Source organism: Myotis daubentonii, chromosome 1, assembly GCF_963259705.1.
Source record: "Myotis daubentonii chromosome 1, mMyoDau2.1, whole genome shotgun sequence".
In the NCBI taxonomy this organism is placed as follows: Eukaryota; Metazoa; Chordata; class Mammalia; order Chiroptera; family Vespertilionidae; genus Myotis; species Myotis daubentonii.
The window spans coordinates 204,706,840-204,778,928 of record NC_081840.1 but is presented as its reverse complement, the minus strand read 5'-3'; positions in this window follow the sequence as shown (position 1 = coordinate 204,778,928).

The window sequence follows — 72,089 nt, the reverse complement described above, 5'->3', positions numbered from 1 at the left end:
TTCTTGAGAACTGTTGGTTCATATTGTTTTTGCCTGGTGTTTCCAGTGTTTCAGACAGGAAAGTATTTTTGGTCCCTACTTCTCCACCTAAGTTACTCATTAAACTTTTAAAATAAATTCGCAATCTTATTATCTAATTGTAAATCCAGTAAATATTTAACAACCACTTTAAAGGTGGCTTTTGATTAATATTTTCCCAACTTATGGTTCTATTTAGCTTCCCCAAATATGTAATTCAAATATATCATTAAAAGCATATTTGTATGCTGGGTAGGATTGCAAAGTTTATTATCTCCTCAGACCTGAGGATGGCTGACTGGGATCTTGGATACCTGAAACTCGTGTGCATAAAAATGGAAAGAGTAGCAAAAATTCTTCTAGCAAACACAAATCCCACAAATTCTTAAGTAATTCATTTACATCTCATAATACTTCTAAATATAGTAAATACTAAACTATTAAGATCATTACCATATTGTTTTCAAACTGTATGAAAATATTCATATTTTCAAATTAAAGTCTCAATCTAAAATGTATTTCTTCTTTAAATGTTTTAAATTATAGTTTATATAATGTAATGTAATAATAAATAAATAGGATCAGCACTTTAATTTATCAACCATAAAGATTTTTTCCTTAAAATAATATAAAAGTATTGGTGCTATTTGTTTGATTTCATCATGTTAACCTTTGATAAAAGATTTACCCAATAAAGAAACTCTAACACTTTCTCAAGCAAATTGGGATTTCCATGTCTGAAAATCAAGATTTTATATTGCTTAAGAAGTTACGACAGGGACCTGGAAAGTGGGTTTTCTTTGCTTTTCTCCCCTTTCCTTTCTGCCCCTTTCCTTCTTTCTTTCTCTTTCTCCTCCCCTCCCCCCACTTTAGACAAAACTAGAACATTCTGGAGCCTGTATGCTCACTAAACAGATACTATATTTACAAATGTGTTGGTCTTACAGGTCTCATCCCTATATTCAAGTTACACAAGAGTCTAATTAGTCCATATGCCTTAAATTTCTACCTATCCATCTAGCCTTCATTCTCATTTCATTTTACATTTCTTTGGCTGTTTGTCAGATATTTCATTGTCTTCTTATCTATTTCTAAGACACTAATGACATTGCCTTGAATAAGTCATGAAATACTTCTGAATGTTTAATTTTACCATCTCAACTGCATAGATGGACTTCTCTGTTTTTTCTTCTTTATTCTGATCAGGCAGCACCACTGATTTCATGTATATTTTAAGTCAGTTGTTAATGGATTTTGAGTGACATCCTGCTTTATCTGGCTCAAGGGAAGTACACTAAAATTATACCAGCAATAGTGCTTAAGAAACTACACAATAAATTCAACAACAAAAAATTTAAAAAGCAAACAACAGTACATATCTATACTAATACAAGTGTAATATGGTAATTAGACCAGACGTCCTTCCGGATAACCTTCCAGACAAGCCAGGGCTGCAAGGGAAACTCAGGTCCTGGGTGTTGGAGGGAAGCCGGTGCCGGCAGCCGGTGCCGGCAGCTGGGAGAAGGAAGGCCTACTCTTGCACGAATTACATGCATCGGGCCTCTAGTCTACAATAATAAAAGTGTAATATGCTGATCAGACCAGATGTGCTTCCGGAGGAAGCTGGGGCTGTGAGGGCCGAAACAGCCACCATAGTTGCCTTGGGCCGAGGCAAGCCGCCGCAGATGCGAGGGCTGAGCCCTTTGCACAAATTTCATGCATCAAAGCTCTAGTGGAAATATACATATGTAAATAACCAGACCCATGTTACCATTATGAGGTTTATCAAATTTTCTTATGGCGAATGAACGAACATTGTAAGAACATTTATGGTTTTGTCCTATTTAACACTTACTAATCAGTTTAATTGTATATAAGTGGGGGGGGAGGGGGACAAAAGCTATATTGTGAAGGATATTGACCACTAATTCTCTATCTGGTTTCCCTGATGCCTCACAATTGAACTTTAACCATGCATTAAACCCTAAAAATACTGTTGATTCCACATTGCAGTAATATGATTGGTTACTTTCATATATTTAATATAAATACTTTTTATTGAATTATCTTTGTGATCCATTGTATGAAGAGTTATCAACAATAATCAATATTGTACAAATCTATTAAATGGTTTTTACAAAATACATATAACCTCTCTTCCAGTTATGAAAGAATATGAATAACAACAAGAAGAATAAATATTTCATTCCAAGATAAACTAGCATACTTATCTGAATTACACTAAATGTAAACAACCAGGATAAATGGGGCCCTTTGGTAAAGGTTATGTAAAGAAAAACTCACCAATATATTTGCTAATGTGCACTAATATTTATTTACTTCACTTTTGCTTAAACAGAGACAGGAATTTTAATAGAATCTCTAAAACATGATTACATAGGGGTCCACAGTATTTAAAAAAAAGGCATTCTATGTGTTGAATATTTTAGAGCAAAACCCAATTACTAAAGGTGACTCTAACATTTTTAATCATGCTTTCACCCATTAGAATGATAAGATAATTAATAATGAATATATTCACTGAAAATAAATAGTTAAAAAGATTAGCTCCCAGTAGTAAGCTCCCAGCATCTGTTTACCTTCATCCTTAAATACGAATACAATCCTCTACAAAGTAAAGATGATGCACTTTTCATAAATGGCCTACAGATATTTTCAAGAATTAAAAAACGTAGCTTGACTCTTCAGATAATGTGTACATTAAGAGTCTCCACTTACATGAATTTAACAACAAAAGTGAAATTACTGGAGGGAATAGGTTTTTATTTGTTTGTTTGTTTGTTTTGAGGTGGAGAGTTTGGAATTGTTTTGTTTTAAATAATATTCTCTTTCATTATAACTGTCCCTTTTAAGGCAGAAAAAAAAGTATAGATGAACCTTTTCCTTCCATCATCTGTTTACCCAGAACAAAGCAACTCATTAACAGCTTGACACCCAAAGATTCTCTGTAGCAGTAATTTTTAACGAAATCACAGATTTTAGAAACTAATCATTTTAACATTTGATACTTATTATGTTACTAACTTTTGTAAATAATGTCTTGGGTGAATATTTAAATGTTTACTTATGGTATAGTTACTGTGGTAACTATCTAGTTAATATTAAAATAGGAAGAAAGCAAGGCAGAGGCCAGGCATTATAAGTATGGTCATCTGGGCAGCTTCACCTGGAAGCTGAAATGTCACACGCCCCCGGGAACCACCGGTTCGTCCCCTGCAAATCACGGGGGGAAAGGGTCCAACAAAGGGAAGAAGGATGGATGCACAGTGAAGTCCCTGGGATGTAGGGAAGGTACCTGCCTGTCAGTCTAGCCTGGGGAGCCATGGATTGGCTAGGGGGTAGAGCACCTGCAAGCACACAAAATCCTGAAGGATTCATCAGATAAGCCCCTGGTTAAAAAACCAAAACAAAGAGTTCTCTCTCCCTTATTCCTCTTGCTTTGTTCCTGCTTCCTTGCATTTGCTTGCCCCAAGATCCCTGCTAGCCCGCCTTGTGGCTCTAGCAGCTGCCTGGACCATGCCATGCAGACCCTCCACTCAATGGACTGCAGCTGGGAGCACAAGCCGAGCCAGCCTGATGCTGGTCTGGACTGTGCAAACATAGAGCAGAAACTCTGGGCAGTGGTTTTGATTCCAGCCCTGCTGAAGACAAAATGGCAGGACAGAGGGAAGACGGGACTTTGGAGGGAAATGCTCTTCATGTTATAGCATCATTAAAGCTTTCTAGGAAACCTCATCCTCGTGAGGGGGCTTCAAGAAATTCTTGTTCCCGTGGCACCCCAAGAAGCCCCCGTCCCCTGGGAACAGGTGAGGATGTAGAGGACAGCCCACTAAATAACAGTAGGAAACTAGAGTATACCAAAGGTATATGTATAGATTCATTCCTGGTGTGTGTGTGTGTGTGTGTGTGTGTGTGTGTGTGTGTGTGTTAACTTCATTCCTCTACCTGACACATTTTAATTGATTCTTTTTTTTCCTTTACTTTTTATTCTTTTTTTTTCTTTTCTTTTTTATTTTTATGTTATTTATTTTTATTGCTTAAAGTATTACAAAGGGTATTACATATGTGTCCATTTTTTCCCCCCGCCCTAGACAGTCCCCTAGCCTCCCCTATCCCCCGGTGTCTTATGTCCATTGGTTATGCTTATATGCATGCATACAAGTCCTTTGGTTGATCTCTTACCCCCCTACCTCCTGCACCCACCCTCCCGGGCCTTCCCGCTGCAGTTTGACAATCTGTTTGAGGCAGCTCTGCCTCTGTATCTATTATTGTTCAAAAGTTTATAATGGTCTCTATTATCCATGAATGAGTGAGATCATGTGGTATTTTTCCTTCATTGACTGGCTTATTTCACTTAGCATAATGCTCTCCAGTTCCATCCATGCCGTTGCAAATGGTAAGAGTTCCTTCCTTTTTAGAGCAGCATAGTATTCCATCGTGTAGATGTACCACAGTTTTCTAATCCATTCATCTACTGATGGGCACTTAGACTGTTTCCAGATCTTAGCTATGGTGAATTGTGCTGCTATGAACATAGGGGTGCATATATCCTTTCTGATTGGTGTTTCTGGTTTCTTGGGATATATTCCTAGAAGTGGGATCACAGGGTCAAATGGGAGTTCCATTTTCAGTTTTTTGAGGAAACTCCATACTGTCTTCCATAGTGGCTGCACCAGTCTGCATTCCCACCAGCAGTGCACAAGTGTTCCTTTTTCTCCACATCCTCTCCAGCACTTGTCGTTTGTTGATTTGTTGATGATAGCCAGTCTGACAGGTGTGAGATGGTACCTCATTGTTGTTTTGATTTGCATCTCTCGGATGATTAGTGACTTTGAGCATGTTTTCATATGTCTCTTGGCTTTCTTAATGTCCTCTTTTGAAAGGTGTCTATTTAGGTCCTTTGCCCATTTTTTGATTGGATTGTTTATCTTCCTTTTGTTAAGTTCTATGAGTTCCCTATAAATTTTGGATATTAGGCCCTTATCAGATATGTCATTGGCAAATATGTTTTCCCACACAGTGGGTTTTCTCGTTGTTTTGTTGATGGTTTCTTTTGCTGTGCAGAAGCTTTTTATTTTGATGTAGTCCCATTTGTTCATTTTCTCTTTCGTTTCAAGTGCCCTAGGAGCTGTATCAGTGAAGAAATTGCTTCAGCATATGTCTGAGATTTTGTTGCCTTTGGATTCTTCTAGAATTTTTATGGTTTCCTGTCATACATTTAAGTCCTTTATCCATTTTGAGTTTATTTTTGTGTATGGTGTAAGTTGGTGGTCTAGTTTCATTTTCTTGCATATATCTGTCCAATTTTCCCAACACCATTTATTGAAGAGACTATCTTGGCTCCATTGTATGTTCTTGCCTCCTTTGTCAAATATTAATTGAGCATATTGGTTCGGGCCGATTTCTGGGCTCTCTATTCTATTCCATTGATCTATATGCCTATTCTTGTGCCAGTACCAGGCAGTTTTGAGAACAGTGGCTTTGTAATACATCTTGATATCTGGTATTGAGACCCCCACCTACTTTGTTCTTTTTCAGGATTGCTGCAGCTATTCGGGGTCTTTTTTTATACCAGATGAATTTTTGGAGAGTTTGTTCTAGATCTCTGAAGTATGCTGTTGGTATACTCAACATCTAGATATGTCAGTGAGATCAAACATGGGTAGACAAAGAAACCCCCAAAGGAAAGAGAAGGAGGACTCTCCAGAAAAGCAACTAAGTAATACAGAGGCATGCAACATGACAGAAAAAGAATTCAGAATAAGGGTCCTAGAGTGCATAAACTGGTCCTTTGCCCATTTTTTGATTGGATTGTTTATCTTCCTTTTGTTAAGTTGTATGAGTTCCCTATAAATTTTGGATATTAGGCCCCTATCAGATATGTCATTGGCAAATATGTTTTCGTTCAGTGGCTGCTCCCTGGGTGGCAGTGACTCCTTGGTCTGTGGTTGCTCTTTGGGCGGTTGCAGTAGCAGCTGCTCTTCAGTTGGCAGCAGCTCCTCTGGTGGGTGCTGTTCACAGCTGTGGTGGCTCTTCTGGCTGGTGGGGGGCGGTTTCACGTACAGCTGCTGTTCCTTAGCAGAGGGTGTGGTGCTCAGTAGGCTGCTATTGCTCGGATCTGCTGCGTTGATTTACGGGCACAATATTCTTTTTTAAAAATATATATATTTTTATTGATTTTAGAGAGAAAGGGGAAGGGGGAGAGAGAGACAGAAACATCAACGATGAAAATCACTGATTGGCTACCTCCTGCATGCCTCACATTATGGGATTGAGCCTGCAACCCAGGCATGTGCCCTGACTGGGAATCGAACCATGATCTCCTGGTTCAAAGGTGGCACTCAACCACTGCGCCATGCCAGCCAGGGCGATTCTTTTCTATACAAAGTGCTCTGCAAGATTCTGAGGTGTGGATGGATTAAAAAGTCACTGTCAGGTGGAGGAGCTCAATGGGGGAAAAATGGGATATCTGTAATACTTTCAACAATAAAGATGTTTTAAAAAGTCACTTGCATCAGGACCATGTTATCTAGAAAAGACAAAAGGAACTAATCTGGAAAACTAAAGAATAGAAGTGGTTTGTGATTAAATTCCAAGTTATTGGGAGAGTCATAAGTCAGTGTTTTTTTGCCTTCTACATTTTTAACAAAATGAGTGACTATAAAATAATTAAAATTATTAACCAAACAAACATTACCCAAACAAAACATAACCTAACTGCAGATTATTCCTCAAAATAATATTTTAATAGGTTACACATTTCAGTGTCTTGTGGAATTCTTTCTTTTTTTTAAGTGGGAAGGTGATTCTCCAGAAATACCTTATGAAATTGCTTTCATTATTCTATATTTATATTTTAAAATCAAATTATTAATACTCAAGCTATTCAAAAGACTGTTCTGCCAGGGGTGGGCAAACTTTTTGACTCGAGGGCCACAATGGGTTCTTAAACTGGACCGGAGGGCCGGAACAAAAGCATGGATGGAGTGTTTGTGTGAACTAATATAAATTCAAAGTAAACATCATTACATAAAAGGGTACGGTCTTTTTTCTTTTTTAGTTTTATTCATTTCAAATGGGCCGGATCCGGCCCGCGGGCCGTAGTTTGCCCACGGCTGTACAAGACTCATGTGGCCTTGAGCAAATTATTTTAATTCTTCTAAGCCCATTTCCTCCACTAAAAATATTAAATATACTTAGTTTATTGGGTACTTATAAAGACTAAATATGATATGTTCATTAAGCACTTAGTACAGTGCTCACTACACATATTAGGTGCTCAATCAACATTAGTTGATATTGTTATTATTTTATATTTTTAAAAAATCAGCTGATTTTTAAAATGCATTTTCAGAAAGGTGATGTTCCTAGAGAAGCTCAGTAAAATTCCTAGGTAATTTCTAAACAGGAAATCTAAAAATGTGAATATCAGCAGCACTGTCATAACAAATCTGTTGAATTTCTGGGGCACCTGCTTCCAAGGAGAATCATTTCTGTTTGTATTCAATACTTTTTAAAACATCTGAGGTAACACTAAACAAAAGTGGTTATTTAAATAGTCTTGTCATTGAACTTGAGTGCATCAGCAAGTTAACTTGATGTTTCTGTTAAATGAGCTGAGGAGTCAGTAAAAGAGCTATCTAGACCCTATCCAAGTCATTATCTACATTGCAAATGATTCCCAATCTCTAGTTCTAACCTGGAATTCTCTCTACCTATCTCTCTCTCTCTCTCTCTCTATCTCTCTATCTCTATCTCTCTCTCTCTCTCTCTCTCTATGTATATATATATATATATATATATATATATATATATATATATATATGTTTATATACACACACACACATATATATATATATATACATATCCTATCTAATAAAAGACAAAAAGAGTAATTAACTATATCTACGCTATGCTTCTCATTGGCTAATCAGGGCGATATGCAAATTAACTGCCAACAAAGATGGCGGCTGGCAGCCACGCAACTGAAGACGAACAGGAGGTTTGCTTGCTCCAGTGATGGAGGAAGCCAAGGTTCCTCACCTGCCGCGGCCTGGATCTGAGCCCGAAAGCAACAATGTTTCAATTATAGAAGCTAAACAAACGCCAAATACCTGCTTTCAGCTGGCCACGGCCTCAGAGTTGGGAGCGACAGTGACGGCAACAATGTTTCAAATATAGAAGATAAATAAATCTCAGAATGAAAAAAAAGGAAAAATGGAGAGGCTGCGAGCTTCAGTCGCCAGCCAGCCTGAAAACAGCCCTCGGCCCCTCATCTAGGCTGGCCAGGAACCCCAGTGGGGACCCCCACCATGAAGGGGTTGTGACCAGCTGCAAACAGCCATCAGCCCCTCATCCAGGCTGGCCAGGCACCCAAGCGGGACCCCCACCCTGATCCGGGACACCCTTCAGGGCAAACAAGCTGGCCCCCACCTGTGCACCAGGCCTCTATCCTATATAATAAAAGGGTAATATGCAAACTGACCCTAACAGCAGAAAGACTGGGAATGACTGGTCACTATGACACAAACTGACCACCAGGGGGCAGATGCTCAATGCAGGAGCTGCCCTCTGGTGGTCAATGTGCTCCCACATGGGGGAGCTCTACTCAGCCACAAGACAGGCTGATGGCTGCCAGTACAGCGGTGGTGGTGGGAACCTCTCCTGCTTCCTCAGCAGCGCTAAGGATGTCCGAATGTAGCTTAGGCCTGCTCCCCACTGGCAAGTGGACATCTCCTGAGGGCTGCTGGGCTGCCAGAGAAATATCTGATTGCCATCTTAGGCCCAATCCGCTGGGGAGCAGGCCTAAGCCAGCAGGTGGTCATCCCCCAAGGGGCCCCTGACTCGAGAGGGCACAGGCCGGGCTGAGGGACCCCCCCACCCCTGAGTGCACAAATTTTTGTGCACAGGGCCTCTAGTGTATATATCCTATCTAATAAAAGAGAAACATGGTAATTAGCCATACATCTGCTACCCTTCCCATTGGCTAATCAGGGTGATATGCAAATTAACTGCCAGCCAAGATGGTGGCCGGCAGCCAGGCAGCTTGAAGCGAACATGAGGCTTGCTTGCTTCAGTGACGGAGGACTCCAACATTCCCCGACTACCTTGCCGGTCTCTGAGCTTTCAGTTTGAAACATTGTTACAAATATAGAATCTAAACAAACTCCAGAAACCTGCTTTCAGCCAGCCGGGATCTCAGAGCTGGAGTTGAAACAGTGTTTCGATTATAGAACCCCAAAAAACCACAAACCAGATACCTGCTTTCAGCAGCGGAGGCCTAAGAGCTGGAGCCAAGCCTCAGAGCTAAAGCTGGCCCAGAATAAAAAAGGAAAAAAAGAAAAAAAGGAGTGATTGGGAGCTTCAGTCACCCGCCAGCCTGAAAACAGCCCTCAGCCCCTCACCCAGACTGGCCAGGCACCTCAGTGGGGACCCCCACCCTGAAGGGTGTGTGACCAGCTGCAAACAGCCATCATCCCCTCATCCAGGCTGGCCAGGCACTCCAGTGGGGACACCCACCCTGATCTAGGACACCCTTCAGGGCAAACCAGCCGGACCCCACCCATGCACCAGGCCTCTATCCTATATAGTAAAAGGGTAATATGCCTCTCGGCACCGGGATCAGTGGCTCTTTGTGTGACAGGGGGCATGGCCACAACCTCCCTATCCGCCCTGCTCTGTTCATGACAGGGGAAGGCACCACAACCCCCTGATCAGCCCTGCTCTGTGCCTGATAGGGGGGAGCTCCCCAACCCCCTGATCGCCCTGTGGCTCTGTGTGTGACAGGCTGTGGTGCCCCAACCCCCTGATTGACCCTGCTCTGTGCATGACAGGGTACGGAGCCCCAACCCCCTGATGGGCCCTGCTCTGTGAGTGACAGGGGGCAGCGCCCTAACCCCCTGATTGGCCCTGCTCTGTGCGTGACAGGGGGTGGCGCCGCAACCTCCCTATCGACCCTGCCTTGAGTGTGACAGGGGGCGGTGCCCCAACCCCCCAATCGGCCCTACCCTGAGTGTGACTGAGGGTGGCATCGCAACCTCCTGATCCACCTTGCTCTGTGCATGACAGGGGGCAGCGCCGCAACCCCCTGATTGGCCCTGCTCTGTGCATGACAGGGGGTGGTGCCGCAAACTCCCCATTGACCCTGCCTTGAATGTGACAGGGGGCGATGCCCTAACCCCCTAATCGGCCCTACCCTTGCCGGGAGCCAGTCCATCCTTGCTGTTTCAAGGGACCTGGCATATATGGCATACGGTTCTTAATATGTTTGCTCACCTTCTTGGCGCTGTGTTTTAACCAAAGTCACCTCTCCGAGAAAGGTTGAATCCCCAGGTAGGGATTTTCCCCTGAAGTAAGGGAGGGAATAAAACCCCTCAACTAAGTGCCAGGCGGGTAATTAATCCCTTTAACTACGAACAATCATGCTTAAACTACATAATCTTTTCTCCCTGGAATGGAGATAAGAAACGCCCTAACCTTTGTAATAGAGATTGATAGGATTGAATCAACTGGTATAAATACAGTTGTAACAAGACAGAAACACTCAGAGCTTAGAACAGAACTCAGAAGACAGGACCAAGAGAGACAGAGCCTAGGCACTGAACCTACACAGAACGTTCTCTAGAGACAGAAGAACTTCGCTGGCGAGAGCATGCCGGAGGATCCTGGAGAGGGACTGGCCTCGGAGCCTAGAGACAGAGCCTAGCGGGAGAACATGGCAAGGGATCCTGGACTGAACCTGACTACAGAGATTGGCAGGAGAACCTGACTGGAACCTGGACACTAAACCTGACTGGAGAGCCTGGACAGAACTTGGCTGGAGAACCTAGCGAGGGAACATGGCTACAGAACCTCGCTGGAGATCCGAAGCAGAACCTCTCTGGAGATCCAGACCAGAACTTGGCTGGAGATCCGGGCTAGAGATCCTGGCTAGGCTGCTGATCAACTGAGTGCTGTCTCCATGTCATTCCTTCTTCGCCGACTCCGTCCACACCTTTGGGGACCCCTGGACCTGCTGGGGCTGGACCCCGGCATACCCTGACCGTGACTGAGGGTGGCATCTCAACCTCCCGATCCGCCCTGCTCTGTGCATGACAGGGGGCGGCGCCCCAACTCCCCAATCAGCTCTGAGTCTGATCAGGGGCTGCACCTAGGGATTGGGCCTGCCTTCTGCCAGCAGGTCATTATCTCCCAAGGGGTCCCAGACTGCGAGAGGGCACAGGCTGGGCTGAGGGACCCCCTCCCCACCGAGTGCACAAATTTTTGTGCATCGGGCCTCTAATATATACATATATATATATATATATATATATATATATATATATATATATATATATTAGTATATATCTATACCTCTATCTCTATCTCTCTCTATCTCTGTCACTATCTCTATCGCTATCTCTGGAACTTCAGATCCTTATGTATGTACACCTGACTTTCAGAAATTTTCCCTTCTAACTCTACCTACAACTCTAACTCTCCAGTACTGAACTATCTTCCCCACTCTTCTTGCAAATCTGCTTTTTCACATCTGAATGCTAGATATAGCCATTCACCTAGTGCCACATTTCAGAAACCTTAGAATCATCTTAGATGTCTTACTGCCACGTGTCTTATTTACCATGTGATATCCATATTCAAGAAATGTATTCAAGAAATGTTACTTGAACACAAGCACTGTTCTAGATTCTTCACTTATACAAGCAAAACTGTAATCAAAGTTCACCAAACCTTCTGCTATAGTATCTGCCTTCCTGTCCCTTCATTTTTCTCCCTAATCCAATATATACACCACACTGCTTCCTTCATAACACAAACGCCATGTGCCCCCATACACTTCTTCACAGATATCATCTCTAAACATTTAGTTCATGCCATTTCCTATGGACTTTGTGGATATGCAATCAACAAAACTATTTGTTTGTTTTTAATGGTTCTCTGTGTTGGATGGTTTCATTTAAATATCCATGTTCTCTTGTCTAGAGGCACTAGGATAAAACTAGTTAGAACCTTGGCTCTAACTTGAAGGAAAGTTCATGAATTTTTTAAAATGTAAATTTATGCATGGTGCTGTTTAGATGCTGTGGAAAGTAAATTGTATCACAGAGTGAACTAACATAGAGATCATTTAATTCTTTAGGAATAAATCTTTTAACCAATATTTTTGGCCAGACTAGAAAACAAGTATGGAAACAAGTATAACCCAAAGATTTCTCAATCTTAGCACCATTGACATATTGGGCCAGACAAGCCTTTGTTGTAGGTGGGAAGAGGGGAGGTGCAGGCTTTCCTGTGCAGTGTAGGATGTGTAGCAGCATCCCTGGTCTATACCCACTAAATGCCAGTCGCACACCCTCCCTGCACCCCAATTGGTGGTAACCAAAAATATCTGTCAACATTGCCAAATGTCCCCTGGAGGACAAAAAAGAAAAAACCACTTCCACCTGAGAACCACTGATCTAAATCTTCTCAGTTCCCCAATCTTCCAGGTTCACCTTTCCTTGAGCATCTGAATAAGTTTCTTCAGCTCCCATCCCCTTAAATAGTACAGTGTGCTTGATAACGGGGCTTTAAGTTGCTCCTCGTTCCATGCCTGAGGCAGCCTCAGCCTCCATTATGTCCTGGAACCTGCAATTGTCCTGCTCCTATGCTTGTTGACGCTGTCTTCCTTCAGTTTTCCAAAAAATTAGCCACCAACTCTAAGGCTTATGCATTTGACAGATTTTGTAGATTGTTGATATATTTCAAAGGGTGTATACATTTTTTAGTGTAAGAGAATAATTACATGAGAGAAACAATTATACTGACCATCATGCCTGCAAAATTATTATCTCCTCCATTCGAAATATATTCATGTATCATTCTCTGTAATTCTTTCAGAAATATTTTATTGATAGGTACCTCCCTTCTCATATCATTGTCTTCTCTACTTTTTTTTTATCATCTTCACTCTTCTATATAATAAAGAGGTAATATGCAAATCAACCTTCACACCCTCACAAGATGGCTGCCTACAGCCAGGCTGGCAGGGGGATTAGTAAGGAACGACCAAACGAGTGAACAAGCAGGCTGCGTGGGGTGACCAGGCCAGTAGGGGTTTGGTGAGGGATGACCAAATGACTGAGCAGCAGGCTGCGTGGGGCGACCAGGTTGGCAGGGGTGCCATGAGGGGCAACCAGGCCAGTAGGGGGGGGGGGCAGTTAAGGCCAACTAGGCCAGCAGGGGGAGTAGTTGGGGTGACCAGGTCAGCAGTTGGGGACAACCAGTCCCACAGAAGGGGCAGTAAGAGGCAACCAGGCCAGTGGGTGGACAGTTAGGGATGACCAGGCCAGCAGAGGGGTGTAGTTGAGGGCAACCAGGCCAGCAAGGGGAGAGTTGGGGGCAGCAGGCCAGCAGAAATGGCAGTAAGGAGTAACCAGGCTGGGGGGGGGGCAGTTAGGAGCAGCCAGCATGCAGAGGTAGTGAGGGGCTCAGGCTGGCAGTTAGGGGCAACCAAGCAGGCAGGCAGGTGAACGATAAGGAGCCAGCAGTCCAGGATTGTGAACTGGACTGCCTGCACCCTCTCCAATCTGGGTCCCGGATTGGAGAGGGTGCAGGCTGGGCTGAGGGGACACCCCCATGCCATACATGAATTTTGTGCACCGGGCCTCTAGTCTCTAGATAATTTCTAAAATCTCATTTTGCTTTGTAGAGCAAGTATGCTTTATTGCTTTTTCACATTCCCCCATTTCAGTCAATGCCCAGAAGAATTATGTCATTGAAGAAAGGTCCATTTGGACCTATCATAGTGTTTCTGTAAATATTAGAACTACTTCCCAGCAGTAAGTTCCCTTCATTGCTCTTAATCAGAATCTGTAACTCTAGGTACATATGAATCTAGTTCTTTGCTTTTTTTTTTTTTTTTTTTTTTCATCTCTGAGCTCCACAAGGGTAAAAACACATTTGGTCTTTTCAGCTATGCCCAGTGTTTAGTGCTTAATAAGTGTGCTATTTTTTTAATTTAATAAATGAATGCTATAGAAGTTTGTAGTAAGGAAAAAGGACACTGTAAATATATCAAAGATTAAATATAGGCTTTACTGATAGAACTAGTGGGTTCAGAATACGAATTAAATGAAGATATTTCTAAAGTGGCCTAGAATAGGGAGGAAGAAGCCCCCCAAACTGAATATAAGGTACTCATATTCTTTAACTTTAAAAGGATATGAGAAAAATGCATGCTCTTTCTCCTTATAATTAGGAGACACTTTTTAATTCCTTTGTACAAGATGTACAAGGGCAATTTCTATAATTACCTATTAAATAAACCATGATAATTCCTTCAGTAACATGAATGACTGAAAATATAAACAATAACTTAGCATTGCATAGAATCTCTCTGAAATAAGAATTGAAACTCTCTCAAAATATGAGTGAATACCAAAGGAAGGGAAGACACAGCCTCTGGACTTGTCCAGCATGGAATTTACACTGGGCAGCAGCCTAGGCTCCCTTAGTGCCAGAAGGATGACAGATAAATATGCAAAACCTACTTCTATTCAAACACCCCTCAACAGCCCCCCTTCTCCACCTAAGCACACTTCCCTACAGGTCTGTCAGCATAAAGACATAGATTGAAGCTAAATTCATTTCAAAAGAACTGTTTAACTTCCACATGAAAAATGATGTCTTCTCTAAAGATAAATTTTCCTTTAGGAGATATATATATATTACAACACACACACATGCACACACATAAAATATACATTAGCTAAATAGTGCCTGCTCAATTTAACAATTTAAGCTTAGAAACACTGACACTATGGGATCTTCAAAGGATTTGGAGGGATTTTAATTGCTTTATACACCATCCCTAATTTTTTTTTCTTTTTTCTTTTTTTTTTTAATTTTTATTGCTTAAAGTATTACAAAGGGTATTACATATGTGTCCATTTTTCCCCCCCCGCCCTAGACAGTCCCCTAGCCTCCCCTATCCCCCAGTGTCTTATGTCCATTGGTTATGCTTATATGCATGCATACAAGTCCTTTGGTTGATCTCTTACCCTACTACCTCCTGCACCCCCACCCTCCCCGGCCTTCCCGCTGCAGTTTGACAATCTGTTTGAGGCAGCTCTGCCTCTGTATCTATTATTGTTCAAAAGTTTATAATGGTGCCTCAAAATTTTGACTCACATGACTAAGGTCACTCACTTAGGCTAATGGTAATCAAAAGAAGCCCCAAGATGCCAAGTCCCTCCTCATTGTCTTCCTACAACCCCAACCCATTTCCACGAAGCTTACAGCAAAACATACTGTTGGCCTTGCATAATTGACTGTTTTTCTCTGTACACTTGTTACTACCCCATGATGACTAGTGCTGTACTAGAGATAAGAAGAATACTGCAACCAAAAGAAAGATCTATTACTTGCTAGGGCTATGGGGGACACACAACTGTTATGGAGGAAGAGCCATAGTGTGAACATAGTTTCTCTAAATAAAAACCCACATTGTTCCCAATATTACATTATCTATAATAATAAAAGCATAATACGCTAATTAGACCAGACAGCCAAACGACCTTCTAAATATCATTCCGGATGCCTTTCTGGATGAAGCCGCAGCAGCAGGGGCCAAAGCAGAGGCAGTTAGGGGTGATCAGGCAGGCAGGTGAGCGGTTAAGGGTGATCAGGCAGGCAGGTGAGTAGTTAGGAGCAATCAGGCACACAGGCAAGTGACAAGGGGCAATTAGGCAGTCAGGCGAGTGGTTAGGGGTGATCAGGCAGTCAGGCAAGTGGTTAGGGGTGATCAGGCAGACAGGCAGAGGTGGTTAGGGGAGATCAGGCAGGCAGGCAAGCAGTTAGAGATGATCAGGCATGTAGGCAGAGTGGTTATAGGCAATCAGGCAAAAAGGCAGGCGAGCGGTTAGGAGCCAGCAGTCCCGGATTGCAAGAAGGTGCAGGCCGAGCTGAGGGATTTCCCCCTCCCCCCCTCTCCCTGTGCTTGAATTTCGTGCACTGGGCCTCTAGTAAGGGATAAAATAAATAAAATGTCAAGAACTATGTCCAAAAAATCTTATTTTCTTGTTCAAGATATTATCCTGTTTCACTCTCAAACCCCCCCTGAAATAATAAGAGAAACACAAAACTAAATCCAAAGCAGTGCAGGCAGTCCAAGGGACTTGCTGGATGGACCCACTCCAAAGCAGAAGCCGAAGAACTGAGACATCCTTTGCCCATGGATTGGAAAGAGGTCCCAAGCAGAGCAACTAGAATTCTGGGATAATGCTAAGGTAAGAGCTACTGGGCTCTGAGAGAAGGAGAAAGCTTGAGACAGAGCACCAGGTAATTAAGTAAAAGATAACAAAATTCTGAACAAAAATGCTCATTAGTAAAAGTGTATCTAAATAAACTACCTTCAGTTGTATTGGCACTCACTAAAGAGGAATTTTTAGACATTGAAGAATTCAAAAAGTTAATTACCCACAAACTTATTTTTTTAAATTATTTATTGTTTAAAGTATTACATATGTCTCTTTTTCCCCCATTCACCTTTCCCCAGACACCCTCACCACCCAACACATGCCCTCACCCCCCTAGTGTCTGTGTCCATTGGTTATGCTCATATGCATGCATACAAGTTCTTTGGTTGATCTCTTACCCCCACCACCCACCCTTGCCCTCCTTCACTCTGAGGTTTGACAGCCTGTTCAATACTTCTCGGTCTCTGGATCTATTTTTGTTCATCAGTTTATGTCATCCATTATAGTCCATAAATGAGTGAGATCATGTGATATTTATCTTTCTCCAACTGGCTTATTTCACTTAGCATAATGCTCTCCATGTCCATACCTGCTGTTACAAATGGTAAGAATTCTTTCTTTTTTACAGCAGCATAGTATTCCATCATGTAGATGTACCACAGTTTTCTAATCCACTCATCTGCTGATGGGCACTTAGGCTGTCTTCAAATCTTACCTATTGCAAATTGTGCTGCTATGAACACAGGGGTGCATATATCCTTTCTGATTGGTGTTTCTGATTTCTTGGGATATATTCCTAGCAGAGGGATCACTGGGTCAAATGGCAGTGCCATTTTTAATTTTTTGAAGAAGCTCTATACTGTTCTCCACAGTGGCTGCACCAGTCTGCATTCCCAGCAGCAGTGCATGAGGGTTCCTTTTTCTCCGCATCCTCACCAGCACTTGTCATTTGTTGATTTGTTGATGATAGCCATTCTGACAGGTGTGAGATGGTATATTATTGTTGTTTCGATTTGCATCTTTCGGATGATTAATGACTTTGAGAATGTTTTCATATGTCTCTTGGCCTTCTGTATGTCCACTTTCAAAAAGTGTTTATTTAAGCCTTTTGCCAATTTTTTTGATTGGATTGTTTATCTTCTTTTTGTTAAGATGTATGAGTTCCCTATAAATTTTGGAGATTAGGCCCTTATTGGATATAACATTGGCAAATATGTTCTCCCATGCAGGGGGCTTTCTTGTTGTTTTGCTGATGGTTTCTTTTGCTGTGAAAAAGATTTTTATTTTGATGAAGTCCCATTTGTTTATTTTTTCCTTAGTTTCCATTGCCCTATGAACTGTATCAGTAAAGATATTGTTATGCCATATATCTGATATTTTGCTGCCTGTGGTTTCCTCTAAGATTTTTATGGTTTCCCATCTATTTAAATCCTGTATCCATTTTGAACTTATTTTGTTGTATGGTGTAACTCGGTGGTCTAGTTTCATTTTTTTTGCATGTATCTGTCCAATTTTCCCAATACCATTTATTGAAGAGACTGTCTTGACTCCACTGTATGCTCTTGCCTCCTTTGTTGCCCGGAGCCGGTCCATGCTTGCTGTTTCAAGGGACCTGGCATATATGGCATACGGTTCTTAATATGTTTGCTCACCTTCTTGGTGCTGTGTTTTAACCAAGGTCACCTCTCCGAGAAAGGTTGAATCCCCAGGTAGGGATTTTCCCCTGAAGTTAGGGAGGGAATAAAACCCCTCAACTAAGTGCCAGGCAGGTAATTAATCACTTTAACTATGAACAATCATGCTTAAGCTACATAATCTTTACTCCCTGGAATGGAGATAAGAAACGCCCTAACCTTTGTAATAGAGATTGATAGGATTGAATCAACTGGTATAAATACAGATGTAACAAGACAGAACTTAGGAGACAGAACTTAGAAGAGAGAACCTACAGACAGAACCTACACAGAACCTGGCTGAAGAACCTAGTGAGGGAACATGGCTACAGAACCTGGCTGGAGAACCTGGGAAACCTAGCAAGAGAACATGGACACAGAACCTGGCTGGAGATCCTAAGAAGAACCTCTCTGGAGATCCAGACCAGAACTTGGCTGGAGATCCTGGCTGGAGATCCTGGCTAGGCAGCTGATCAACTGAACACTGTCTCCGTGTCATTCCTTCTTCGCCGACTCCGTCCACACCTTTGGGGACCCCTGGACCTGCTGGGGTTGGACCCCGGCACTTTGTCAAATACTAATTGAGCATAGTGGCTTGGGTCGATTTCTGGGTTCTCTGTTCTATCCCATTGATCTATATGTCTGTTCTTGTGCCAGTACCAGGCAGTTTTGAGAACAGTGGCTTTGTAATACAGCTTGATATATTGTGATCCCTCCAACTTTGTTGTTCTTTCTCAAAATTGCTGTGGCTATTCAGGGTTTTTTTATTCCATATGAATTTTTGGAGGGTTTGTTCTAGGTTTATGAAATATGCCATTGGTATTTGAATGGCATTGTATTAAATCTATAGATTGCTTTGGGTAGTATGGATATTTTAATGAAGTTGATTCTTCCAATTCATGAACACTGTATGTTCTTCCATTTGTTTATGTCTTCCTCTATCTCGTTTTTCAATGTCATGTAGTTTTCTGAGTAAAGGTCTTTTATCTCCTTAGTTAAGTTTATTCGTAGGTATCTTAATTTTTTTGGTGCGATGGTAAATGGGATTGTTTGTTTGTTTGTTTCACTTTCTGTGAGATCATTATTAGTGTATAAAAATGCCATAGATTTATGGGTGTTAATTTTGTATCCTGCTACATAACCAAATTCATTTATTAAGTGTGGTAGTTTTTTAATGGAGTCTTTAGGGTTCTCTATGTACAATATGATGTCATCTGCAAATAATGAAAGTTTTACTTCTTTTCCAATTTGGCTACCTTTTATTTCTTCGTCTTGTTTTATTGCTATGGTTATCACTTCCAGTACTATGTCAAACAGGAATGGTGAGAGTGGGCATCCTTGTCTTGTTCCTGTTCTTAGGAGAAATGGTTTTAATTTTTGCCCATTGAGTATGATCTTGTCTGTAGGTTTGTCATATAAGGCTTTTATTATGTTGAGGTATTATCCCTCTATTCCCACTTTGCTGAGAGTTTTTATCAGGAAAGGATGCTATACTTTGTCAAATGCTTTTTCTGCATCAATTGATATGATTATGTTATTTTTGTCTCTCAATTTTTTTATGTGATGTACCATATTTATTGATTTGTGGATATTGTACCATCCTTGCATCCCCGGAATAAATCCCACTTGGTCATGGTTTATGATCTTTCTAATGTAATACTGGATCTGATTTGCTAGGATTTTGTTGAGGATTTTAGCATGTATGTTCATCAGAGATAGTGGCCTGTAATTCTACTTCGTTGTAGTGTCTTTATCTGGTTTTGGTATTAGGGTGATGCTGGCTTCATAGAAAGTGCTTGGAAGTGTTCCTTCCTCTTGAATTTTTTGGTATAGTCTGAGGAGGATAGGTTTTAGTTCTTCTTTGAATGTTTGGTAAAACTCCCCTTTAAAGCCGTCTGGTCCAGTGCTTTGTTTGCTGGAAGATTTTCATTGTTGCTTCAATTTCCTTCATAGCTAACGGCCTACTCAGATATTTTAGTTCTTTCAGATTAAGTTTGCAAGTTCTTTTAGGTTGACTAGTTTTTTGGAATAGAGTTGTTTGTTCATAGTATTTTTTTTTTTATAATCCTTTGTATTTCTGTGGGGCTTGTTGTTATTTAACCTCTTCCATTTCTGATTTTGTTTAGTTGGGTCCTTTTTGCTTCTTGGTGACCCTGGCTGGAGGTTCATCAGTCTTGTTTATCCTTTCAAAGAACCAGCTCTTGCTTTCATTGATCTTTTGTATTTTTTTGTTTGTTTGTTTGTTTTTGTCTCTATGTCATTTATTTCTGCTCTGATCTTTATTACTTCCTTCCTTCTGCTCACTCTGGGATTTTCTTGTTGCTCTCTTTCTAATTCTTTAAGTTGTAGAGTTAGATCATTTATTACCAGTTTTTTTTATTTGTTTGTTTGTTTGTTTGTTTTTTGAGGTAGGCCTGTAATGATATGAATTTCCCTCTCAGGATTGCTTTCACTATGTCTCATAGATTTTGGATTCTTGTGTTTTTATTGTCATTTGTTTCCAGGATGTTTTTTTTATTTCTTCTTTGATCTCTTTGGTAGTCCAATCATTGTTTAATAACATGCTATTTAGCCTCCAAGTGTTTGAACTTTCTTATTATTTTTATTGTAGTTGATTTCTAATATTATGTCATTGTGATCTGAGAAGATGCTTGATATGATTTCAATATTCTTGAATTTGAAGAGATTTTGCCTGTGTCCCAATATGTCGTCTATCTTTGAAAATGTCCCATGTGCACTTGAGAAGAATGTATATTCTGTGGATTTGGGGTGAAATGTTCTGAAGATGTTGATTAAGTCCATCTGATCTAATAAGTATTTAGGATTGCTATTTCTTTGCTGATTTTTTGTTTAGAGGATTTATACAGTTGCCGGGGTCCAACCCCAGCAGGTCCAGGGGTCCCCAAAGGCGTAGACGGAGTCGGCGAAGAAGGAATGACACGGAGATCAGCGTTCAGTTGATCATCAGCCTAGCCAGGATCTCAAGCCAAGTTCTGGTCTCGATCTCCAGAGAGGTTCTGCTTCGGATTTCCAGTGAGGTTCTGTAGCCATGTTCCCTCGCTAGGTTCTCCAGCCAAGTTCTGTCCAGGCTCTCCAGTCAGGTTCAGTGTCCAGGTTCCAGTCAGGTTCTCCTGCCAATCTCTGTAGTCAGGTTCAGTCCAGGATTCCTTGCCATGTTCTCCCGCTAGGCTCTGTCTCTAGGCTCCGAGGCCAGTCCCTCTCCAGGATCCTCCGGCATGCTCTCTCCAGCGAAGTTCTTCTGTCTCTAGGCTCCGTGTAGGTTCTGTCTTCTTGATTCTGTTCTGAGTTCTGAGTGTTTCTGTCTTGTTACAACTGTATTTATACCAGTTGATTCAATCCTATCAATCTCTATTACAAAGGTTAGGGCGTTTCTTATCTCCATTCCAGGGAGAAAAGATTATGTAGTTTAAGCATGATTGTTCGTAGTTAAAGGGATTAATTACCCGCCTGGCACTTAGTTGAGGGGTTTTATTCCCTCCCTAACTTCAGGGGAAAATCCCTACCTGGGGATTCAATCTTTCTCGGAGAGGTGACCTTGGTTAAAACACAGCGCCAAGAAGGTGAGCAAACATATTAAGAACCGTATGCCATATATGCCAGGTCCCTTGAAACAGCAAGGATGGACCGGCTCCCGGCAAATTCCCCCTTTTTTATTTTTTAAAAGCAGGCATTAAAAAGAAAAACCTGAAATGCTCTCTTGTATCCATTTTAAGAGTAGGATTGGCGCTTTCTGCTATTACCTGAGTCCTGATCTATCATCCCAGGGAGAGCTTGCCAATCCTGCACTTTCCCAGGGTAGAAAGGCTGCAGTGGGGTTAAGGCTCCTTGGGCCTACCTTCTCCCATGCCATTACATTTACCTTTCCTTCCTCAGAAAAGCATGGACATACTTCTTGTATAAAACGTTCTGTCTGACTGGGAGTAACCTTAATTCCTCTGCTAGCAAGCACATATGTTAAAAGATCAATACAGAGTCTTTTTTCTTTAGACTCAGTATGGCACATCTTCTTAATCTAAAGATCAATACAGAGTCTTCTTTCTTTGGACTCAGTATGGCACATCTTCTCAATCTAAGGATCAATACAGAGTCTTCTTTCTTTGGACTCAGTATGGCACATCTTCTCAATCTAAGTTCTGTACTATCCACCTTCTTACCCTACTTATCCTCTATAGGGGGGTCTGTAGCACCCTGGTGGAGTCCTATCCGTCCCGAGTGTGGGGGTTCTCAATGGGGGGGCTTACCTAAGGGAATCCTGTTCCAGGGGTTCCCAAAGGTGTGGACGGATTCGGCGAAGACTATCCACCCTCTTCCTACGGTGGAGTCTGATCCGTCCCGAGTGTGGGGGTTCTCAATGGGGGAGGGGGACTTACCTAGGGGAATCCTGTTCCAGGGGTTCCCAAAGGTGTGGACGGAGTCGGCGAAGACTATCCACCCTCTTCCTACGGTGGAGTCTGATCCGTCCCGAGTGTGGAGGTTCTCAATGGGGCGGCTTACCTAAGGGAATCCTGTTCCAGGGGTTCCCAAAGGTGTGGACGGAGTCGGCGAAGACTATCCACCCTCTTCCTACGGTGGAGTCCGATCCGTCCCGAGTGCGGGGCGCTTACCTAGGGGTCCCTGTTCGGGCGCCATATGCCGGGGTCCAACCCCAGCGGGTCCAGGGGTCCCCAAAGGCGTAGACGGAGTCGGCGAAGAAGGAATGACACGGAGATCAGCGTTCAGTTGATCATCAGCCTAGCCAGGATCTCAAGCCAAGTTCTGGTCTCGATCTCCAGAGAGGTTCTGCTTCGGATTTCCAGTGAGGTTCTGTAGCCATGTTCCCTCGCTAGGTTCTCCAGCCAGGTTCTGTCCAGGCTCTCCAGTCAGGTTCAGTGTCCAGGTTCCAGTCAGGTTCTCCTGCCAATCTCTGTAGTCAGGTTCAGTCCAGGATTCCTTGCCATGTTCTCCCGCTAGGCTCTGTCTCTAGGCTCCGAGGCCAGTCCCTCTCCAGGATCCTCCGGCATGCTCTCTCCAGCGAAGTTCTTCTGTCTCTAGGCTCCGTGTAGGTTCTGTCTTCTTGATTCTGTTCTGAGTTCTGAGTGTTTCTGTCTTGTTACAACTGTATTTATACCAGTTGATTCAATCCTATCAATCTCTATTACAAAGGTTAGGGCGTTTCTTATCTCCATTCCAGGGAGAAAAGATTATGTAGTTTAAGCATGATTGTTCGTAGTTAAAGGGATTAATTACCCGCCTGGCACTTAGTTGAGGGGTTTTATTCCCTCCCTAACTTCAGGGGAAAATCCCTACCTGGGGATTCAATCTTTCTCGGAGAGGTGACCTTGGTTAAAACACAGCGCCAAGAAGGTGAGCAAACATATTAAGAACCGTATGCCATATATGCCAGGTCCCTTGAAACAGCAAGGATGGACCGGCTCCCGGCATACAGTGATGTCAATGGGGTATTAAAATCCCCTACTATGATTGTATTGCTGTCAAGCTCTTCCTTGATGTCTTCCAAGCTTTTTTAATGTATTTGGGTGCTCTTGCATTGAGTACATATATGTTTACCAGAGTTATGGCCTCTTGTTGTATCGATCCCTTTAGTATTATGAAGTGACCTTCCTTATCTCTTGTTATTGCCTTCACTTTGAGGCCTATTTTGTCAGATATAAGTATTGCTACCCCACCTTTTTTTCATTTCCATTTGCCTGAAAGATATTTTCCCATCCCTTCACTTTAAGTCTGTGTGAGTCCCTTGTTCTGAGGTGGGTCTCTTATAGACAGTATATATCTAGGTCATGTTTTCTTATCCATTCAGAACTCCATGTCTTTTCATTGGAGCATTTAGTCCATTTACATTTAAGGATATTATTGATAGGTACTTGTTTGTAGCCATTTTTATTCCTTGTGCCTGTGTTCCTTCTTCCCTTTCTATTTCTTCCTTTTACAACAGTCTCTTTATCATTTCTTCCATTGCTGGCTTGGTAGTGATAAGCTCCCTTAACCCTTTTTATCTCCAAAGCTCCTGATTTCCCCTTCAATTTTGAATGATATCCTTGCTGGATAGAGTATTCTTTGGTCCAGTCCCTTGCTTTGCCTCACTTTGTATACTTTATTTCATTCCCTTCTGGCCTGATATGTTTCTGTTGAGAAATCATTTGATAATCTAATGGGAGATCCTTTGTAGGTAACTCTCTGTCTCTCTCTTGCAGCTTTTAAGAGTCTCGTTTTGTCGTTAATGTTTGCGATTGTAATTACAACGTATCTTGGTGTTGGTATTTTTGGGTTCATCTTGTTTGGGACTCTCTGTGCTTGTGTGACTTTTTTCTTCCCCAAATCAGGTAAGTTTCTTCATTATTTCTTCAAATAGGTTTTCTAATCCTTGGTCCTCTTCTTATCCTTCTGGCACCCCTATTATATATATATATATATATATATATATATATATATATATATATATATATATATATATATATATATATATATGTTACTTCATTTCATGTTGTCCCAAAGCTCCCTTAGGCTCTCCTCCTGCTTTCTAATGTTTTTCTTCAATTGCTTTTCAGACTGTGTATGTTTTGTTGCCCTATCTTCTAAATCACCAATTCAATCCTCTGCCTCTTCTAGTCTACTATTGAAAACTTCCATTCTGTTTTTTATTGTAGCTATATCGTTTTTTATTTCCTCTTGATTCTTACATAAGTTGATTTTCTCTTCCATCCAATTTATGAACTGTATGACCCTTACTCTAAATTCTTTTTCTGACATATTGCATGCCTCTTTTTATTTAGTTCCTTTTCTGGGGATTCCTTCTTTTCTTTCCTTGGGGTGTTGTTTCTTTGTTTCCCCATTTTTGCTGTCTCTTTCTGGCCCTGGGCACCCTGTTTGGGGTTTGAGAGGTTATAGACCCCATTAGGACAATGGTCCGATACTGGGTCTGCCTTGGGTCTCACATCTTTATTGTCTCTGCTCTGAGTTGTATCCCCTTCTTCTTGGGATCTGATCCCTCATTTATCTGCTTCAGATGCTCGGGGTGTGGCAGAGAGTGCATAGTTTCTCTGGTATGCAACCCCTTGTGAGGACCCAGAGCCATCTGGCATGCAATACACTGTGCTGCCCCAGCAACCATGGCAGGGTAGCACCCTAGATCCCTCTGGTAGCACATTTGCAGTGTGTTCCTGTGGCCTCTGGCTGGGCTCACTGGCTTGCTCTTGGTCACTGCCTCAGCACTCTCCTGTGGCCTGGAGTGAGGCATGTTCTGGGTTGCTGCAGGTAGCCCCTGCAGGACTGTCCTAAGGGCTGGGAAGAAGTGGGAAGTGGGTACAGGTTTCTCCGGGTCCTACAGTCCCCGTTTTCTTATAGCCTGGAGTGAGATGCATACTGGGTTTCTCCAGTTCACCCATCCTCAGTGTGGAGTGGGGGCAGGTTGCCCTGGTTCTCTCAGTCTGCACTCTCCTGTCGCCAAGAGTGAGGTGTGCATGGGGTTGCTCTAGATGGCCCCAGCAGGACTGTCCCAGGGGCCAGGGTGAAGTAGGTGCAGGTTGCTCTGGGTCAAACAGTCAAAGTTCCCCTGTGGCCCTGAGTGAAGAGTGTGCTGGATTTTTCTGGGTAGCCCCTCCTGGTTTGGGCTGAAGCAGGTATGGGTCCCAGAGGGCTGGTGAGGAGGCCTGGTGCAGGAGCTCACTCTGGTAGCAGGTACTTCCTGCAGACATCTGGGAGCCTGCCAGGAGGTACTGTGCCATTCACTGCCAGGGCACTATGGTGGTTCCATGTGGGTTATGGCTGGCAAGCGGTGTTCTCTAGCATCCTCTGCCCTTCCTTATTGAAAATTGTCTCCTCAGCTGGGTCTAATTTGTTAATTCAGGGTGAATGTCTCCAATTTAGTTGCTTTTCTGGCCTGACCCTAGGACAGTGATGGCGAACCTTTTGAGCTTGGTGTGTCAGGATTTTGAAAAACCCTAACTTAACTCTGGTGCTGTGTCACATATAGAAATTTTTTGATATTTGCAACCATAGTAAACCAAAAACTTATATTTTTGATATTTATTTTATATATTTAAATGCCATTTAACAAAGAAAAATCAACCAAATAAATGAGTTCTCGTGTCAGAGGTGTCATAGGTTCGCCATCACTGCCCTAGGAGGAGGTGCTTGCTCTGCTGCCTATTAGGCCACCATTTTCTAGTTCTGAAGTCTGGGAAGTCCAAGATAAGGCACCTACCAATGTGTTCCTGGAGAGAGCCCTCTCCCTAATTTTCAGAGGTATACCTTCTTGTTGCATCGGGGTCTATCCACAAACTTATTTTGAAAGAATTCCAAATCTACATATTACAGCAAAATTTTAAAAACAAATAATAGCTGAGAGGGATTAAACAACGTGTACTACCAAGATAAAAATGAATGACAACATTAATTATATACATATAATCCAAAGCAAAAAAAAAGTAAATAAAAAACAAACATATATATTGAGTTCTCACCATGTGCCAGGCACTATTTCAGGGTCTTGCATTCCTTAAAATAAGGAGTTCTCAGATAAACTGATTGGGGAGATATACTTACCTAGTTTACAGATGAGGAATGGGGGCAAATATAGGTAAGTAATATCCAAGATCACTAAGTTAATAGTTTTGGAATTGGAATTTAAATTTGAATGATGGGATTTCAGGTCTCACTCTTTGAACCATTAAACCAAAAATGTACATAGAACCATCATTCTTAATTAGTCAAGCATGGGGAGGAGGGAACCCATATATATCTTAACAATAAAAGTATATATCCATTGAAGAATATTAATTTAACTAAATCATATATATAATATATATAATGTGTATATTGCTTTTACATTCAACAATATCCATTATGTTGAGTGGAAGAAACTAGAAACAAAAGAATACATACAATATTATGTCCTTAACATAAATTTCCAAAACAGACACAGTTAATATAGTAATAGATGTCTTAATAATTTAAGAGTGGTTATTGTTGTTTGGATTAATGACTGGAAAGGGGGCATGAAGGTTGTTTCTGGGCTTTTTGATGTTAATGCTCTATATTTTGTCATCGATCTGTTGATCACATTGTGAAATTCACTGAATGCTATATGTAAAAGCTTCTAGGAAAAAAGTGATTGTACTTCATATGATATGTATAGTATAATATGTACATGTTGCTACTCTATATTAAGATATGTCTTATAACCTTTTAATGCATTTATCATTCATTGTGAATATCTGCCTGTCAATCATTGCACTCATATCAAAAATTTTCATCTTTTGTTTATTCATCTGATGCTGGGGTCAAACCCCAGGAGGTCCAGGGGTCCCCAAAGGTGTGGACGGAGTCGGCAAAGAAGGAATGACACGGAGACAGTGGTCAGTTGATCAGCAGCCTAGCCAGGATCTCCAGCCAGGTTCTGTGTCCATGTTCTCTTGCTAGGTTCTCCAGCCAGGTTCTCCAGGTTCTGTAGCCATGTTCCCTCTCTAGGTTCTCCCGCCAGGTTCTGTCCAGGTTCTCCAGCCAGGTTCAGTCACCAGGTTCTGGTCAGGTTCTCTTGCCATGTTCTATAGTCAGGTTCAGTCCAGGATCTTTTGCCATGTTCTCTCGCTAGGTTCTGTCTCTAGGTTCTGAGGCCAGTTTCTGTCCAGGATCTTTTGCCATGTCTCTAGGTTCTGTGTAGGTTCTGGTCTAGGTTCTGTGCCTCTTGGTTCTGTCTTCTAAGTTCTGTCTTCTAAGTTCTGTGTCTTGCTGTCTTGTTACATCTGTATTTATACCAGTTGATTCAATCCTATCAATCTCTATTACAAAGGTTAGGGCGTTTCTTATCTCCATTCCAGGGAGTAAAGATTATGTAGCTTAAGCATGATTGTTCGTAGTTAAAGTGATTAATTACCCGCCTTGCACTTAGTTAAGAGGTTTTATTCCCTCCCTAACTTCAGGGGAAAATCCCTACCTGGGGAAACAACCTTTCTCAGAGAGGAGACCTTGGTTAAAACACATAGTGCCAAGAAGGTGAGCAAACATTTTAAGAACAGTATGCCATATATGCCAGGTCCTTTGAAACAGCAAGGATGGACCAGCTCCCGGCAATCTGACTAAAATTTGAATCATTTTAACTACAAATTAAATGCTACTATTTTTAATATAAGAAATAAAATGGGGATATATAAAGCATAGCAGATTAACAAATTAGCTACATTTTTTATGAATTTCTCTTTGAGATATGTCGGTCTCAAGAGTCCTGAGAAATAAAGTAAATGCAATGAAATGATTGCAAAACAATTTAATTTGACATTTTTTTCTCTCTGGGTGAGTCATTTGTCTTTAAGATAGGAATAGTGCCATGACTCATATATTATTCGCTGATAGTGAAGAGTCAGCTTTTATGAACTGGAGACAATTAAGACTTCTATATAAAGACTGCAGAATACTCTCAGACCATCTTTCCAGTGGAAACACAAGTTGGGATAAAGTTGCATATATGTAAGACGTTGAGATATTTTCTTTTCTCCCAATAACTAGAAAAGTTCTACTCATCCTTCAAGGCACTGCTTACATGGTATCCTCTATGCATCAATCCTGCACGTCAACACATTGCTCTTTTTCATCCTACCTTGAACAATTGATCAACCATCACTACGGTCACATGCCTAATGACCCGTGTTCTTTATTTTAAAGCGTTGTTATTAATTGTATGCATCCATTTCTCTTTATTAAAAATGTATTCAGTGAATGGTATTGGCCTCCGTAGACAATTTTGGAGGGGAGGGTTCAAAAAGATCTACCTTATGCTGCAATAGTCTCTCTCATTTCTTCAAATTACCACTTGCTTGATATTCCACAATTACTAAAAATAATTAACATAAATATCTTCAAAATTCAATTTAAATTATGTAAAAATATCTTAAGTTATAATGCAATAAAAATTACAAAATGATGTCAAAATATTTCATAAGAACTATGTGGGCAAAGAGAAGATTGGTGGGGGGTGGGGGGAGAAGAGACCAGGAGTGAATGTAGCACCTGTGGTTGATGGGAAGAAACTGGAACTGAGAAGCTCCCTCAGAAGAGGAGACAGACCAGTAAAGCATTAAGGTGAGAAAGAAAGAAGGGCTGACGGAGCACCTGCTATGTGTGAGGGCTACATCTTCATAAACTGAATTGCACAGATGATGAAACTGAGGCAAGAAATGTCAGAAATATACTATAATTCATTCAGGTACTTAGATATTAATACATACCAGTATCTGTAAACTTATCTCTAAAGCCCCTTTTTGCCACATTCGCCTTGATTTATTCGCAAGGGATATCTGGATAAGAAAATAATTCACAGCTAGAACACATATATTTAAAATATATGATTTAGAAGACTGTTATTTGAATCATTTGTTGTTTTTTCAAAGTACCTCAAAAGATGCTATGGTGCTTTTTAAGAAGTAGCCTTTTTTTTTTTTTTTGAAAAGTACTATTAAATATACAGTAGTTACAAATTCAGGATGAAGCTGGGAATAGATTTTGCACATAAAAATTATGTTTATTATTTACAGAAATCAAGTGGGGAAAGTCATCAGCACACTAAAAAGCTTAATCGGGGAAAAAAATAAACTAGGTCAATGCTACAAACTTCCAGATATTTTTATGCCATCCACACATACCCCATCCCATAAGAACCAGCTGCTTTAAGAAACCATTATCGCTGGTAGCTCTGTAACTTAGTGTTTTATAGCACAGAGAAGTTTAAGAACCACTGCCATAAAATATATATTATAGAACTCCTACCTATGATTTAACTGTGTTTATTTCAAAGTAATCACATTTAACAGCCTGTTACACATTTGGTTGGATACTTTCAATGGTAATAAATCTTCCAATGAAAGCTAATTTATGCTTCAGAAAGAGAGAATGATCATTCAGGACCATAATTTCATTTGTCTCAAGGAGCATGTCCACACTGTTGATTTGTTCTTGAGGTTGGAAAACTAACAGAAGTTAATTCCCAGAAGTAAGTCCAGCCATGGGCTGAGTAATGGACAGCTCTTGGAACTTCAGCTTCCTTATTTTTCTAAATGGATTTGATTCTTTTTTAAATATATTTTTATTAATTTCAGAGAGGAAGAGAGAGGGAGAGAGAGATACAAATATCAATGATGAAAGGGACCCATTGGTCGTCTGCCTCCTGCACACCCCCTACTAGGAATCAAGCCTGCAACCCAGGCATGTGCCCTTGACCGGAATCAAACCTGGGACCTTTCAGTCCACAGGCTGATGCCCTATCCACTGAGCCAAATCAGCTAGGGCCAGCCTCCTTATTTTTGAAACAAGAATATAATGCCAAAGAACTTGTATGCATATATGCATAATCCACGGACATGGACAATAAGGTCGTGAAGGCCTAGGGAGAGGGCAGGGTGGACTAGAAGGGGTCAATGGGGGGAAAGGGGGCATATATAATATTTTCAACAATAAAGCTTTGAAAATAAAAAAGTAAGTACTAAATAATAATAATGCCTACCACAAATAGTAGGCTTGTACAGATTAAACAAATTAAACAAGATAGTTAATGTGAAATAACAGGCAGTACTTCAGGTACTAAGGAATTGCTCAATCATAGATGAGTTTAAAGTGAACGTTTGACACAATTTAAGGGTGTAGTCTACATAGAAAAAAAGAGAACAACAGGAGATCTGAGGAAAAACCAAACTATTTATTTTAAGGCAATCTTGATGAATTTAATCAGCTTAATACATAAATGGTGAATGAGTCATAACCCATTCCTGATGAAGAAACACACAAAATAATAATGGCTCAGAAACTTAAGATGTTATAACATGTAAAAATGTTATAGTCAATTTTCAAAGTATAATTTCTGTCATAAATGTTTATATTTTAAATTTTGCTTAGTTGTATTTCATGTAATACCTCTAGCATCCCCAACTATATTTGCTTTTATCCCATGCCATCAGACTTGGAACCTCAAGAATTTCTGATTTATATATTTCCCCATCACCTACCCCCACAACCAACTCATTTCACCTTGATGTGTCTGAATTACCTCCAGTCTGTCCCGTTTCCTCCGTCACCCGCCCAGTGTAGGCTCTCATTGCTATCACTCGGATTGCTGTAAGTTCTCCTGAGAGTTTGCCATTTACCATTTCACAATTGTCCATCTTGCATCACAGTGTCACATTAATCTTCAAACAGCGCAACAACAATCATGTCACTCCCTTGCTCAATGTCCTTCAATGTCTTCCAGTTTCCAAATAAATCAATTTCCAATTTTTTGCTATGGCATACAAGGCTCTCCAAAGTGCTGCTCCAGTATGTCTTTCTTGCTTTATCTCCCCAAATATTTTATATGCTGGTTCTGTGCTATGACTTTCAATCTACGTTTTCATTTAATTCTTACAGTAGCCCAGTGATCAGGTATTAGCATTTCCAAATTATAGAAGAGTAAAATAATATTTATTTATGTTAACTTAATATTATTTATAATTATATGTTAAGTTTATATTTTCATATATCTTTATCTTTTTTAAATATATTTTATTGATTTTTTTACAGAGAGGAAGGGAGAAGGATAGAGAGTTAGAAACATCGATGAGAGAGAAACATCGATCAGCTGCCTCCTGCACACTCCCCAGTGGGTATGTGACCGCAACCAAAGTACATGCCCTTGACCGGTATCAAACCTGGGACCCTTGCGTCCACAGGCTGACACTCTATCCACTGAGCCAAACCGGTTAGGGCTATCTTTATATTTTTAATTAACATTATTTACCAAATCCCACATAGAAAACCATTACTATGATTTAGATAGAATTTCTAACACCAAAGTCCTTGGAATTTTCAATGAGTACCTAATTTTATCAAGGCAAGGTATCTTCACTAGATTCTAAGACTTGGCTTCCAATTTTTATTGGCTGATAAACAAGGCATCCTCTTCTATAATTGCTATTTATATTTAGGGCCATATGGTTTTTGTTCTTTGGTTTACAGATAACAGACATTGGCAAGGGCTAACCTAGGCAAAACAGATTTATTGGAAATCACTCAGAATCAAAAACTCTGTCTTCAAGCATTATAATGACAAAAACTGGAGCAGTTCTAAGGAATCTTAGCAAGTTCTATCATATGATGACTCAGTTTCAATCACCTCTGTCTTTGTGCAAACTTTCAAAAACCTGAAAGGTAGACTCTAATTGTCCCAGGTTGGATCATAACACTGAATGTTGAACCACTCACTCATATCCAAAGAACAAAAGTTTGAACATAGCTATAGCCTGTTTTACCAGCTAGTTGCCCAAATTTGTGTCTAATACATATGTCGGTTCTGCAAAGAGGTAATGCAGTCAACCCCATTAATCTGTTTGCATCTATGAATTACAAACTTTTAAAGAAATTTTATATAGGAAAATCTGCAGGATCTTAACATATGTTTTCTTATTCTGAATGCTATAACTATATTTTTAAAAATTATAAGACCAAGTTCATTCCTACAAAGGCCAAATTAAAAAAAAATAACATTGAAAAAATTGAAGAAAATTTAGTTCATTCATTGATTCATTGAAAAATATTTAAATATTTATTAGGTAGCTAAGGTTTGTCTTGTGAATATATATAGCCATCTCCATAGGTGTGGGAAATATTAATATTATACAGACAGTGAGCTGGATTTAGCACCAGACTAAATTGTTAAAGGGAAACCAAGTCCAGCTGATACTGGAGTCCTTCTTGTAACAGCCATACAAATACTCTCCATTCTGAGTGTGTGTGTGTGTGTGTGTGTGTTTGAATTTGCAGTGGAATACATATGCCAGACTAGCATGAGAATGATCCAATAAGGACAAATCCAGAGTTAAAGAGAGTGTAGCTCAGCAGCATTAGAGAGGGAGGTGGTTGGGATCACTTGATTATGTGGTTCAAAAAGATGTAAAATTTTAAAAACCTTCTGGAGCTTCAAGTATCTATCAGCCCCGCCATCTGTAGCATGCCAGAATCCCTTGAGGAAAAGGAGCAAGCATGTTAGACTTTGGGGACTAAGAATTACAGTCAAGAACTATGTCTGAGTTCCCCAAAAGTTGGCACCAATCAACCCACAAGGAGGCTTGAATCCAGGACAAAGAAAAATCCCACAGAGAACCTCAGAAATATTTGGGGGAGAGGACCCACTAGGTAAAACTAGAACTTTGCTAATAAACAGGTAACAACTCAAAGCTGTTGGGGTTTGGCATGGCAATGTCCATGTGACCACATCTGCAACCGATGCTAGTAAAGCCTGAGGCGTACCCCTGGATAGTGTAGACCCCAGCAAACTCCACCGCTTCCACCTTCTCTGCTTATTGAAGAAAAGTCATTACTTTGGAAGGACCTCTGGAAATTTGGAAACAGCCTAAGTGCCCATCAGCAAGTGAGTGGCTTAAAGAACAGTGGATTAAAGTACACAATGGAATACCATGCTGCTGTAAAAAGGAAGGAACTCCTACCATTTGCAACAGCATGGATGGAACTGGAGAGCATTATGCTAAGCGAAATAAGTCAGTTGGAGAAAGATAAATATCACATGGTCTCACTCATCTGTGGAATATAATGAACAACACAAATTGATGAACAAAGACAGAGCCAGAGACAGAGAAGCATCAATCAGACCATCAAATCTTAGAGGGAAGGCAGGGTAGAGTAGGGGGAGAGATCAACCAAAGGACTTGTATGCATGCACATAAGCATAGCCAATGGACACAGACACTAGGGGGGTGAGGGTAAGAGCGGGGGGGGGGCCTTGGCTGGCAATGGGGGGATAAGGACACATATGTAATACCTTAATCAATAAAGATAAATAAATAAATAAATAAATAAATAAATAAATAAATAAATATCCTCCGGTGAGGATTAACCAAAAAAAAAAAGAAGAAATTGAAGAAAATCAAACAGCAATCAGTAAACAAGGTATATACTATGCCTGGTCTTATGATTTTACAGACCAGTTGAAAAAAAAACAATAAATTTCTTCCGTCTATATTACCTGGCTCTTATATAGTTACTTAATAAACCATCTGGCCTCTATATTGGAGTATATCTTTTCCAGGTCGAATGTGGTATTGTGTAAGGAGAAATTTAAGTTATAATGACAATTATTTTCATCGATTCTGAAGCAAACACGAGGTGAAGAACAGTGTGGTCCTTGGCAGCAATTTGAATCATGAATTTCAACAAGTTTTTCAGTCGTTCTAAGAAGGAAATACATACGCAATAAAAAGACAAGGCGCTGGTGAGAGCTGGTTTAAGTAAGCTAGATTTCTGTACTGAGATAGCATATTTTCTTTTAAATAGAAAAGAAACTACTTCAAGTTCAATCCAAGTTGCAGGCAAACCAGTCTATGTTATTTATTATTTATGTACTGAGAGCTAGTTAAAGCACAAAAGTAATTATAGATTTTGCTATAATAATAAATGTGAAAGGATCATGGTTGTAGGATGACAGACGTAACCCTCTAATAAGAAGCACTCCCAATGTTTGCCAGAGACTGATTTCAAATATTTTATTTTTTTTTAAAGGGGAGAATGATGATTTTTATTTCTATTTTTTAAAAATATATTTTATTGATTTTTTACAGAGAGAAGGGAGAGGGATAGAGAGTTAGAAACATTGATGAGAGAGAAACATCGATTAGCTGTCTCCTGTACACTCCTTACTGGGGATGTGCCCACAACCAACGTACATGCCCTTGACCGGAATCAAACCCGGGACTCTTGAGTGTGCAGGCTAACACTCTATCCACTGAGCCAAACAGGTTAGGGCTTCAAATATTTTAAATAATTCTAACTATCCAGATGGAAATTTTGCAATAAGAGAAGCAGTTTTAGCCTCTTCAGAAATTATAATATGCTGGAAGTAGTTTCACACATCTGAGTATTTTCAAAATCAATATTTTTACAATTAATTTTCAACATTACTTCTCATTTACTTATTTTTCAAGTTAAACATCTCCCATAAATCATTAGGAATATTTTAAATTTGTTTTTTTTAACAGAACTCTAAGTGGTAAATGTATTCATCATGCATTTAAATAATTATTGCCTTTTGCCTCTGTGACATATCTCTCCCATGTTCAGTTTCCCCCCTGCATGAATGTTCATTTTCATGTTTCCATTCTCTCATATCAAGCATTCAGCATTTTTGTGCCCAATTAGAGAGCAATAAAACTTCTACATTGCTTATTTGACATTAGTTAGTAATTCTAATAGGTAATAGAAATTAATAAAATAAAACTGCTTGTGGTTTTAAGAACATATTAGTTAACTGAATTAATAAACAGTCTATTATGGACTAAATTTTATGACAAAACTCAAGAAAGTGTATGATTCATCTATGACTTCCAACTTTCTCAGGTATGTACACAGTCCTATGCAAATAACAAATCTCTCTCTTGTTTAATCATTCCAAATATAAAAAACACTTTTTTTTTTACCTCACTTTACCATTATTTAATGAATGCTTAACATATATTTTCTGTTTTCCAGGTTCTGGGGATTGAATGGAAAATTTTCTAAATCAGATGCAAGCTCTTTCCCATGTGAGGTCTTTGAATTTATGGTCCCCATCTAACAGGAAAGCAATTGTTCTGGTGTCTGTCCGCCTCTTCACCATGCAGTTCTTGGGTAAAATATATCACCTGGGCCACCTGCAAGCACCCTACTGAATGGTTCACTACTCCATCCCCATCATTTTCTATCATAAATCTGTTTTTGATTTGCTTACTATGTGAAATTATTTTATTGACATTTTTGTTTACGTTTTCCTTGCTTTTGAACCAAGTGGAATGAAAGCCCCATAGAGAAGACTTTTGAAACAACTCCAGTAAATGAACAATATTTTATATATAGTAAATTATCAATCAATATTTCTGAATTACTTAATGAATCAATAAGAGAATATATAAGTAAAAGTTTCTGTCATTCTGAAGCTAACTTCTGTTGGAGGCTTTGATTCTAGTGGAACGATTATTGTAGAGCAATATTCACATGGATTGTCATGCAAAATCCATGAGCAGAGAGAACAAACTGAACCCCAATTATTGAAGAGTTTACCTTCCCAGGTTCTAGACAGTTGCTTTTCTGACCACTATTCCCACAAATAAAGCATCAGTTTTTCTCCTGAGGTCCTCATTCTTCTGAGGTTGTTTCTGCCATTAAATAAGGTTCCTCATTCATTCTCTCAAAGAAAGTGACTTTTTCTTTGTGTGTATGCTGGCTATTGTCTAATGGTAGGTGATGTTGGACGACTGACAGCCAGGCTTAAGTCAATGCCCCATTTTATCTCCTCTAAAGAGTGGCCCTTTTTTTTCTCCCACATCTCGTGTTGGAGTTGAAGTTAACTTTTCCCAAAGAACTTGCATGTGTGGTAAAGCAATGAATACTGAATTTAAAAATGGGAAATAGTTGTTTAATAGGCCTCTTACATTGTTTAGTATGTTTCTACAAGAATTAATGGTTTAAAATTAGTTCAAACTATTATTACCATAAAAAGCTCAAAAATATTTTGTAAAAATTAAAAGAACGATTCCTTCACCTTTTTCACCCATTCCCCTGATCCCCTCCCCCTCTGGCAACCATCAGTTTGTTCTCTGTATCTATACATCTGTTTCTATTTTATTTATTTACTCACTTTGTTTTTTATATTCCACATATAAGTGAAATCATACAGTATTTGTCTTTCTCTGACTTATTTCACTTAGCAAAATACCCTCTAGGTCCATCCACATTGTTGCAAATGGCAAGATCTCATTCCTTTTTATGACTAAGTAATATCCCACTGTATATATATTATCACATCTTCTTTACCCATTTTTCTATTGATGGACACCTAGGTTGTTTCCAATTCTTGGCTATTGTAAATAATGGGGGTGCATATATCTTTTCAAAGTAGTGTTTTTATTTTCTTTGAATAAATATCCAGAAGTGAAATTGCTGTGTCATATTGTAGTTATATTTTTAATTTTTTGAGGAACCTCTATACTATTTTCCATAATGGCTATACCAATTAATAATCATCCAAAATAGTGCTCAAGGTACCCCTTTTCTTCACATCCTTGCCAATACTGTTTATTAGTTGTTGTTGTTGTTTTTATAATAGCCATTCTGACAAGTGTGAATTAAAAACCTCCACAAACAAATTCACAGAAATCTAATGTACAGAATAGGGTAAATAGTCACTATGATTGTAGCTTTGTATGGTGACAGATAATTACTAGACTTGTGGTTATTACATTGTAAGGAATACAAATGTCAAATCACTATGCTGTGCCCCTGAAACTAATACAATATTGTATGTCAACTACACTTTAATAAAAAATGAGACTTGAAATTCAGTTCTGCATTTGCAGGTTTATGTACATCAGTAAAACGTTATCCTAAAGAGAATAAAAACAGGCTAATTGCAACTTTACACCACCACTTTCATTCCTTGAATTGTTATAGTTCCCCAATGTCTTCTGTAGCTGCTTAATTCCTTCATGCTTCAGTGTTCATGGCTAATGCTTAGAACATAGCTGTTGGGAATGGAGTGACCTGAAACTGCCCAAGTCATTGCATGAAGGACAATTTTGTAAAGACAATTAAATATCAGAGAAATTTTCTCATGGAGGGTCAAGTGAAGGCCACATCCTTATAAATTTAACTGTTATTGGCATTTCAATGTCACCTAACTTTAAATGTGGCAAGGTTAGGAGCACTTTCCTGCGTATATTTTATTCAGGCATTTTTTCACAACCTTCTTTATAAACATAGTCTGCTCAGTTTGGGAGTGCCAGTCTTGGTTCTGTTGCTTATTGCCTACATGGTGGTTTTCTATATAAAATCACCTATAAAATCACCTATAAAATAGTAGGTTGCACAAGATCAGCATGAAATTGTACACTTCAGCCAGAGCACTGGTTGCTAAAATGTGACTTTTCTGTTATTCCTCGGCTCCAGAAGCTATGCTGACTCCCAAGTTCCTGCTCTTACAAGTAAAATTCCTCTATTAGTATTTCAAGGCTCTCTACCTTCTAAAGTTGCTCTCATTCATGTTAACTTCTTACTCCTCTAAACACACACATGGTCCACAGCAGAGAGATGACCCATGACTTGAGTTTACCTCTTTAGTAACCATAACTGGTGCCATGCAACCTCAACTGAAAATATAGTCCTTGTACCAGGACTGGTACATGAACCTTTTTTTTTTTTAACAGGCTGGGCCAATGGAAAAGAAGAGTATTTAGAAATGTTTACAGTCACTTCACATTTTCATGACACTCAATACATGACTGGTACATTTTTTTCTTTAAAAGTTTTAGTGTTTCTGAACTTGCACGATGAATTCCAAAGAGCAGGACCTGCATGCTGGCTATACTCAGCAAGACCACATTACAGTATGCCATTACTTAGCTTAACACGGCTACACCGAAAGTGTTTAAATAGGTGAGGAAATCTAAACACTTATTTATATTTGTAACTTACTTTTAGAATCACTTTCATTTTAAATCAATCTTGGTTTTAAGTTTACAGTTTAATATTATTAGCTGAATTAGGAAAGTAAATTTTCTATTTTTGTTTTGAATCTGAATTTAATTTTGTTGATGCAAATAAGCTTCATTTTTGTAAGAGAAGATACACCTTTTCAGAATACAGCAGCAGTCAGAAGCTAAATTGTGGTGATGAAAATGATTGTGAAAAAAATAAAGACCAAAGAAGTTTATATTATTTTCAATCCCATAATTGATGATGAAGTATTTAAAACCAGTGTGTTCTAGGTAATGTACTGGCTGATGGGACAATGGAACCAATAAACTTAAACAGCTTTAACATTCAAAACATAAAAGTTCAAAACCAAAGGTATCTTGTGAAAAAGAAAGCATATTGAATTAAAAAGCTGACTGAAGTGAATGTTTAATATGTAACCATAAATATTTTGTGAGCTTATGACAAGTAGCACTATGAGCTGCTAACCCTAAAAGTATATATATACATCACTGCTGAGTTTTCAGTACATGACTACTTCATAGGCATTTGCTTGAAAAATAGTGAGTGGAGCTGCAACAAAGTAGTTCAAGTACCAGTTTTTCACAACACTGTACGTCAACCTCAGAAACAAGCTAATGATATGCAATAAAGTCAGTAAAGTACTTTTTTTTCAGCTTTTAAATTTTCCATCGCATTTACCAAATCCAGAGATATTCTTAGCATGGCAATTCTTTCTGTAGATGTGCAATTTGCACATGGACATTTTTAACATCATTATTTGTTAGTAATGCTTTTAACATAATAAACATGAAGTATATTAAAACATTCAGTTCAAGTTCCAGTTCTGTGTAGCGGTATGCTCTGCTGGTCCAGCCACAAAAGCAAGAAAGCAATCTGGAGTGCTTACCTGGATTTAGGAGCTGCTGCCAGAATATTAATCCCCACTCTCCTTACTTCACTGAAATATTTTGATATTAAAAAACACCTGTCAGATGCACTAAATGATGTGTTTAGTTCTGTAGTAAAAACTGTGAATCACTGAAAACTGAAGAGTCCAATTTAGGATTATTCTCTTTATTGGGAGATAATATGAAAGCTGATCATAAACTATTGTCATATGTTGAAATATAATTGCTATCAAGAAAACAATCTTGAAAATATTTGTAATGCAGAATTATTTGTGCAATACAAGAAACCAGTGTGGTCTGAGCACTTTAAAATTGTGAGTGGAGCATTCAGACTTAATAATTGGATGTTATTTTTTCTATTTTTCAGGATCATTATACATTCATGCAAAGGAGGAATGTAACCTGCTTTTCAATGGTAGATACAACTTAAAGGCAAAAACAAAAATGAAAAATTTGAAAGAAGAGAGCTTCTACAAAGTGTTATGATGTAGCCCAGAATTTAGTAACAATTACTAAGTAGATAGGTAGTGGTCTTGATAATTGATATGTATCTGTGAAAAGTTATCAACTAGGAGAAACTAAGATGGCGGTATAGGGAAACACCGAAATTGCTGCCTCCTGCAAAAACTTCAAAACACAATAAAAGGACAGAACGGACATCATCCAGAACTTACAGGAGAGCTGGCGGAGTGGAAATTTTACAGCTAGAAGGAAAGAGAAAAGCACATTGACGGTCAGGAGCTGCGGAAGTAAAGTGCAAAGGTACGGAGGCTCAAGAGTGCGCGGAAAGGGGCTGGTACCTGAGGACGCGGCTGTCTTTTTGAATCGGGAGGGAGTCACAAGCTCCCGACTGCTCTGAACTCCGGTTCCGGGAAGTCTCTGGGGACCCAGGACTCATACAGGGAGAAACTGCACTGTCTGGCAGCGGGCAGAACTCGGAACTTGAGGTCGGCTTTCCCTCAGAGGTGCTTGCAGCAATTAAATTATCAGGACACTGAGACGCACGCGGCCCCTTAGGGCAGGGCTGAGAATCTGCCATAGTTCCTTGCTCCATCCTTAGATTCCCTGAGACCCCACCCCACCCAGGCGGTGGCAGAGGCTTTTGCATATGAATGCTCCAGCCCTTTGCAACCTGAAAATTACCTAAGGAATTGCAGCTGGGCCAGACAGACCCAGAACTTCCAAGAGAAGGCCCAAGGCCCCACAGCAGCTTGCATTGCTTCACAGCTGGGCCTCATCAGGGCACCTCCAAACTCCAAAAAAGGAAGGGGAATCTGCAGTTCTCTTCATAGCTCCTGCTGGGTAACCTCCAAGAGCCAGTATACCCAGTGGTCAGAGGGGGACCATCTGGATTACAACTCCTCAGATCCATAAGGGGCACCCCAGGGGGCAGATTCAGTGAGCACCAAAGCCCCACTGAAGCAAGTCTTGCCCCAGAAGGGTGTCTTCAGCACAGAAGTTCTTCCACTGCAGACACAGCCGATTCTCACTGCCAATTGGCCTGGAGGTCAATTCCTCCCAGTGATCCTACAACCATCAAGGCATAACTACAACAAGACTGTGCACAAAGCCCACAAGGGGGTGCACCAAGAGTGTCCACCTCAGGTAACAGGGGAGGCTGAGCCAGTGGGCCCTACAGGACACCTAGCACACAAAACCATTCTACCAACACAGCGAAGCATAAAAAATGTGGAGACAAAGAAACAGGTCACAAATGACAGAAATGGAGGAAAGCAAATGACTGGATATAGAGTTCAAAACCACATTTATAAAGTTTTTCAAGAATTTTATGGAAACCGCCGATAAATTTAGTGAGACCCTCAAGAAATCTAGCGAGACCCTCGAGGATATAAAAAAGGACCAACTAGAAATTAAGCATACACTGACTGAAATAAAGAATAATATACAGAGATCCAACAGCAGACAAGAGGATCCCAAGAACAAGTCAATGATTTGAAATACCAAAAAACAAAAAATACCCAACCGAAAAAGAAAAAAGAAAAAAGATTCCAAAAATATGAAGATAGTGTAAGGAGCCTCTGGGACAACTTCAAGTGTACCAACATCAGAATTATAGGGATACCAGAAGAAGAGAGAGAGCAAGATATTGAAAACCTATTCGAAGAAATAATGACAGAAAACTTCCCCTACCTGGTCAAAGAAATAGACTTACAAGTCCAGGAAGCGCAGAGAACCCCAAACAAAAGGAACCCAAAGAGGACCACACCAAGACACATCATAATTAAAATGCCAAGAGCAAAAGACAAAGAGAGAATCTTAAAAGCAGCAAGAGAAAGAAACTCAGTTACCTACAAGGGAGTACCCATACAACTGTCAGCTGATTTCTCAACAGAAACCATGCAGGCCAGAAGAGAGTGGCAAGAAATATTCAAAGTGATGAATAGCAAGAACCTACAACCAAGATTACTTTATCCAGTAAAGCTATCATTCAGAATTGAAGGTCAGATAAAGAGCTTCACAGATAAGAAAAAGCTAAAGGAGTTCTTTACCACCAAACCAGCATTATATGAAATGCTGAAAGGTATTCTTTAAGAAGAGGAAGAAGAAAAAGGAACTCTTACCATTTGCCACAGCATGGATGGAATTGGAGAGCGGATAAATACCACATGATCTCACTCATTTGTGGAATACAATGAACAACATAAACTGATGAACAAGGACTGATCCAGAGACGGAGAGGCATTGATTGGACTGTTGGGCTTTGGAGGGAGGGGAGGGGAGGGTGGTGGAAAGGGGGAAAGATCAACCAAAGGACTTACATGCAGGCATATAGGCCTAACCAATGGACACAGACAACGGGAGGGGGGGGGGGTGAGGGCATGAGGGGGGGTAGGAGGTAATGTGGGGATAAGGACACATATGTAAGATCTTAACCAATAAAAAATATATTTAAAAAAACAAAGCAAAACAAAAAAAAGTTATCAACTAATTTGATACAATGATTTAAATTATTTTGCATCCAAGGAATATTTACTTATCAGATATTAATGAAATCCAAAATAAATTTCTTTCATCATAAGTTAAATTAAGTTTATCAATAACTTTCAGGATAAATTGTTGGCACTTTCTGTTGTAAAAATTGTGAATCACTAAAAACTGAAGAGTCAGATTTAGGATTATTCTCATTATTGGGAGATAATTTGAAAGCTGATCATAAACTATTGTCATATGTTGAAATACAATGGCCATCAAGAAAACTCTTGAAAATATTTGCAATGCATTGAAGCATTAAAGATGAATTTTGAAAGCATAGCATCACTTTCATGAATGAAAGATAAAAATTAATATATTGACAACAAAAGGGGGCATATGTAATACTTTCAACAATAAATATTAAAAATGAATAAAAATTTTAAATTAAAAAATTTAATATATTGAACTTGTTGACATTTTTCTAAAATCACTGCTTTCATTGCTATCAACATGTTATGAGACTGACATTTCTATAGTGATTTTTTTAAATTAAAATGGCTTAGATATGTCATTGCCAGTGAATAATGTTGTTGTCAATAAAACCTACGTTAGGTAAATTAACACGCAAAGAATAAGTTCATTTGTTACAGTAAAATCTTTATATTTGATGGAGAGGATTTCTCTTCAAAGTGTGAAGTAGCTATTCAATATAAAGAATCACTATTTTACTCAAAACTTTTTAATTTTGATTATGGCACTATAATAAGTTCAACTGCAATTAGTAGTGACTCTCAGCATGAATCATAATATTTCAAACTTTCAATGAACAAACTGTAAAATTTTTATTTTTTTCTTTTCTCTTTCATAATGTTTCTTCTGATCATATATATTAAATGCAACAGAATGGAATTTTTTTTAACTGATTTATTGCTTTAGATTGTTGAGACACAGTGTCCCATATTTCTATTGTTTGCAAGAATGATGCAACATAAGGAACACAGTAAATACTCAGCAAATACCTGTGGATAGATATATTTATATCAATAAGTTGGGTTACATTTATTGAATGAATCCATTTCTCCCAGTGGATGGCTATATTTATAGAGAGATTCATCTTCCAGTTTTCATGTGTAGAAATCACTGGAGTACACCACAGGAATCTCACCATTCCTTTGTCACTGCTCTATTTTAATGCTGCTGCAATGTCGAACCATTTTATTATGGAGAAAGTACCAAAGGCAAGCCACAGAATCAGTATTCAAGTGGGAAGAAAGAAAAGTATTAAGTAATCTATTAAGAGGAACATGAACAAGTGTACTTGGCAAAAGTATCTTATAAATTTTAACCTTGAGCATCTGTAAGGCTTTGGCTCTTTAAGATATCCCATCAAAGTAAAAATATCCCTGGAAACTTGGTTCATCATTGTTTTATCATTTAGGTAATAATGAGGGGGGAAAGGGAAAGGTGGGTTTCAGAGATCAGTTTCACCCCCTCCATAATTTTTTGGTATAATGAGCAAAATTTGCCAACATTGTCTATTATCATGTCAGGGTTAATGCAAAAGAGACACATTAACATTTTAGGACAGTTTAGATACAGGAAAGTATTCCCGGGAGACTTTTGAGTGAGAGAAGACACAGGAGCCTCTTTCCTCAGCAAGCAGATCCTTCTTAGAAAAGTCTTACGTCTTGGAAAATTGTATAGGTTAACATCTTCTCTCATCACTTCTACTACCCACTCCTATGTAGTCTAGCTGTTGTACCTATTTTTAAAACCTCTTAGTAGCACCAACGAAAGTCTTTCAGTTACTCCAGCCAGTTAAATAAAGAGTGGGGCAAAATTTATTGTTCTGAAGTTACTCCCATGTAACAAGCCCATTCTGGATCCTGAACCACTGAAATTGCCAGAGCCAAAAGGTTAAATTATGTTAGACAATAGAAAAAGAAAATGTCTTTGCAATATTTAAAGAGAAATGTATCTGCTGAAATGCCTAAGAGAGTTTATAATAAAATTTACATAAAACCTTTATTGAAAAATAATTGGAAGCCACCCACAGCATGCTATAAAAAAATTCCCATTTTCTATCCTTTTTATTCTGACACTGTTAGCATTCTTTGACTGTAACATGGAAATTGAAACACAATAGTTTTTGCACAATATTTGACAATGCAGAATCTTGCTATATTATTATCAGTCTTTATTCTTATCCTCTGAAAATAATCTAGACTATTAAATAACAAAAATATTTTTTGTTCTCCTCATTTATTATACAACTTCAAGGATCATCTCAAAATAGCTTACAGCAGTCCATATCTTGCTATAAATGAACACCATTTTAATATTTACAGGTCATCATGTCATTGAGCCACATATTCTGAGAGAATGTATAAGTCCCTACATTAGACTGCGGGAAAATTAAAAACATATAGATAAACCTACATTTCTTGATCAGAAAATAATGTGAATTTTCTGATTAATCAAATTTATACATATATATTCTGTCAACCAAAAAAATCGATGCACTTTTGCAGACCATTGGTCTATGGAACCTACTTAGAGTATATTGAAAATCTAGTTTGATTTTCTTTCCTCACATTATTGCTGACATTTCAAAATACATATGTAGTTCAGTATTAGTAAAAAAACAATCCAAAAAATTTAGAAGAGGAGGAGAAACTCTATTGTTATGATAAAGTAGAAAGAATAATTGCTGTCCTTTTAGTCCTTTTTTTCTTTGAACTAAAACCATTTAAATTTCTCTCATCCAGCAGAATAGATAGAAACCTTTGGTATAATGTTCGCTCAATATCTTTAGATTCTACTTCTGAACACATTTAGGTGTTTTCTTTTTCCCTTTTCTTATTTCTCTTTTTAACAGAGCGAGAAGCTATGCTTTGCTCCAGACAATTCATGGACAATAGGCGAGCTTGTGGCCCACTTTAGTCCTTACCCATCTGAATTTAAAATGCTATCACAAGCTTTCTTCTAAATCACCAAAACGTAACGGGCTATTTTCTCTCTGAGTTTCTACTTGGCACTTAACTGTGTGCTTTGATGCTGCAATACCAATTCAAACTTCCTCTTCACTCTATGCCTAATATTATAAAAGGTTTCTCTTTCATCTTAATTTTTAAGATGATAAGCCATTTAGATTTGGTTTATCACTTTAATTTTGAAAGAAACTAACTCTTTGCTCTTCACCAGTTAAGAATAATATTTTAATATTCACACTAGAATGTTTGTATAAAAGACACTCCGCTAGCCGCTGGTAAGATTCAAAATATGTAATAAGGGATCCAGCATGAGTGCCAGGTGATTTAGAGGGAGCCCAATCTTGAATTCTACCGGGATATCACACCAGCCATCATCGAAGACACGGGCTGGTGTGTCTATTCCAGGCGTTCATAATTCTGGAAGGAGTGAAAAATGTCAACAGTCTCTCAACCAGCCTTGGGTAAACAGGAGGAGGGAGAGAAAAGAAACAGGATTGTACAACCACCCTTTCGCCAAGAGCTCATTGAAACCAGGCAGGGGGCTGGGAAAGGATGTGTGTTGGGACTAGGGGAGAAACAGAAGATCTAAAAACCTCATTTATTCTTCCAACGTGTTTATAAACTTAGATAATATGGCTTAAGTGCTTTTAGATAAAATTGTATTCTTTCATTCATTCACATACCAATATTCTCCATAAACAGTAGGGGTGAAATAGAAATAAGCAAATATATTAAAAGAAAAGTGGCAATACACATCTTTAAATCAGAATTTTGATTCTGTCCCCTGGAGAACCAAGATGGCGGCATAGGTTAACGCCGGAGTTTGCTGCTTTGAACAACTACTTCAAAAGTGAAAATAAAAGACGGAAGGGACATCACCCAGAACCACAGGAACGCTGGCTGAGTGGAAATCCTACAACTAGGAGGAAAGAGAAACGCATACGGACACTCAGAGGAGGCGCAGTGCTGAAGTCAAATTCTGAGGTGCAGAGTGCGCGGAGCGGGCTGGCAGCGGAGGGCGCGGTTGTTGTTTTCAATCGGGAGGGAGTCGCAGACTCTGAGCTCCAGATACAGGCGAGTCTTTAGGGACCCGGACTCAAACGGGAGAAGCGGGACTGTCTGGCTTCGGTCAGAGCGAGTGCAGCTTTCTCTCCGAGCTTTGCAGTGGGTGCTGGGACTCAGAGAGGCAGAGCCCCTGGGGACAGGACTGAGAGCCACCATAACTGCTCTCTCCGGCCCACCCTGTTGATCCTGTGCGACCCACCCTACCCAAGCCCTGCACAGAGGCATTTGCCAGATAGCCTCAGGCAAAGGCTAGATTAGCACCTCCCTAGAGGACAGAAGTTCTCTCACTGCTGACACAGCTGATTCTCATAGCCACTTGGCCTGGAGGTCAAACCCTCCCTGGGATTAGTTACAACAATCAAGGTTTAACTATAAGACTGCGAACAAAGACCACTAGGGGGTGCACCAAGGAAGCATAACAAAATGCGGAGACAAAGAAACAGGACAAAATTGACAATGGAAGATACAGAGTTCAGAACCACACTTTTAAGGTCTCTCAAGAACTGTTTAGAAGCCACCGATAAACTTAATGAGCTCTACAAGAAAACTAATGAGACCCTCGATGTTATATTGGGGAACCAACTAGAAATTAAGCATACACGGACTGAAATAACGAATATTATACAGACTCCTGACAGCAGACCAGAGGAGCGCAAGAATCAAGTCAATGATTTGAAATGCGAGGAAGAAAAAAACACCCAACGGGAAAAGCAAAATGAAAAAAGAATCCAAAAATGCGAGGATAGTGTAAGGAGCCTCTGGGACAGCTTCAAGCGCACCAACATCAGAATTATAGGGGTGCCAGAAGATGAGAGAGAGCAAGATATTGAAAACCTATTTGAAGAAATAATGACAGAAAACTTCCCCCACCTGGTGAAAGAAATGGACTTACAGGTCCAAGAAGCGCGGAGAACCCCAAACAAAAGGAATCCAAAGAGGACCACACCAAGACACATCATAATTAAAATGCCAAGAGCAAAAGATAAAGAGAGAATCTTAAAAACAGCAAGAGAAAGTAACTCAGTTACCTACAAGCGAATACCCATACGGCTGTCAGCGGATTTCTCAACAGAAACTTTGCAGGCCAGAAGGGAGTGGCAAGAAATATTAAAGTGATGAATACCAAGAACCTACAACCAAGATTACTTTATCCAGCAAAGCTATCATTCAGAACTGAAGGTCAGATAAAGAGCTTCACAGATAAGGAAAAGCTAAAGGAGTTCATCACCACCAAACCAGGATTATATGAAATGCTGAAAGGTATCCTTTAAGAAGAGGAAGAGGAAGAAAAAGGTAAAGATACAAATTATGAACAACAAATATGCATCTATCAACAAGTGAATCTAAGAATCAAGTGAATAAATAATCTGATGAACAGAATGAACTGGTGATTATAATAGAATCAGGGACATAGAAGGGGAATGGACTGACTATTCTTGGGGGGGAAAGGGGTGTGTGAGATTTGGGAAGAGACTGGACAAAAATCGTGCACCTATGGATGAGGACAGTGGGTGGGGAGTGAGGGCGGAGGGTGGGGCGGGAACTGGGAGGAGGGGAGTTATGGGGGGGAAAAAAGAGGAACAAATGTAATAATCTGAACAATAAAGATTTAATTAAAAAAAAAAAAGAATTTTGATTCTGTCCCCTGACCTATCTTTACCCATTTACTATAACCCTTTAATTTTGAATCCTGTACAGTCTCCTAGTGTACATTAGAAAACATTTTTGTACTGGATAGCTCATTTCAAACACTAGGACATTGACAGTAACCAGGCTTCCCATTGGAATTGGCTGTTGCCAGGTCAGCTATACATTCTGCCCAGCCTTCTCTCTAGCATGTTCCACGTTTGCTCTACATACTCCTGTTCCCCTCATCTGCGGTGGCCTTTAGCTGGGATTGGCACGGTGTGGATTGACTGGTGGTGTGTTTATTTTCCAGGAAATCCCAGTGCTGCAGATTAGAAGGCATATGTCAAATTTTCTCTTCTGTTTGTATCGTTTCTCTGTTCTCAGTTTCATTTATTTTCTGCACAGCATGTAAACCCAACAGGCACTATCGACATCGGCATCAGAGAGGCCTCTCAGAGAGGTTAATGGATTCGGGGGCAGAGTGACTCTAATTTTATACACTCGATGAAGGCATCTATTTTTTTTTAATTTAATGAGATCTTAAAAGTGATAGTGGGTGGTGTAAGGGAAAGAGCTGCTGCCTTTTTTCTTGTTAAAAAATAGGTGGGTGGTAAAGAATTGAAAATGAAGCAAGTAAACCTCTTTAAATTTTTTACTTTTTGATGCATTGAAAATCACTGAAATGGAGGAGAAAGATAGTCAGATCTGACCAATCCTATTCTTCTATGCCTTAATTTTTGTCCTTGCTTAGCAGCTTAAATTCAAGTTGAATCTTCATTGTTTAAAAAAATTAAATAACACGAATTTCGGGCACCTTCCTGTGTAAATTCTGGATATTACATTTCAAGGGAGTTGTTCTTGGAAGTTAGTTTGAAAGGTGTTAAATGTGACTTTGTTGGGAAAAGCGTCAGTACATTGAACTTTTTTTAAATCCATTGTAACATTGTCTGACTTGATTGGAGTGTTTAATTCACTCATATTTAATGTGATTAGTGATATGGTTCGATTCGAATTTGCCATTTTGTTATTTGATTTTTTTACATCTCATATTTTTGTGTCTTTATGATCCTTCTTATTTCCTCTTTTTGTTATAAATGAATATTTTATGCTCTTTATACCATTTTAATTACTCTGCTGTTTTGAAGTTTTCATAGTGGCTGCTTTAGTGATATAATATGCATCTTTAACATATCACAGTCTACTCTGGTTAATTACCAATTTAAAATCTAAAAACATTGAACCAGATTAGCTTCATTGCCTCACCTTGGTTTTATACTAATCATGTCTCTATATATAATCTATATATAATCTATATATAATAAAAGGGTAATATGCTAATTAGACTGGACATCTTCTGGACAACCTTCCAGATGTCCTTCCAGACAAAACCATGGTGGTGGGGCCGAGGCAGAGGCAGTTAGGGTGATCAGGCCAGCAGGGGAGAGCAGTTAGGGGGACCAGGCCAGCAGGGGAGAGCTGTTAGGGGGATCAGGCTGGCAGGCAGGTAAGCAATTAGAAGCCCATGGTCCTGGTTTGCGAGAGGGATGTCCAACTGTCGGTTGGACATCCCTGCAAGAATTTGGCCTAATCCGGCAGTCAGACTTCCCCTGAGGGGTCCCAGATTGGAGAGGGTGCAGGCTGGACTGAGGGACCCCGCCTATGCACAATTTCATGCACCAGGACTCTAGTATATTATATCATTCTTACCTACATATTATATTTATCTACATATTTATAATATTCTAGTGCTCATCAAGTTTTACTTATGGCTACAAGTTACCATCTGAAGTTATTTCTCTTTACCCTAAAACCTTCTCCTTTTTATAGCAAATGTCTGCCAATTTTTAAAAAAAGTATACTTATCTGTTTAGCTTCTCTGACAATGCCTTAATTTTGTCTTTGTTTTTGAGGGATTGTTTTGCTGGAAAAGAATCTTGATGGAAACATATTTTCTTTCAGTACTTTGACTATGTCACCTTACTGCCTTCTAGGCTTCATTGTTTCTGATGAGGAATAATCATAACATTGTCCCTCTGTGTGATGCGTTGTTTTCACTTGGAGCTTAAGTGATATTTTCTTTGTCTTTGACTTTTAGCAGGTTGATTATGATGGGCAGAGATTGTGGTCAAACACCTCAAACCAATAAGACTTCCGCCTTTGCCAATGGGTTAAGAGATGCAAGTTGTAGCCTGTTCTCCACCTCCCTAGCCTTTCATATTTTGCTAGGATTTCTAAAGTCTTTTTCTCCCAAGAAGGTTCAGTTGTCATAGGGGCAGGTCTAGGAGTGATGAGTTTTCTCACTCATTATTTGGCTCTTTCACTTCATTGGTTCTCCCCAATAAATTGGCTTGCTGACTGGCCTAACCCAGAATGCAAACTTGAGCTAGATAACTGCAGATTTTCCCGTGATTTCACTACAGATCTGCCAGCCAAAAAAAGGTTTTCTCTCTTCATCCAGAATTGACATATCTAGCAGAAGAGCTTCTTAGTTTTAAGGTATAGTTCTTCCAGATTAATTTGGAAGGGAGGCAGAGGTGAGGAGCAGCTCCAGACAAGAAGACCATTGCTTCTACCTTTCTTAAATTAGAACTTGTAATTCATTAAACTTTTAAATTTTTTATATGCCTCTAGTTAATATCCAATATCTTCATATGTTTCTGTTGATAATTTTATCCATTTTACATTTCTTTCCTGCAGAAGGGAATCACCTAGCCCCTCTGAAACCATTATTAGAAGCCCTATTATTATTAAATTCCTGGATGGTTTTCAGTGAAACTGCAATAAAAGAATAGGACTGTATCTAAGGGAAGGGGTGGGGGATACAGGTGTCCAAGACCTAAGTGAAAATTGAATATTGCTATAAAGCTGTTGGAAGACATATGCTTGTCCTCCAGAGATCCCATGCTTAATATTACAGGTTAATAGAAGGTTAAGACTCTCCTGTAATCTTATTATATTTATTATAATTTATAAGTTTCAGATAAGAATTATCATGTTTGAACACAGCTTGTGCATTTTTATAAGATGAAAGTTTAAGTAAGATGTTATGGAATCTCCAAAGTTATAAATCCTAAAAATATACCAAACAACTGATCACTTTGCCTCAGATCTCTGGGATTGTTATGGTTCATTATATGGTAGAAATATCATATTTTGTATCTGCTAGCCACAAAAAAATTCTTTGACTAATATTTCACAGACATAATCAAGGATAGGCCCTTATATGCAACACTATTATTCTTGAAGAATGAAAGGTATACTAAGATAGTAAGTTATTATGGTGATCTTTTTTCCTTTATGTATATTTCATGATAAATAATTGTTAAACTACATAGTTGAGGCAAATTGAAAAAAATATATATGATAAATAAATAATATATGATACAGATTACAACAGAGTAGTCTATATGTATTCTGTCCCATATAATACCATACTTACTAAGTAGCTCTATTAGCAATTTGAGATCTCTAGTACATTGGGGGAAATGGCACACTGAGACGGGGAAGGGAAATTTTCTTTGACATTTTCTAAGGGCTATCTCTTATTATATTAAGAAAGTATAGCATCATTTTATTGGAACCAGAAAAGGAGATAAATATTTTGCTCAAAACCCCAATCTCTGGGCCAGGAAAGCGTTTTATTGATTAGCCTTTGGGAAAATAAAAGTCACAGATTATAACTGTCAGTAAATACTGACTCTCTTTATGTCCCCCTACTTTTTCTATTCCCACTGGGATAGAGAACTAATTAAACTCTGACTCCAGAATGTAAAACCAAAAAGTTTCATAACCATGTCAGTGCCTTTAGATTGCCCAACTGTTGTCATGGAGATCAGAATTCAGTGAACTTGACATTATAATCTGCATTAGCTTCTCTAAAAATGGTTAAATAGATGTAGTGTCAGAAGCTGTATGTCTTAAATTCCATTATTCACCTTGATTATTTGGTCTTTAATTTAGTTTGCTGTTTCTATTTATTGCTATAGCATATTTCAGAGAAAGTATATATAGGGTGTCCCCCAAAAATGTATACACACAGTTTGAATAATTATAAAGTCAGTGTTTCTTAAAAATACATTTCATTTTCAAAATTGAGCTATCAGCTGTTAAAGTGTGTATATATATTTTTAATTAATTTATTTATTTTTATTTTTTATTGATTAAGGTTTTACATATGTGTCCTTATCCCCCTTTGCCTCCCTGACCCCCCTACTCATACCCTCATGCCCTGGTGCCATTGGTTAGGCTTATATGCATGCATACAAGTCCCTTGATTGATCACTCCCCCTTACCCGGCCCTCCCTTATCTTCCCTCTGAGGTTTGATGGTTGGATCGATGCTTCTCTGTCTCTGGATCTGTTTTTGTTCATCAGTGCTGGGAGCCGGTCCATCCTTGCTGTTTCAAGGGACCTGGCATATATGGCATACGGTTCTTAATATGTTTGCTCACCTTCTTGGCGCTGTGTTTTAACCAAGGTCACCTCTCTGAGAAAGGTTGAATCCCCAGGTAGGGATTTTCCCCTGAAGTTAGGGAGGGAATAAAACCCCTCAACTAAGTGCCAGGCGGGTAATTAATCACTTTAACTATGAACAATCATGCTTAAGCTACATAATCTTTACTCCCTGGAATGGAGATAAGAAACGCCCTAACCTTTGTAATAGAGATTGATAGGATTGAATCAACTGGTATAAATACAGATGTAACAAGACAGCAAGACACAGAACTTAGAAGTCAGAACTCAGAAGACAGAACCAAGAGAATCAGAACCTAGGCACAGAACCTACACAGAACGTTCTCTAGAGACAGAAGAACTTCGCTGGAGAGAACATGGCAAAAGATCCTGGACAGAAACTGGCCTCAGAACCTAGAGACAGAACCTAGCAAGAGAACATGGCAAAAGATCCTGGACTGAACCTGACTACAGAAATTGGCAAGAGAACCTGACTAGAACCTGGTGACTGAACCTGGCTGGGGAACCTGGCTGGAGAACCTAGCAAGAGAACATGGACACAGAACCTGGCTGGAGATCCTAAGAAGAACCTCTCTGGAGATCCAGACCAGAACTTGGCTGGAGATCCTGGCTGGAGATCCTGGCTAGGCTGCTGATCAACTGAACGCTGTCTCCATGTCCTTCCTTCTTCGCCGACTCCGTCTATGCCTTTGGGAACCCCTGGACCTGCTGGGGTTGGACCCCGGCACATCAGTTTATGTTGTCCATTATATTCCACAAATGAGTGAGATCATGTGATATTTATCTTTCTCTGACTGGCTTATTTCGCTTAATGCTCTCCAGTTCCATCTATGCTGTTGCAAATGGTAAGAATTCCTTCTTTTTTACTGCAGCATAGTATTCCATTGTGTAGATGTACCACAGTTTTTTAATCCACTCATCTGCTGATGGCCACTTAGGCTGTTTCCAGATCTTAGCTATGGTGAATTGTACTGCTATGAACATATGGGTGCATATATCCTTTCTGATTGGTGTTTCTAGTTTCTTGGAATATATTCCTAGAGGTGGGATCACTGGGTCAAATGGAAGTTCCATTTTTAGTTTTTTGAGGAAACTCCATACTGTTTCCACAGTGGCTGCACCAGTCTGCATTCCCACCAGCAGTGCAAAAGGTTTCCTTTTTCTCTGCATCCTCACCAGCACTTGTCATTTGTTGATTTGTTGATGATAGCCGTTTGACAGGTGTGAGAAATATGCTGAAGCAATATATTCACCAATACAGCTCCTAGGGCAATGGAAACTAAAGAGAAAATAAACAAATGGGACTACATCAAAATAAAAAGCTTCTGTACAGCAAAAGAAACCATCAACAAAACAAGAAAGCCCACTGCATGGGAGAACATAATTTGCCAATGTTATCACTGATAAGGGTTTAATCTCCAGCATTTACAGGGAATTCATACAACTTAACAAAAGAAAGATAAACAACCAAATAAAAAAATGGGCAACAGACCTAAATACTTTTTGAAAGAGGATATAAGAAAGGCCAAGAGACATATGAAAACATGCTCAGAGTCACTAATCATCTGATAGATGCAAATCAAAACAACAATGCGTTACCATCTCACACCTGTCAGAAAGTGTGTTTATATTTTTGGGGATACCAAAACCAGTGGTACATATACACAGTGCAATACTATGCTGCTGTAAAAGAAAGAAAGAACTTTTACCATTTGCAACAGCATGGATGGAACTGGAGAGCATCACGCTAAGCAAAATAAGCCAGTCAGAGAAAGATAAATATCACATGATCTCACTCATTTGTGGAATATAATGGACAACATAAACTGATGAACAAAAATAGATCCAGAGACAGAAAAGCATGGAACAAACCATCAGCCTTCAGAGGGAAGGCAAGGGAGGGGGTGGGGGGTGGGGGGAAGAGATCAACTAAAGGACTTGTATGCATACATATAAGCATAACCAATGGACACAGACAGCAGGAGGGTGAGGGCATGTGCTGGTGGGTGGGGGTGGCTGGGGAGAGGTCAATGGGGGAAAAAGACATATGTAATACTATATGTAATACTTTACCCATGGTCAGCAAACTGCGGCTCGCGAGCCACATGCAGCTCTTTGGCCCCTTGAGTGTGGCTCTTCCTAAGCCTTAGGAGTACCCTAATTAAGTTAATAACAATGTACCTACCTATATAGTTTAAGTTTAAAAAATTTGGCTTTCCAGAGAAATTTCAATCGTACTGTTGATATTTGGTTCTGTTGACTAATGAGTTTGCTGACCACTGCTTTAAATAATAAAGAATCTAAAAAAAAGAAGAAGAAATAAAATGCACCTGGGGGAAGGAGTGGAGGAAAGGCACTGGAGAGAGAGAGAGAGAGAGAGAGAGAGAGAGAGAGAGAGACCCTGAGAAAAGAAGGGGGGGTTGTGTGCATGCTCCAGAGAGAGAGCGCCCCTGAGTCCTTTGTCTTGAGGGCTTTTATTTGCTTTCCAAAGGTGGAGACCCTAGGGGAGGTCCAAGGGGAAGATCTCCATAGTATAATCATCAGCTTTCCCGGTGTGTCCTTTCAGGGTTGCGGTTTCTATTGATTGGGCAGCACTAGGGCAGCGGGTCATTAGTCCTCACAGTTGGTCCTGATGTCGGCCATGGCATAGCTTCATCTGGTTTTGCTGCTTTCCTGGGCCTGGAGTAGAAACACAACTGAGGCCTAGATGTTATCTTTAGTTTGACCAAAACTCTGTCACTGTGGTCAACAGACCTGAGGCTTTTTTCCTAAAATAATTTGATGTGGGTCAGAACCTCATTGTCCTGAGGGCTTAATGTTTAAGGGAGTGGTAGTGCAAGGTTATGGCAGCCCTACAGTGAGTTTACATGTAGCAGTAGAATTGGGGAAATGTGATACATCTTCCCAGTAAAGAACATATTTTACATTTTTTCATACCACAATGTTGGGAGAAGATATGGACTGACATACAGCACTCCTATTAATAGCCCTCCTCTGTGTGAATGTTTGTCCCTAAGATTTGTACTCAGGTACTGCTTCTCTCAGGCTTACCCCTGCCTAATGGAAATCCTAAATCACCCATAAGAGGAAAATTTTAGCAGGAACTTAATGTTCACAAGTTGAATTATAAACTGGCTTTGACCTTCTCCATAGGCATTCAAACTCTGCTTGTATGCACAGAGTAGTTGTTATGGGTCAACTAGGACAATGATAATTATAATTCAGTTGTTAATCATAATAAGAGCAATCCATAAGGATGATAGTATAATAATTACAATATGCATCAAAAACATACTGGCAATAGACTAATGGCTAACCTATGGTCTGGCTCAATTATCAAGAAGAGTAATGAAGGCAGAAGGAGTGGCTATATGTATTCAGAGTATCTGCAGATTGGTTTACTTGTATTTGCATTTATATGGGATGAAATGGGTTGAGATTAAGTTTACTGATTAACAACTGACCATAGGGTTTTTGCCTTAAGAAAACCAAAGGCACCCTTACTGATTTGAGAAGATTTTCCTAATTCACTAGGTCTTAGATATAGCAACCAATTAGAGGAACCACATGTCTGACTGAGGATTGACCTTTGGCAATGGAAAGAATTTTCACCTCGACTACACCAGATCAGTTCATTTGTAAATTCAACATCTTCATCTCAAGCTCAAGTATGTCTGAACCTTGCCTGACAATAATTAATCACAAAGACATACAGCAAAATGAGAGATCCAGTCAAGAATCCTAGACTTCAACAAGAGGATTCTAAAAAAAAATTGCTTGGAGGTAACTTCATCCATATCCACACTGAAGTTAAAATGTTCCTCCTCTTTGCAATGCATAGCGAGGGCCACCTGGAACAGGTATTTTGTAACTATAACCTGTTGGCACAGAAAGATGCACTCATGTGTGTATGCATCTGTGCACATGTGAGCATAACTTAATTTTATTATCTTGAAAATTAAATTTCTCTGTATAGTACTGTGTGTAAACCTAAATTATCTTTTCTAAGTTTTCTTTTTAGGGGCAGAAATAATAATCATGTTCTGTTGACCATGATTGTTCTGTTCTGAGTAGAGAAAGCACATTCTAACCTGGCTGAGAGTTGAATGCCCTGAGACATGGGAGTTAACCTGGGAAGTGGTCCATTCATCTGAGAATTGCCTATCATCGCGGAAGATTAACAACCTTGTTGCTGAAACAGTCTGGTCCCTGAGGCGGCCACACTTTTTGAACCCACCAGCCCCTATTGCCTATAATCTGTAACCCTATACCTTGCCTACTTCCCCATGCCTATAATTCCTACTTTCCCATATAATCTTTGTCCTTCTACCCAATATGAGCAGCTTCCTTGTAGGGAGAGGCAGAGCAGATTTTCACTGATGACCTGCAGCTCTCCCATACTGCCAGCATTATTGGAATAAATGCTCATGCATGATTCAACCCTGTCACTGCTTAATTGGCTCAAGTAGTGACAGACAGCCTGGACCCATTGGTTGTCCAGTTTTATCCTCAGTTATAAAATGATTTCTCTTAACCCTAGCCAGTTTGGCTCAGTGAATAGAGCGTTGGCCTGCGGACTAAAGGGTCCCGGGTTCGATTCTGGCCAAGGGCACATGCCTGGGTTGCAGGCTCAATCCCACCCAGTAGGGGATGTGCAGGAGGCAGCCAATCAATGATTCTCTCTCATCATTGATGTTTCTATCTCTCTAGCTCTCTTCCTTACTCTCTGAAATCAATAAAAATATATATATATATATAAATGATTTCTCTTATATTTTACATAGCCTCTTACTTTGTGACTTCAATTGTTCATTTGCTTTAATCCTCCATGATTTTCTTCCCTGGCTTTGGCTTTTTTTTTCAGTTTATGAGCAGCTTGTGTTTAGTCTGATGCACGGCACTCCCGGTAGCCTGCCTCCTCAGCTCAGCATCTACCCACCCACATCATTATTGGGAGTTATTAGCCCTATAGAAAACTGTGTGGTACATAATAAGACTCTGTCATTCTACCTACCTCCCAGGCCTTCAGATATTTCAACTTTCAAAATCTACACCAATATATGATCTGTCCATCATTTCTATTGGATAGATTGAAAAGTAGGTAGGTAGGTAGAAAAAAATATATTTTACATATATATATATATATATATATATATATATATATATATATATGTTAAACTTTCACATTTTTATAATTTCTATATTCAAAGTATATCAAGAACTACAGGAATAGATCAAGAAAAAGAATTTATTTTATTTTATTTTTTTTTTAATTAAATATTTATTGTTCAGATTATTACATTTGTTCCTTTTTTTCCCCCCCCATAACTCCCCTCCTCCCAGTTCCCGCCCCACCCTCCGCCCTCACTCCCCACCCACTGTCCTCATCCATAGGTGCACGATTTTTGTCCAGTCTCTTCCCACATCTCCCACACCCCTTTCCCCCCCAAGAATAGTCAGTCCATTCCCTTTCTATGTCCCTGATTCTATTATAATCACCAGTTCATTCTGTTCATCAGATTATTTATTCACTTGATTCTTAGATTCACTTGTTGATAGATGCATATTTGTTGTTCATAATTTGTATCTTTACCTTTTTCTTCCTCTTCCTCTTCTTAAAGGATACCCTTCAGCATTTCATATAATGCTGGTTTGGTGGTGATGAACTCCTTTAGCTTTTTCTTATCTGTGAAGCTCTTTATCTGACCTTCAATTCTGAATGATAGCTTTGCTGGATAAAGTAATCTTGGTTGTAGGTTCTTGGCATTCATCACTTTGAATATTTCTTGCCACTCTCTTCTGGCCTGCATGGTTTCTGTTGAGAAATCAGCTGACAGTCGTATGGGTACTCCCTTGTAGGTAACTGACTGTCTTTCTCTTGCTGCTTTTAAGATTCTCTCTTTGTCTTTTGCTCTTGGCATTTTAATTATGATGTGTCTTGGTGTGGTCCTCTTTGGATTCCTTTTGTTTGGGGTTCTCCGCGCTTCTTGGACCTGTAAGTCCATTTCTTTCACCAGGTGGGGGAAGTTTTCTGTCATTATTTCTTCAAATAGGTTTTCAATATCTTGCTCTCTCTCATCTTCTGGCACCCCTATAATTCTGATGTTGGTACGCTTGAAGCTGTCCCAGAGGCTCCTTACACTATCCTCGCATTTTTGGATTCTTTTTTCATTTTGCTTTTCCAGTTGGATGTTTTTTGCTTCCTCGCATTTCACATCATTGACTTGATTCTTGCGCTCCTCTGGTCTGCTGTCAGGCGTCTGTATAATATTCATTATTTCAGTCCGTGTGTGCTTAATTTCTAGTTGGTTCCCCAATATAAGATCGAGGGTCTTATTAGTTTTCGTGTAGATCTCATTAAGTTTATCGGCAGCTTCTAAACAGTTCTTGAGAGACCTTAAAAGTGTGGTTCTGAACTCTATTTCTTCCATTGACAATTTTGTCCTGTTTCTTTGTCTCCGCATTTTGTTATGCTTCCTTGGTGCACCCCCTAGTGGTCTTTGTTCGCAGTCTTATAGATAAATCTTGATTGTTGTAGCTAATTCCAGGGAGGGTTTGACCTCCAGGCCAAGTGGCTGTGAGAATCAGCTGTGTCAGCAGTGAGAGAACTTCTATCCTCTAGGGAGGTGCCAATCTAGCCTTTGCCTGAGGCTATCCAGCAAATGCCTCTGTGCAGGGCTTGGGCGGGGCGGGTCGCACAGGATCAACAGGGTGGGCCAGAGAGAGCAGTTATGGCGGCTCTCAGTCCTGTCCCCAGGGGCTCTGCCTCTCTGAGTCCCAGCACCTGCTGCAAAGCTGGGAGAGAAAGCTGCACTCGCTCTGACCGAAGCCAGACAGTCCCGCTTTCTCCCATTTGAGTCTGGGTCCCTAAAGACTCGCCCGGATCTGGAGCTCAGAGTCTGCGACTCCCTCCCGATTGAAAACAACAACCGCGCCCTCCGCTGCCAGCCCGCTCCGCACACTCCGCACCTCAGAATTTGACTTCAGCACTGCGCCTCCTCTGAGTGTCCGTATGCGTTTCTCTTTCCTCCTAGTTGTAGGACTTCCACTCAGCCAGCGTTCCTGTGGTTCTGGGTGATGTCCGTTCCGTGTTTTAGTTTCACTTTTGAAGTAGTTGTTCAAAGCAGCAAACTCTGGCGTTAACCTATGCCGCCATCTTGGTTCTCCCAACACTCGTCTTGTATACTTGTTTCGTCTCAAGAAAAAGAATTTAGATATAAACTGAACTCAGCAGTACTATATTCTCTGGAAGTTTGACTCATTCTAGCCAAGGCAGAAGCAGATGATAAAGACTCTGAAGGACTGAGTAGTGTTTATGCTGGCGAGGCTCTTTTAAGAATACTAATCAGAGCTTCTCATGGACCATGTTATGCTGATCCACAGAGACCAGTTGGAATCCATATCGCTCCAAGCATTACCTTCATGAGTTCTTTTGTCTAGCATCCGGCCAAAATGAAGAAATTTAACAAGGGGGAGGGGACAGTAATGAGGCAGATGAAGCATTTAAAATAAATAATTAAATAATATTTTAAGTGATAGAGTGAAAGCTACAACTACAGAAGAAAAATACTACTCTCCTATTTTTTTTTTTTTGCTTCTTCCCTTCAATAAATCTGTACATTAACAAGCAGAAAGATCAATTAATAGCTGCCAATAGTCTTCAGAGGACTGGAGTAAAGTTTTTTTTGTTAAAAAACTTCATTGTTAATTACCTATGAATTACCAAAAATCCTATGGAATTTTTCTTTTCTATATCCCCTATTATGTTTGTAACATTTTATTCTTGTAACACTTCATACACCACATATTCCAAGTCTAAGCATATGATAGTACTAATTTTTCTTTATTGTTTCATATGTATCATCAGAATATACTGTCATGAGTGGATCTTATCCATCCCAATGGCTTTACATAGTATGTACTGATCAATACAAAATTTGTTGTGCCAGCCCCTTCCATTCCTCGAGACACCAGGTGACAGTTTCATAAAATCTTGTGTCGTAGTAAACAGCCATCTCCAGCCTTTTCCTTCTCTATTTGATACCCACAACAGGCTGCTAAGCCAAGTCACAAATTTTACTCTTTTCTTATAATAAACACACCCCCTTCTGATATAAATCTCTATTTTAGTTAGTGTAACCTAGCTACCGTAATAAATGAGCACTGAATTTCAGTGCTTTAACAGAGTACAAAAGTATTTCCCAATCATTTAGCGGTTCTACACTTATGTTCCTTGTTGCTTTCCTTCACATTAGTGGATCAAGCACTCGGGTTACTTCCATGTAATGGCCCTCTGTCTCCTAAACATGACAGTTCTCTGCCTCAATCTGGTGGATATGTTATAGGATTCCAGGACAGAGGAATAGGGAAACTGAGACAGGAAAGTTAAAATAAGGCCAAACAGTGTGCAATTTGCAGCCAGCTTGTAACTAACAAGCCATTATCTTCCTCAGCCAAGGATACAGAGAAATGGTTTAAAACACACACACACACACACACACACACACACACACACACACACACACAACCTCCCCAATGAGAGCATGCAGAAAGGGAGGGGGGAGGAGGGAAAGGGAAAAGGAAAAAAGGGCCATTATACTCTCTGAGCAGAGAAGTCAGCAATCTCAAGGCCTGGCAAGATAAAGTTGTCAGGTACTTTTCATGAATTCTGGGAAGGTCACAACAAAATAAAAAAGGGACCTTGAGAATTAATCTGTACCAAAATAGTCAGCAGAGGAATTGTGAAGCCTATAGACAGGAGGGTATATGATGCCTCAGACCCCCACCCAACTTGCTCTTCAGATGAGCTGAGAGCCCGTCTGCGTTTCATAAGACAGATGTACAGGTTTGCCTGCTTTTCTTTGCTTTTTCAATAAAGGTGCATGTTTTAATAAAGTGGCTTTTCACAAAGCAGTCAAGGTCTCTTGTATAAATTCATTTATATGACAAGACAAGGATTGTAGCTGGGGACAGCCTTCTCCCACTTACTCACAGGGCTGTCCAGGGACACCTCTCTGATGTCGGTGAGAGGTGCCTGTAACAGATAGACAAGGGGTATGAGAACTATGTATCTGAGGACAAAGAGCTCACCTTTATAACTTCTATTAATCCTATATAATACAAGCCTAATATGCTAAGTGTCCAGTTGTCCAGTCAGCCATTTAACCAATCAAAGTGTAGTATGCTAATGATACACTAAGGCGGCTCAAACGCTCACTATGAGGTGCACTGACCACCAGGGGGAAGATGTTCCGACCAGTAGGTGAGCTTGCTGTTGGGGTCCAGCCAATCAGGACTGAGCCAGATGGGCCAGACGCACCCTGGAGCCCTCCCACAGTCTCTCCTAGGCTGGCCAACCTCCCACATCCCTCCCCAGTCCCCATCAAGCACCAGTGGGGTCCTTCGAGCTGGCCTGCGCCTTTGGGGGATGTCAGAGAGCCAGTTTCGGCCCATTCCCACAGTCCAGGCCAAGGGACCCCACTGGTGCACGAATTCATGCACCAATCCTGTAGTTGCTGATAACAGCATAAATCATGATGTCACAATATCTTTTTTATGGTAGGCTCACATTCTATTCACTTTTTTATATTTCATCCTATTTGCTATCGTTACTTCTTTTTTTTTTTGAGAAATAACAAGTTAAACATTAGGCTGTCAGTTTTGCCTCCTAACAACTTAAACTGGCACATCAAATATTTCTAGGTCTTAAAGAAAAGATTTTCCCAACACTGGACTTTCCCGTGTGCTTCTCATTTGCCTGTGCCTTACGTCAACATCAGCCCCAACCTAAGACCCTTATTTCCGGAAATGTTTTTACATTTACTTTTACTAAAACTTGGCAACTTACCTATGTACCTAATGCCCAGCTTTTCTTACCCTACACTCTCTTTTTGCACTACATAAAATTCTGTGACTCACCGCTACTTGCCCTGGCTTTCTGCCTTTCATATATTTTTAATCTTTGATATCTTTATGTCAGAGTTCTGCTCAAGGTCAGTCCATCTCATTATAAAAGATCAGAGATGATAGCCCTTCTTCAAACCACTCTCTTATGATCAATAGCCTTTCTATAATAATTCATCTGCTCTTCCATTTGGCAACTTCTGAGTCTATCTGATTTATCAAGAAAACATCAACTTGTATCATCCTATCTATACGAGAACCTAAGTTTTTATCATATATGGAGAATGGAACTTAAAGAAATTGGTAATCAGAAAGCTAAAGAATACCACTAAGGAAGAAAGAAGCCTAAACATCTAAATTTGCCACTGTGCCTTTGAACCATAAGTCATATTTCAGATCTCATGTACCCCAGCGGTGACATTGTGAGAATTAATATCTCCGTGAGGCATTACATACTTACAAGTAAATTGCCTCCCCTTCTAATCATCTAGATGAGCATTTCCTGAGTCCTTCAGTGCCTACCGTTTTCACTGGGGTGTTTCAGAGAAATAACTCTTTTCAGAAATGCAAACTGGATCAAATACATTTCCAAAAGCTCGGGGGGGAAATACAGAATCCAAGCATACTTAGAGATTTTAGAGGCCCTGCAGCCCACCTCTTTGATTTTACAGACATAATCTAGAATTTTGCCACCCAGAGTGTGGCCCACAAACAGCAGGCGGGCGCTGTTAAAAATGCAGAATTGCAAGCTCCACTCCTTCTCTGTTGAACAGGAATCCACATTTTCACAAGATCCATGATTAGTATAAGCATAATAAAGTCTAAGAAACACTGGCATATAGACCAATTCTAGACTGGCAGCCGGTATCAGAGACGGTCAGGACTTGGGCATTGTGTATCCCATGGCCATTTCCCCCATGGCCCACTGTCCCCAGGGATGGCTCCTTGGTCTTCACTTTCTACCGCAGTGAGTGTGTGCAACCTCTGTGACCACTGGTCGGCTTTCTGATGTGAGACCATGTCTTTCAGAGAATCTGAAACAACATACCGAGTAAACCTACCTTGGCTAAATGCATCAGTGACCAGCTTAAAAGAAAGGAGTGGACTTCCCCATTGCTTATCCACACAGTTCCTGAGGTCCAGGATCCATAACTCTCTCCCTAAGATGAGTTCTATTTGTTCAAAGGGCCTTACCTAATGGAACCAAAATAATTAATGGCTGGATATGAGCAAAAAAGCAGCCAATGCCTTGAGGGAGTAATCCCGCTGAGGGACCATGTAATTTAAAGAGTTCCTACCAGGAAAAAGAGGCAGGTCAAAAATTAGACTTTAGTACACACAGAAATGGAGTAAATACAGGTATCAAATTGGTTAGAAATAAATAAGGATTCATAGACAAGCTCAATGGATGAATTAACATTAAAATGTAATTTTAAAGTTAGATTGAACAGGACTGGGAACTGCTTCTGTTCTCTGAGATGTTCCAAATAAGCCGCTTACACCAAACAAACGAAAACTATGAGTTTAGTGCTGATATCAGTGTTCATGAGGATATCACCTATTTTTGAGACCATGACAACAGACTGTACTCTCTACTTTGGTTGGGGTCACCCATTGGTGGTCCTTGGTTGCAGGCCTAAAATTATATAGGTTTCCAGTGTACAATTCTATAATGCATCATTTGTATATTATATTGTGTGTTCACCACCCAAAATGTTGTTTCCTTCTATTTATCCCCCTTTAACCTCTTCCACCCACTCAACCCCCCTTTGCCTCTGGTAACCATCATCCTGATGTCTGAGTCTGTGAGTTCTATGAGTTGATTTTGTTTTATTTTTGTTTACTCCCTTCACCTTTTCACCCAGACCTCCACACCCACCCACCCCCACAGCTGTCAGTCTGTTCTCAGTATTTATGAGTCTGTTTGTATTTTCTTTGCTTATAACACTTGCTCATTCTATACTCGGCTGAGCTGGTATAAGACCATTTTTTCTCATCTCAAAAATGCATAGATGTTTATTGTTCCACCCATCCAGAGCAGTCTTAAATACAGTAGAGAAGGGAATTGTATATTCTTATCACCTAATGTGCATACTGTTTGTAACCATATGTCATGTGGCTAAGCATTAAATTGAAGTTATTTTTTAAGTTGCTTTTGCAGAAGCACTATTTTTTCTTAATTCTCTTTAGAGTAAGCCAGATTCTACGGTTGTTGTTTTTCAATTAAAAATAAAATTTCTCAGCTCATTTCCTTTTAAATTACCCTTAAACAATAACAAAGGATCCTTTTTTTCACTCAGTTACCCCAGGAACTTAACATTATATTTAAGATTTTTTGTAGAACCCTTGTCTCTCACTTAGGTTTTAAACAGTACAAAATTCACAAACCATTCGATGCAACTTAAGCTTTTACTCAATTGTTCATTTAAAGTGTAGGGTTTTTATAATAATAGTTAAAGACTTGAAAATTGTTCAAAATGACTTCCTTTATAATTTCAAACCCCAAGTAATTGCTTTTTTTGTCTTCCAAATGTATTTCAAAATTGGCTATGTGTTGATGTGTTGAGTGGAGTCAGAGTACTGACTGTAGCAAAATTGACTAGACCTTTGCATAAACACATGATTTTTGTAATTAGAAATCTAATTCCACTTTCCCCTTGTCATTATCCACCAGTAGCAATACATTTTTATCACTTCATAACTTTTGTCACAAGATATGTGGCCTCCATCTCAAATTCTATCTCAATTTATTTTCCCTGATAAAATGTTTTTATTTTTCTTTCATGCTGAATTCTAATTAGTGCTATTTCTCTCATTTTAAAAAAAATCTATTTCCAAGAACCCTTGTCGTACGCCTGGCAACTCTTTGCTCCAGCTCCATAATTTAGTCTTCTGGAAATGTATTAGTGACAGTCCTGGCACGCTCTTTTTTCATGTGCGCAAGCCCTCCTTTGATCATTGCTCTTGAAAACCTTAGCCCCTTCAATTATGCTGCTTTCTTTGTGGAACGAAGTCATGTTGCACATCTCAGTCATATTTTATCAAAGCATAGAGTACCTGACTTGTGCCTTCCTCCATCCCTTATTGATTATTTTTTTCACATAGCAAAAGAGGCAACATCTTTTGATGTGCCTGGTTTCAATAAAATTCTATCAGGAAAAGGGCATAGTTGAAGCCTTCTCTTAAGTTTTAGTACCATGATCTGAGTGGTTTATGTCCTTGGTAGCACTGTTCAAGGATCAACCTGATTCCCAAGACAGCTTATTGAATAACTCAAAGGGATGTCAATTTAAGGCTCAAAATACCATACTGTGGTAGTATATTACGGAAGCATTTACATCCTTTTCAGTGTCTCACAAAACAATCTCTTCTGTCGAGGTGAAAAAAATATTTTCAGAGAAAGTAATCATATGATACACAGAAGCACTGGCTTTAAGTAAGCTTCAGTCACATGTAATTAGGTAAGATGCAAAATCTATGTTTTATTGTTTGCACACAGGAGAGGAAGTTTCCTAATCATTGTGTATCTCTAAGTAAAGAAGACCCAACCACTCATGGCAAATGGACAGATACAATTTTCCACTACTAGGTTGAGAATTTTAGGAGTAGAGAAGCATGTCATATTCACTTCCACATTAGTTCCTAGCAGAGTACCACACAAAACATATTTGTTGAATTCAAGACAATGTTCTCTTAACACATAGCTGGATATTTGTCCAGAAAAATTGGTTTACTCCAGGACAACAAAGAATTGCAGTTCAGCATAGGCTATCTAATGGTGAACTACACAGAAGTCCAGAGAAACAAATTAAAAGAATGCTTTTTTATGGTTTTGGGAGGGAGTGTTGTTAACAATGAAACCATTCTTAAAGTTAAAAGAATAGTGGCTTTTCATTGGCTGACCTATCGCAGCCTCCCATTGGCTGAGCCTTTACTGGGCAAGAGGGAAATCTTTTCTTCCTTCTGCTGAAGTAATGTAATATCACTTCCTGTTGAAGATGCAAGGTACATCTCTTCCTATTGGGGTCAGTTGTGTGCCTTGAGTGAAGTATATGAGAGTTCTCTCTTCTAACCTCCCTGATTCAATTTTAAATGAGTTTCTTTTTGTTTAATAACTTTCACATTACTTATATCTTTAAATTAATGATCCCATAACTTAGATTATTTGATTTTTTACAAATATTGATTGTATTTAGAATTTTGTGATACAGTCACTGCACATAATTCCAAGTTGTTTTTAACATCATAAATTCATGGTGAAAACAAGAAAGCAATGGAGAGAGAGACCTATGGAGCAGATGTTTTGGTAAACAGTTCTTGACTTAGAGAACTACATGACAAGTGAGATCTTAACGTTATGAAATTACTCGTATGTAACTTTAAACAATTACATTCAACTGAAAGATCAGTGTTGAGCCCAAATTTTGAAGTACTTTTATGAAAACTAAAGGAGATTATTATTTTACAGTAATTCCATTTGAGAAGTCAATACAATAGTAGTATCTTTCTTCTTAGTGCCTCTTCCATATTTTTACCTCAATATATTTTAGATATCACATGAAACACCTGCCTTGGTATTTGAGCAAGTTTGAAAGGTTTTAAGCCTCAGTACATTTTCTCAGTGTTTTTAAAAATGGAAATCTTTTATATAGAATGGAAATCTTTTACTTCAGCAGTTTGAATGATGCAGCAATAACATTCTCCATGGGAGAGTTGAAGAAGCAATGAACTGCAAAGCATGAACTCAGATGTTTGGATTTGGAAATCAAAAGAGCTCAAATTTCAAATGTACAAGATCGACACATATTCTAGTTCAAATAAAAATGTAGAAAGTCTGAGATTACTAGACATGTTTTAATTAAGCTACATATAATGCAAATATGCATAGATGGACTCTCGATGCTAGGTCTTTTAAGGATTTACCTCATTTAATAATCCCCAAACTGGGAAGAAAAATTAGTTCAAACAGGTTAGGTAATTTGATGGAAGGCACCTAGCCAATGATAACAGAGGTGAGACATAATTGTAGACATGACTCAAAAAGGGAGCTTTTTCTTCTGTCTCATGCTGTCTCTCACTCAATGAAGACAGAACAATTATCATAAAATTTGCATTTTTCGACTCTACATAAAAGACTTGCCCTGAATTCAGGAACGATGAACTACAATGAGGGCTCTGACAGAATTTGTTGGAAATTGAGCTTAACATCTTACAGTTTCCTCATCTAAAATTTGAGAATCCGAACTAGGGACTTTGAAGATCTTTTCACATCCAACAGTATGTACTGTAATATTTGGGAGGTAAGATAATAATAAATAAGTAGAAGTAAATATGGATACTTTATAATGCAATTAAAATTAAGTTTTCAGGGAAAACCACATATACTTAATTCTATTCACTAATCCATATTTTAAAAAATCAGAAAATTTACCTTTTAAGCATTTTAGTAATTTTCTTTAATATCTACGTTTATAACTCAAGGAACTCATACTTATTGTAAAAAAAATAGAAAATTCAACAGAAGATGTTGATTACCTCAATTTATTCATTTACTCCATCAGCATAAAACACATTAATAGGTTCCTAAAAGTATAATGACAAACTGAATTCTCCTTCTATTGGGCATTTTCTAGAATGGATACATATTTTTTTCCTCAAGAATTGTATTTGAGGATTGCAAAGGATCTATTGTGTTGATTGCCAGAATCATTGGTGTCAGATGTGCACATTACTGTAATTGTGATTTTTGAAGTAATTAACTTGGTCCTGCCCAAAAAGAGTTCTTGCTTTTGTCTTGGGCTCTTAGGAGGTAACCTCTTAAATTTTTGGAATTTCTGAAGTGATAGGAATGCACTGTTGTTCCTGGTGGGACCCTCAGGTTACACCTGATAGCTTGTGCTAATAATAGAATCAACCTAATTAAAGCAGCACTTATATATCATTCTTATGACTTTGCCTTAAATTAATTTTTCAATTGATTTATCATCTTTCATCATGAGTGTATTAAATAAGAAAGTTTCTACACCACAGAAATCCAACCCTACCCTCAAAATAAAAAACTAAATGTAAAAAGCCATCATCATTTCAATACCTAGAGGAAAAAATTGTTAACATTTGGGTAGAGAGAGACAGAGACAAAGAGAAAGAAGAACAGAGGATTGACTTGAATATTTAAATTTGAGTCTAGACTATATCCCAGTATTTTAATGGATATACTAAATTTATCCTAATACATCTATGAGCTCATCCTTTTAATGCTATGTGAAAGGCAATTTATTTGGCATCTGGGTCTTTTAAAGATGAATAAGATTAAGTACCTTACTTTAAGATGCAAATAAAATCTAATATCAAAGATATTTTCTTAAAATACATTTTATTCTTTTAATAAAATTTATTAAACATCTGCTATGTAATTCATCTATTTTATCATTGCAGATGGGCCAATAAATAAGAGAGACAGACATGATCCTCAGAATAATGGAGCTTTTATCTTATTGAAGGAAACAAACAGGAAACATAAATAAACAATAATATCTCATAGTGGTTAATACTATGAGTAAAAATAAATAGTGAAAATAAACAGAGTAATATGAAAGAGTGCCTGGCTTGCTTTTCTAGATTGGGTGATGAGGGAAGGTATTTATAAGGCTTACTTTTATGTTGAGTTCTGAATGATAAGAATCCATCTGCCAGACCCAAAATTAGGAGGAGCATTCCAAGCAGAATAAATAGTTAATATTAATGCCTTAGTGTAGGAATAAGCTTAATATGTTTGATAAAAAGAAAGTCAATAATGCTAAATAGTATGTTGTCAGCCAGTAAGGGAATGTATCAGATCAAGTGTGAGAAGTAAGAGAACCAGATCAAGTGGAGAGTTTGGCTGTTAAGTGTGATGGGAAGCCATTAAAAGTTATGGAGAGTATGGATAAAGGTTATATAAGCGCAAGAGTCAAAGTAACAAGTCAGTTAGGGGACTAGAGAAGAGTCGGGGTGAGGGCCTACAGTGCCTCGGGGGGATGGGATGGAGATAAGCAAGTCATTTCACTCTTTGGTCTCAGGGCCCAGACTGGCTAATGATTCAGATTTGGATTTGTTGAGTAAATGAAAACTAACACGTATATTTTCTGACTTTACGGTAAAACAATGCCTGACTTACACGAAGCACTCAGCAAATATCTGTTTAATCACTGAGTCTTCTTCTTCCTTCTAATTCTCATTGACCTTGTCCTGACTTAGATCCTCACCAACTCATTCTTAGTCATCTGCAACAATTTCCTAACTTGTCTTTTTTGTGTTATACTTCTAACATCAATAACTTTTCTAAAGTGATCTTTCTGGATCGTATCTCTGCTCCTATTTCATGCTCAAAACCTTCCCTAACTCTGTACTGATCTTTCTGGATCGTATCTCTGCTCCTATTTCATGCTCAAAACCTTCCCTAACTCTGTACTGATCTTTCTGGATCGTATCTCTGCTCCTATTTCATGCTCAAAAACCTTCCCTAACTCTGTACTGGCAGAGACGGTTGCGGGTTTTTTCAAATACCAGAATGCAACAGCATAATTTGATTCTTTAAGATCTCATTTAAAACCTAAAGAATTTTCAGAATGAGTCCACATTACCTAAAATATTTTTAAATCAAATCAAATGTGAGACACCACACATTTCAAGGATCGCAAACCTTAGGAAAGCCTCCAAAATAATTAAGAAATTTGACCTCAACTTATTGTTCCAGTCTTCTCTCTCTTTCTCTACTCACTGTCTCCACCCAATGCCTGAGGATGTGTAATAGCTAGATAATGTGTGGCATCACATTAGAGGGTGAGATTGTCCCATATGAGAAAGGAAGTAGACACAAGCAGGTTAAGGAAAATAACAGGAAAGGGCACTTGGTTTTTCTGAGAATGGAAAATCGTCCATGATCTTTAATATTTAATTTGCCTAACTAAATCAATAATTCAAAAGGAACTGTTAGGTGAAAAAAATTCCACTTGGTGAAAAACCATGTTCCCAGTACAAATTATAATTATAGTCAATATAGAGAATTGGTTAAAATCGACTTATTTTAAAGCTAAATAAAAAAGGTTTTTTAATTAGTGAGTTTTATTATTTATTATTACTCTCAAGCATCACAAACTAAATAATTACATTTTATATTGTAAAAAATACAAGTGACAAAGTATATCATTCATTTTATTTCTTGTATCATTAAAAATTGGTTAATGATAACATGAATTTGAAGTTTAATTTTCAGAAAGAAAAATCTCTATATTTCTAAATGTGAAGATTTCAATAGTAAATATAAAGCAGATAATAAGATATTTATAACCAGATATTATAACCAGTAGCTTATACATGGGGGGTTTAAATTATTCATTCTATAATAGAGTTATTAAAGCTATAACAATACTACTATGAAGTGTAAAGGTAAGATATCCATCATAAAACTCAAGGCATTTCTGGTGGACTGAGTATGTTTGGTTTCTCCTAAGAAGTCCTTTCTACTTCCTTCCATATGAAATACTCCTTCTCTGCAGAAAACATTTTCTCCTGCCATGTATTCTGTACTTTGCTTCCTGTTACTTGTGATTTCATCAGTTTATGTGTTTAAATTTTAATCCCATTCTCAACAGGCCATTTACTTCCCATTAGTATTCCTCTATAATCTGGGTACTCTTGTCAGCATATGAATCAGCAGCTCTACTTATAGTGTAATGGCTCAGCCAATCTGGCTTCCTCTAAGAATGTTTTTTAAAAATCATTTGCTTATAGTATCCATCTAGCCTTCATATTGTAACTCTACTGTGTCAGCATCCCTGGAAGAGGCCTTTCCAAATAACATGTGACCGATATTATACAACCAGAGATAGCTGAAAAACTCAGAAACCTTGAATCAAGCTGATCTAATCAACCGACAGAGGCCCCCATACATTTCTTTACTAGGAATTTGAAATTTGAATACTGAGGGACTGAGACAGCCTATATAATAAAAGGCTAATATGTAAATCGACTGAATGGTGGAACAACTGGTCGCTATGATGTGCACTGACCACCAGGGGGCAGATGCTCAACACAGGAGCTGTACCCTGGTGGTCAGTGCACTCCCACAAGGGGAGCACCGTTCAACCAGAAGCCGGGATCATGGCTGGCAGCGGCGGTGGCGGGAGCCTCTCCCGCCTCTGCAACAGCACTAAGGATATCCGACTGAAGGCTTAGGCCCGCTTCCTGGACATCCCCCGAGGGTTCCTAGACTGCGAAAGGGCACAGGCTGGGCTGAGGAACTCTCACAAGTTCACAAGTGCACGAATTTCATGCACTGGGCCTCTAGGTAGTTATAAAATGGGGCGAGTTGGGGGCTGGGAGGAGGGACAGTAAGCATAGATAAGTGAAAATAAAATAAGAGAAACTAGAGTAAAGATCTACAAAAGCTAGTTGCTGGGCACCTAGAGCTAATCCAATTCTTGACTTTCTAAGGCCTAGTTCTTCAGCCTTCGTGGATCTCTATGAGATTTTTTGTATCCTTTCTCTTCATTTGAGCAATGTGAAGTGGATTTCTGTTCATAATCAACCAAAGGATCCAAAAGACCAAAAATGTCACATATTCTATAACCCTGCTGTTTGTGTGTGCCATGTGTGTGAATTTTTCTGTTTCTTTATGTTTTATTTGATTATCTATATTTTCCAAAAATATAATTATTATATTGAATTAAACTGAGCAGAAATATTAAATAATACAATC